General features: G+C 46.5%; 1 long non-coding RNA gene across 1 annotated transcript; it reads left to right on the top strand.

Annotated features, from left to right (window-relative positions):
* Positions 1 to 1,397: 1,397 nt before the first annotated feature.
* LOC122456925 lies at positions 1,398 to 22,866 on the top strand. Its single transcript, XR_006276101.1, has 3 exons — positions 1,398 to 1,717; positions 2,982 to 2,987; positions 22,853 to 22,866. It is a non-coding gene; the product is annotated as an uncharacterized LOC122456925 (long non-coding RNA).
* The last annotated feature ends 38,082 nt before the right edge of the window (positions 22,867 to 60,948 follow it).

Raw genomic sequence — 60,948 nt, 5'->3', positions numbered from 1 at the left:
TGTATTAGCATGAGTGTTGTAAGCAAGACACGAGAAATAATTCTTGTTACTCCGTGCTGATTAAGCCTCAACTGGAGTATTGTGTCTAGTTCTGGGCATCACATTTCAGGAAAGATATAGACAAATTGGGGAAAGTATAGAGGAGAGCAACAAAAATGATTAAAGGTCTAGAAAACGTGATTTATGAGGGAAGATTGAAAAAATTGGGTTTGTTTAATCTGGAGAAGAGAAGACTGAGAAGGGACATTATAACAATTTTCAAGAACATAAAAGGTTTTTACAAGGAAGATGAAAAATTGTTTTCCTTAACCGCTGAGGTTAGGACAAGACGCAATGGGCTTAAATTTCAGAAAGGGAGATGTAGGTTGGACATTATGAAAAACTTCCTAACTGTCAGGATAGTTAAGCACTGGAACAAATTACCTAGGGAGGCTGTGGAATCTCCATCATCGGAGATTTTAAAAAAGAGATTAGACAAACACTTGTCAGGAATGGTCTAGTTATTACTTAGTCCTGCCTTGAGTGCAGGGGACTGGACTAGATGATCTATTGAGGTCCCTTCCAGTCCTACATTTCTGAGCCTTTCTGGCTCTATACCACCTGAGATTTCCCCTAGGCTGGAGGAATCCTGCACCAGACAATTAAGATCCTAGGGTAGTATAAAGCAACTGTAGAAGGGGCCAGGATATGGCCCTCTTGCTTTTGTATGAGATCATGTCCTGAACAGTTGCAGTCATTAAAAACCTGATTTAATTTTCTGCAAGAGTAGGAAGTTTATCAATCACTGACATCCTGGCCAGCCTTGAATATGTGCAATCTCATTTTGCCTACCTATGTCCGCCAGAGTTGCAATGGGCTATGAAACCTTTCTTTACTTACTGTGCTTTGACCAACGGTTGTCTCATTCCACCCCAGAAATGACTGCATTTTAGTGGCGGGCAAAAGGATTCTTATGTCTGTCTGGCTTAGGTTTTTCTAAGGTGTCTGTAACCAAGGTACATGAACATGAGTATGTATCTTAATTTCTGTATTAGTCTGGTGTCTTTTTTGAGCTTTTATTTCAAGAGGTGAAGACGACTTCCCATTCTGATTTTTTGCCAATTCTTTTGAGGAGTGAATGTGAACGCGCAGTCTGAATGCTTGCCAAAGCCTATGCGTTCACACTGGGAAGGCGCCAATAATCATTCCCTAAACTTAAGTTTGATGCACGTCCTGCTTGAAAATCCCCCTTGGGTTGAGTGACAAGTGTCAGTGAAACTCCATTGTCCCCTGTAAGAGGGAGTGTGAGCTGCTGGTTACTGGTGTACCAAAGCAGAACAAATACTCAGGGCATGGCTATACTTGCAGATGTAGAGCGCTTTGAGTTAAACCTGCTTTCGGAGAGCGCAGTAGGGAAAGCGCTGCAGTCTGTCCACACTGACAGCTGCAAGTGCACTGGTGCAGCCACATTTGCGGCACTTGCAGCGGCATTGGGAGTGGTGCATTATGGGCAGCTATCCCACAGAGCACCTCTTCCCATTTTGGCGCTTGGCTTGTGGGAAGGGCGCGGGAGGGCGGGGCATTCTGGGTCCTGTCCCAAAACCCCATGATGCATTAGTTCACATCCCAGCAATCCCTATGCTTCCATCCACATTTGGCGCCATCTTTCAATGTTCTTTGTACTGCGCGCTGTGTCTTCCTTTTCGGTATGCGGGAATGGAGCCCGAATTGCTGAGGAGTATGCTGACAAGTCTTGCCAGCACATCATGTTTGGCAGTCAAGTTATTCCTTATGATCCAAAGTGACAGTGAGGGCTCCAAAGATGATATCGACTCAAGTAACGTATATGACACGAGTTTGCTTGTGGCATTCATGGACATGCTCACCACCATGGAATGCCACTTTGGGGCTCGGGAAACGGGCACTGAGTGGTGGGATCACATCGTCATGCAAGTCTGGGATGATGAGCAGTGGCTGCAGAACTTTCAGTTGAGAAAAGCCACTTTCATGGGATTGTGTGAGGAGCTCGCCCTCACCCTGCAGTGCAAGGACATGTGATTGAGAGCTGCCCTGATGGTGGAGAAGCAGGTGTTTATTGCACTCTGGAAGCTGGCAACTCCAGACAGCTACCAATCAGTTGCTAACCAGTTTGGAGTGGGGAAGTCGACTGTTGGAATTGTGTTGATGCAAGTTTGCAGAGTGATTAATCGCATCCTGCTCAGAAGAACCGTGACTCCGGGTAAAGTGCATGACATTGTGGATGGCTTTCCACAAATTGGTTTCCTAACTGTGGAGGGGTGATAGATGTGCCATCCATTCCAATTCTGGCACCAGCCTACCTAGCCTTTTAGTACGTTAATCGGAAGGGGTATTTCTCTATGGTTCTCCAGGCGCTTGTGGATCACCGTGGGCATTTCATTGACATTAACTCAGGCTGCCCCAGAAAGGTGAATGACACATGCGTCTTTCAGAATACTGGCCTGTTCAGGAAGCTGCAAGCAGGGACTTTTTTCCCAGACCAGAAGATCATCGTATGGGAAGTCAAAATGCCTATTGTGATCCTTGGAGACCCTGCTTACCCTTTAATGCCATGGCTCATGAAACCCTACCCAGGGAGCCTTAACAGCAGCAGGGAGCGGTTCAACAACAGGCTGAGCTGGTGAAGACTGACTGTGGAGTGTGCTTTTGACTGTTTAAAAGGCCGCTGGTGCTCTCTGTATGGGAAGCTGGACCTGGCCGATGACAGCATCCCCACGGTTATAAGCACGTGCTGTACCCTCCATTTGTGAAGGGAAGGGTGAATGATTCAGTCAGGCATGGAACTCAGCGGTTTCACATCTGGAGGCTGAATTTGAAGAGCCAGAGAGCAGGGCTATTAGAGGGGCATAGCGCGGGGCTGCAAGGATTAGGGATGCCTTGAGGGAGCAATTTGAGGCTGAAAGCTACCAACAATGTCTAGTGCCCTGCACGGGAGTGAAGTGCAGTGGTTCCAATGTTAGTAGGAATTTGTGTTTGCTGACTTGCAGTGCCTGTTTCTTTCCTGGGCTAAGGTATCTTTTACTTTATGCAATAATAAAGAATGTTTTCAAAGCCAAAAAACGCATTTATTGAAAAGAAAATTCATTTATTGAAAAGAAACACAACTGCTTGAGAAACAGAAAGGGCAAGGGGGTGAGGAATGGTACAACCACAGATTTGCGTATGTCCTGTTATCATGCTCAGCCTTCCTGTCTGGAGTGCTGCACTTCTGGCTGGCTAAAATGCATGGTGATGGGGGTTGAGTGCAGTGGGTAAGGGTCGTAGTTTTCAGGGCTGGGTGGTGAAACTACAGATGTTGGAGGCAGCTGGTGGCAGTAAGAACCCGGATGTTGGGGAAAGTGGGTTGGAGGTGACATGGGGGCACAAGGGAAAGAGTTTTGGGACAAGGGCTGCGGGGGGGGGGTCGGGCACGGCAGTGCTTAGCCTGCATGGCTACGAGCGCCTGAATCGAGTCCACTTGACCCTCCATTCTGCTTATCAGCCGATCCATGCTTTGCTGCCAGAGCACCACGCTTTTGTGCCGGCACTCCTCATTCTGCTGGCGGATCCTCTTTGCACTGTCCTGCCACTTCTGCACTTTTCGATTTTCATTACTTGAATGCTGCATTACTTCATGCAACATGTTTCCTTGGGTCTACGTGGCCTCTTTCTGATTCTTTGGAGTCTTTCGGCCGGTGATAAGATGGACGGCTGAGATCTCAAGGTTGCATCTGGAAAGGCAAAATGCAACACTTAACAGAGGCAGCATTGTTCACACCAGACAAAGCAATGATTCCCCCGTACTTAAGGGCAAGCACAGTCTACACAATAGCATAATTTGTCCATCCCAAAGCAAGCGCACATAACCCACAGGAGCCCCAAAATGGTGAGTAAGCACAGGGTCAAGTGTGACTGATTGTTTCATGCCGTACTGTCCTCTGGATTTCTGTGCCTTGGGGAGAGACAACAGCTGCAGTGGGCCCCTATACTGAACACTGTCCCCACATTTTCCACAGGCAGTTCGTCCTGGAAGATATCTCGCTGCTGAGGGTGACCTGGGAAGCAAGGGAGGGTCTTCTGCTGCAATGCAGATTCCACCCTGGCTCATATGCAGCTTGCCTGTGTGCAGCAATGGTCTCCCCCGCCCCTCACGACACAATGGCGCAGACATGTTAGCCTTACTGGGACAAAGAACACAGTGGCTCTCCTGAGAAACCTGCGCAAGTGCATTGCCCAAGTTCTGGATGAGACCTGTGAAGAGATCACTGAGGCCGATTATCATGATGTGAGAGAGCACATCAATGCTCTAGTCCGCATCTAGGCATGCATGCAGCCCTACCCCTCTTCGCCCCAAGAGCCTGCATTGAACAACTTTTTTCCCAAAATAAAAGCTGCTTACCAGGAACCTCCTCTGGTGTTGTCCTTCCCCAAGCACCAGCCACCGCGCCGGGCTACCTTCCTCCTGGCTTGAGAACAGCTCCTGGCCGCCTGCATCTAGGGATGCCGGGGTATCTTCCTCTGCCTCAGCCCCCTCGCTCCCGCTTTGCTGCTCCTCCTCTTTGTCCCACCTTGTTGCACTGGGCTCTGAAGTGTCCATGGTGGTACTCGGACTGGAGGTGGGGTCGGCCCCAAGTATCGCGTCCAGCTCTTTGTAGAAATGGCAGGTCACGGGGGCAGCACAGGAGCGGCAGTTTGCCTCGCGGGCTTTGCGGTAGGCATTCCGCAGCTCCTTCACTTTAACCCTGCCCTACAGTGCATCCCGGTCATGGCCCCTTTTCATCATGTCCCTTGATATCTGTCCGAAGGTATAATTCCTACAACTGGAGCGCAGCTGGGACTGGACAGCTTCCTCCCGCAAACCCTGATGAGGTCCAGCACCTTGCCATTGCTCCATATTGGGGATCACCTGGTGCATGGAGGCATGGTCACCTGGAAAGGTTAACTGAGAGCACTGCACGCCTGGCTGAGCAAACAGGAAGGAGATTTTCAAAATTCCCAGAGAATTTAAAGAGTGGGTCCGATTGTTGGTCACCTGAGGGCAGGGCAGTAGAGTTCAAAGTGATGACCAGAGTGGCTAGCACAAGCATTGTGGGACACTTCTGGAGGCCGATCAGAGCGCACTAACAGACCAGGGCATCCACACTGGCACCGCAGTGCTCTAGCAGGGGCGCAGCAAACGTTATTCCACTCGCCGAGGTGGAGTACCAGGAGCAGACCAGCCACGGAGTCAGAGCACTCTACGGGGAGTGAGCTAGTGCACCCGGGTCTCCTTTATTGCACTGTAACTTGCAAGTGTAGCCAAGCCCTCAGTAAGCATGAACTCCAGAAGGAACCTACCACTCAGGCCTCAAAGCAAAGTTAGACCTGATCTATACTAGGAAAGTAGGTTGATATAACTACGTAGCTCAGGGGGGTGAAAAATCCACACCCCTGAGCGACACAGTTAAACTAATCTAACCCCTGGTGTAGAAAGTGCTAGGTGGATGGGAAAATTTTCCCATTGACCTAGCAACTGCCTCTTGGGGAAGTGAAGTATCTGTCATGACGGGAGAATCCCTCCCCTCAGCATGGGCAGTGTCTTCACTGATTCACTGCAGCAGTGTAGCTGTGCCGCTGCAGTGTTTTAAGTGTAGACAAGCCCTTAAACCAGTTTGGTTTTGATTCCAAAACTTTCCACGGGTCCAGTTGATTATCTTGCCATGAGTGAGCTCCTGTAACTGAGACTAAACAAACAACTGCCTCCTTGAATTCCTAGGATTAGTATTTGTAAGAATTGACAATAAGCTGTATTAATTTCCATGCTTTTGATTATGGACTATATTAATTTGATGACTTGACAAATTGGTGATTCAATTCAGTATCACTGCTAAGCAATTGATTTATTGAGTCAATTCCAATTTGTGAGCTTGAGTTGATAATTGTGTTTTCTTAATTAGTTTTGTAAAATTTCATAGTAGTTAGGCATGGTGATAAATTTGTTTGATTGTATGTTTGCTGGCTTATTATCTTTTAATAATTTCCATACAAAGTATACAGAGCAGATTCTACTTTCAAATATGCAAGTTGGGTCAGAAGCCTTGAAAACAGAGGTAACTTAGCCAAAGTATCTCAGAGCCACTTGGCTTCTTCACTGAATTAAACCTTTGGTTTCTTATGCACGGTGGATAGAGTCAGCAACTGAGCTTTGCATCCCTTCCTGCTCTTGTCAGCAAAAGCAAAGAGAAGAGCTTGGCTTATGCGTGAGGGACTGGTGAAGGGGTTTGGGGAGGAGGGACTAATGGACTGGATAAGGAGTGGAAAATGGGAGAGAACTGCTGGTTTTGGGACGTTTAGGTAGTGTAATATACTTTGTGCAAGCTCCATTCCAGCTACAACACAATGCCATCCAAAATCGCCTGGCCAGAGCCATCCCACCACCCGTGAATTCCACCATCCCCAGAACAAACAGCCAATTGCGACCGGACACCGCCATCACCAATGAGGACCGGAAGAAGATCATCATAGTGGATGTCACTGTGCCCTTTGAGAACAGGATCCCGGCCTTCCAAGATGCCTGAGCTCGAAAGGTGGCGAAATACGCCCCTCTAGCCAAAACCTTGAGAGCTAAGGGTTACCAGATTCAGACACACATACTGGTCGTCAGAACCTTGAGTGCATGGGACCCCAGTAACGAGTGAGTGTTGAGAGAAAGCGGACTCGGTCAACGCTACACTCAGCTGATGCGGCAACTCATGGTGTCAGACGCCATCAGATGGTCGAGGGACATCTACCTAGAACACATCACTGGACATGGGCAATACCAGAAGGGATGAGTTGGAATGCCAATGAGAAACGCAGTGGGGAAAGTAACTGAAATACTTTCCTCATGGATTGTATTTTCCAAATAGATAATCTACCCTAAATGCTCAATTACTGAGGGACTATTTACACTCATTCCTATATTTGCTTTCCACAACCAACTCTCTGTATAACTTTTCATGAGTGATGTACCCAAGTATTCGGATTCTAATATCTAAACTGCATTTATTCACCTAAATTTGGGTTATTGCTGATTATGCACTATATGTATCTAACGACTTTAAAAATAAAACCTTGTATTTGTGGATAATCTAAGCATTATACCCAGATGTACAGACACTCTTTTCTTAACCTGAGTATTATATAATTTTTTAACATTAGGGTTAATAAAATTTTTATACTTTGTGCAACATGCGTGCATAATTTATGCAAAGTTCATGATTAATTTATGCAGCATTTGTGCATAATTTATGCAGATGTGTCCCAGACTTTTTGCTGCCGCGGTGTAGATGGGCCTTCTCCCTTTGTGCTGCCACAGCAGAGGCAATCAGCTTCAGAGCTCTTGCAAACCATCCCTAGGTTTGACTGTCTGGAGGCTGGTGGCAGGGTACCTTCAGGGAAAGACCCTCAACTCTTGAATTCACTTCCCCTTCTGGTCTGATGGTCCCCTCTGTTTCTTGGGGCCTGATTCTGCTCCACGCTGGTTCCCTACCTGCATACTTCTACTTGTGCTAGTGGCCTTACTCCTAACTTAAAGCTGTGACGGGCAGGGAACTATCAGGTTCTTCAGCTTGTACCTGATGGGAGTCATTGGCTCGTGAACATAACATTTACTTGGTTAGGTGGGTGATTGATTTTCATAGGTGCAGAACATCTGCAGCTCCTTTAGACTTCCCAGGCAGTTGCAGCTGCTCAGCACCTTTGAAAGTCAGGTCCCCAGAGCCATGAATTATGTGTTTTGTTGGTAATGTTCCACACTTGTACAGTGCTTAAGTCCAGAAGGGACCAATAGATCTTCCAGTTTGACCTCCTGTATATCACAGGCTATTAAATGTCATTCAATAACCCCTATATTGACACCAACTTAGAATCATAGAATCATAGAAGATAAGGGTTGGAAGAGACCTCAGGAGGTCATCTAGTCCAATCCCCTGCTCAAAACAGGACCAATCCCCAACTAAATCATCCCAGCCAGGGTTTTGTCAAGCTGGGCCTTAAAAACCTCTAAGGATGCAGATTCCACCACTTCCCTAGGTAACCCATTCCAGTGCTTCACCACCCTCCTAGTGAAATAGTGTTTCCAACCTAGACCTCCCCCACTGCAACTTGAGACCACTGCTCCTTGTTCTGTCATCTGCCACTACTGAGAACAGCTGAGCTCCATCCTCTTTGGAACCCCCTTCAGGTAGTTGAAGGCTGCTATCAAATCCCCTCTCACTCTTCTCTTCTGCAAACTAAACAAGCCCAGTTCCTTCAGCCTCTCCTCGTAAGTCATGTGCCCCAGCCCCCTGATAATTTTTGTTGTCCTCTGCTGGACTCTCTCTAATTTGTCCACATCTCTTCTGTCGTGGGGTGGGGAGGGGGAAACTGGACTTGGGATACACTAAAGCATTTCAGGTCTCAGGAGACTAACCTGTGATGTGCCACTAGCAGCGAGCAGGAGGACTCGAGGTGCCACCAATGCCTGAGGCCCCTGCAGTGGCAGGGAATTGATTAGGTGGGACATGCCCAGATGATCCCTGCAGGCAACCCACACCCCATGCTGTGGAGAAGGAGGAAAACCACAAGGTCCCTGCCAATCGGACCTGGAGAAAATTCCTTCCCGGCAGCAGATCTGGTGATCAGTTATGCCCTGAGCATGTGAGCAAGGCTCATCAGCCAAGCGTCTAAGGCAGGGGTCGGCAATCTTTCAGAAATGGTGTGCCGAGTCTTCATTTATTCACTTTAATTTAAGGTTTTGCATGCTAGTAATATATTTTAACGTTTTTAGAAGGTCTCTTTCTAGAAGTCTATACTATATAACTAAACTATTGTTGTATGTAAAGTAAATAAGGTTTTTTAAAATGTTTAAGAAACTTCATTTAAAATTAAATTAAAATGAAGAGCCACCCTCGGACCGGTGGCCAGGACTCGGGCAGTGTGAGTGCCACTGAAAATCAGCTTGTGTGCTGCCTTCGGCACGCATGCCATAGGTTGCCTACCCCTGGTCTTAGGGCAGGTCTACACTTGTGGTGGGATGTAGAGAACAGACACTGCACGCCCAGCTAGCACGGGTAGAGCTAGCCATGTAGCTAGTGCAGAACAGCTTAGGCGAGTAGAGGTCAGACATGCAGAACCTTAGGGCACATCCCCTACATGGCTCTCGACATGCCCACGCTGTGCTGTGCCTCCCTGTTTTTAGCAGTGTCGTGTCACGCTGCCTTCTTCTGCCAGAGCCTTTCCCCGTCAGTGTGAAAGACTCTGGGAGTGGGGAAAGGCTCCTGCAGCTCTCCATTGCCAGAGCCTTTCCCTGCTGCCTCACTCATGCCAGAGCCTTTCACTGCCGCATGCAGCTATTTGTACCCTACATGTCACTGCAAGGGTAGGCCAGGCCTAAGAAAGAGGTTTCACTGTACCACCTCAGAGCACTGGCTCACCCCATCTGGTATCCCATCTTCAGCTCTGGCCCATCTCTGACGTTTCAGAGAAAAGCTAAATAACCCCCACCGTACATTAGGCTAGTTGTGTATCGTCAGGAAAAATGTCCTTCCTGACCCTTGCAGGTGACCAGCTGAAGCCCTGAAATGTGTGATTTGATTACAGTCATTGTCGTAGTACAGAGCTGAAAGTTGAACATGTTGAGGGCAATGCAGGCAATCCTGTTCTCCCCTGTGGCCCAGGAAGGGAGGGAATGAACAAGGGGATTTATAGATTCCAAGGCCAAAAAGGACCACCACCAGCTCTCCCTCCATCACTCATGTTAACCATGCTTATTACCACAGTGCCTATGGTCAAACCAGTATCAGAGCTCCATTAAGGTAGGCACGGCACAAACAGGGAGAAGCAGACGGTCCCTGCTTCAGTGAATTTACAATCTCGCTTATTGTATGAATGGGCCCATTCACATTGCAATGGGTGTGTTTATAAATCATAGGGAAAGAGATCAATACAATAAAATGGGCCAACTCCTCAGTTACCTCTATTCGGCATTGGTGAGGCCTCATCTGGAGTACTGTGTCCAGTTTTGGGACCCACACTACAAGAAGGATGTGGAAAAATTGGAAAGAGTCCAGCGGAGGGCAACAAAAATGTTTAGGGGGCTGGAACACATGATTTATGAGGGGAGGCTGTGGGAACTGGGATTATTTAGTCTGCAGAAGAGAAGAGTGAGGGGGGATTTGATAGCTGCTTTCAACTACCTGAAGGGAGGTTCCAAAGAGGATGGATCTAGAGTGTTCTCAGTGGTACCAGATGACAGAACAAGGAGTAATGTTCTCAAGTTGCAGTGGGGGAGGTCTAGGTTGTATATTAGGAAAAACTTTTTCACTAGGAGGGTGGTGAAGCACTGGAATGGGTTACCTAGGGAGGTGGTGGAATCTCCTTCCTTAGAGGTTTTTAAGGCCCAGCTTGACAACGCCCTGGCTGGGATGATTTAGTTGGGGATTGGTCCTGCTTTGAGCAGGGGACTGGACTAGATGACCTCCCGAGGTCCCTTCCAACCCTGATATTCTATGATTCTATGATACTTCCGCACAGCTCTGCCAGTCACACCAGCTATGCCTCTGGGTCAGTGCTCGTAAGCCACTTGGAGGAAAGTGGCTATTAGCTACGCAAAGTTACACAATTATGAAAATATCAAATGGATCATCAATACCTGTTAACATAGTGTGTAAAGAGTTAAGTAAAAGGGGCAAGAACACTGCCCCCGGTTTGACAAGGTATGGGGAGACTACAGTTTTAGTCAGACACCATCCGATGGTCCAGGGACATCTATATCGAACACATCACCGGCCACCAACAGTACCTGGAGGTGTGAGCCGGTATGACATCGTGCATCAACTACAAGAAAGGGACCGAGATACTTTTTCCATTGGACCATATGAACTGGAACTATAAACTCACTGAACATTAAATCTCACCAAATGAGGGTAAATCCATCCTCATCATTGTAGCCACTCATTATACTCCACATCTGAACATCGCCGTTATATGAACAACATACCCCCATATCTCAATGTCTGTACTTTGACCCATTAACCTTTTACCCCCAATCGGGGATATTGCAGATTATGTATTCCTTATGCCACCTGTTCCTAAACCAAACTTCACACTCCTTGATAATCTGTACCTTATTCCCTGCTAACCAGAAACTTCTATGCTTAAACTCTGTACCGTTTCCTTTTTATTTTAACATCATCTTAATAAAATTATTAAATCCTCTAGAAGCCAGGCGGTCAGACACTGGACTGTCAGTCATCCAGCTGCAGTCTTGTCCCCTCCTCCAGCTCCAGCTGTGTTAGCTCTGGGGAGAGGTGAGAAAAGGACTATGTGACCTAAGGCAGGTTTTGCTTCTACTTATTCCCCTGCAGCCAGGGAGCTGAGTAAATATCAGCCTCTGTGACTGAGAGCACATAAGGAGCCTTGTTAACACTTCTCCTCTATTTCAGATCACCTGCCCCACCCCCTCTTCTTCCTCCTGCAGAGGTGAGCCTGACCCATTCCAGATTTGTAGAGCACTTTCCCTTTGTCTCTCTCTCTCTGCATTACTCATAATGACAGGTTTCAGAGTAGCAGCATCCGATGAAGTGAGCTGTAGCTCACGAAAGCTTATGCTCTAATAAATTTGTTAGTCTCTAAGGTGCCAAAAGTACTCCTTTTCTTTTTGCATTACTCATATATCTGATCTGCTTCATTGCTCCCCAGCCTGCCCTGGTAAGGCTGGAAGAGCAGCAGCTTTTGCTATTCTCCAGGCTGGATTTTGGATCCCAAATTCCTACAAATCTGTAATGTTCAACCCCACATAAACCTGGAAGCTGATAAAGATCCTAAAACCCAGCAACTACAAAGGAGAATCACTTGATAAGGCTACAGCCCTGTGAGTGAGATAAATGCAGGGAGTTACTTGGCCATCCAAATCCTAGGTTTTTCTCTTTGTCATTACATACACACACATAGTGCATTAGGCACACCCCCCCCCCCCAGCATTAAACACTAGCATTAGCTGTGGCTCTGGGGTCCTTATCTCTTTAGATCAGGGGTATTTCAGAAAGAGGATGTGCTACACTCTGAGGTCTTCCCTACACACAAAAGTTGTACTGCTTTAACTACAGAGGGCACGTCTACACTTAAAACCCAGCATTGGCTTAGCTGTACTGCTGCAATGAAGATGCCCTACACTGACGGGAGAGAGCTCGTCCATCGGCGCTTAACCCATCTCCCCGAGAGGCAGTAGCTATGTCAGCAGGAGAAGCTCTTTCGGCTGACATGGTGCTGTCTACACGCGGGGTTAAAGTCAGTAGACTATGGCCCTCAAAGGGGTGGATTTTTCACAACCCGGAGTGGAGTAGTTAAACTAGCTGTAGGTCTCTAGTGTAGACTAGGCCTGAGATGTTAATGTTCTTGGAGCAGGGACTGTCTTTTTTGTTGTGTGTTTGTATAGCACCTGGCACAACAGGGTCCTGGTCCATGAAGAAGGTGCCTAGGTGCTACAATAATACAATAATAAAAATAATCTACCTGTACAGTTAAAGTGGTAAAACTCCTGGTCTGGGTGTAGTTATACCGTATAATGCTGCCTTATCCCAGTATAGCTTATTCCCAAATGGGAAGGGGAATAAATGATACTGGGAAAGACACCTTTACACTGGGATAACTGCATCCACACAAGGGGTTGTGTTAGTACAGCTACTTGCTTAAAAAAATAAACCCTAATTGTAGAATCATAGAAGATATGGGGTGGAAGAGACCTCAGGAGGTCATCTAGTCCAATCCCCTGCTCAAAGCAGGATCAACACCAACTAAATCATCCCAGACAGGGCTTTGTCAAGCCAGGCCTTAAAAACCTCTAAGGATGGAGATTCCTCCACCTCCCTAAGGAAACCATTCCAGTACCTCACTCACCTCCTAGTGAAATAGTGTTTCCTAATATCCAAGCTAGACCTCCCCCCACTGCAACTGGAGACCATGGCTCCTTGTTCTGTCATCTGCCACCACTGAGAATAGTCTAGCTCCATCCTCTTTGGAACCCCCCTTCAGGTAATTGAAGGCTGCTATCAAATCCCCCCTCATTTTTCTTTTCTGCAAACTAAATAAGCTCAGTTCCCTCAGCCTTTCCTTGTAAGTCATGTGCCCCAGCCCCCTAATCATTTTTGTTGCCCTCCACTGGACTCTCTCCAATTTGTCCACTTCCTTTCTTTAGTGGGGGGCCCAAAACTGGACACAATACTCCAGATGTGGCCTCACCAGTGCTGAATAGAGGGGAATAATCACTTCCCTCGATCCGCTGGCAAAGCTCCTACTAATGCAGCCCAATATGCCGTTAGTCTTCTTGGTAACAAGGCTACACTGCTGACTCCTATCCAGCTTCTCGTCCACTGTAATTCCCTAATGGTTATACAGGTACAACATCTGTGCCAGGCCTAAACACTGATCAGCCCATCTAACTGTAATCACTAAAGAGAGGAATTAAATGTTGTTGCTGGCTAATGATACAGCCATGGAACCAAAGGACATATCCTGGGCTAATAGACCCTATAAACGCTATTAGACCTTACTCAAAAAGGAGTTGAGTTATGGCTGCAGTGGATGAGATACAGGGGTGTGAAACAGCACCTGGGAGAAAAGCTCTCCTTAATTGGGTACACACACAGATCCTTTGGGATAAGAACTACTACACTTTGATCCCTCCAGTGATTAGAAGAACATCCTTGTACTGAGGAAACTGAATTAAAATGTTGACAGTGGTGATTAGATAAGCAAACTTGGTGAGAAGTCTGAGCTTCTGTCTAAACTGGTAATGATGGCCCTTGACATATTGAATAACAAAGAGTTACCAGAGGGCCAAGGGCGGTCATAAACCATGCACTGGGGAAGATGCTTTGCAGGGTCATACAAGACTGAGGAGAGGAGGTTTCTCAGTGAACTTGTGGCTGCTTTATTGGCTTACAGAACCAGTATCTTAGTTAGATGGAACTTGAATTTAGATTGAACTTTTAGAGAGAATCTCCCTGAGAAAGTTACACTGGTATAACTCGAGGTGTGAATTTAAACCCATAACTCAGATGTGAATTTAGACCAGTAAGTCAGACCAGCTCAAAGGGCCACCTGAGCACTCTTTGTGGTTTGAGTGGCTTATTTCTGTTTAGTTTCAGTCAGTTTCGAACTGTTTAAAATTAACCCAAAATAAACTACTGAAATCAGTGTCAACAGAGAGGTTTGCACCTGTTTAAAAAGGTTTAAAGCTACTGATTCAAGCTACAGTGGTGCAACTTTCTCTTATAGATCAGCCCTTAGTGTTGAGGGGGACAAGGGCTGTTTGCTCATCCCTAGCAACAAGACTGGCTCTACCTCCATGGATCGAGGGTGAAGAGGTAATGGGGATGGGGACTAACAGGATCACAGATCATGATGTCAGATGGGTCCTCAGACCTTTGGGGTACCAGGCCTCAGTGACCTGCCATTGTTTGATTGTATGAGGGGAGTATTTATAGATCAACTTCACTGAATGCATCTGATGAAGTGAGCTGTAGCTCACGAAAGCCTATGCTCAAATAAATTTGTTAGTCTCTAAGGTGCCACAAGTCCTCCTTTTCTTTTTGCAAATACAGACTAGCACGGCTGCTACTCTGATATAATGTTTATAACATAACAACAACTTGGGAACTTGCTGAGAACAACTTGCTGAGAACTTGAGAACTTGCAAGTTGTTGCATGAAGAGAGCAGTCTACTTCCAAGCATCTAAGATCACTTTGCAGACATCAGAAAGAGACACCATCTATTTGAAGTCAGGTCAATGAAGGTAAATGAAGCTCCTTTTATAGCCGCTCAGCTTGAGCCCCATAAACCTGAGTCAGCTGATCTGGGCCAGCCATGGCCATGCCATGGGTCTTTTACTGCAGTGTAGACATATCCTTACTGACCCAAATCTAGATCCTTATGATGTAAGCATGTTATGCAGCCACTGACCAACAGAGACAGGCTGCCACACAATTCAGTGCTTCTAACCAGCCTCCAATCTTGCGCTGCGTCCATCACCGGGTAGATAATACAGGACAATGTAGAACACTTCTGCCTTTCTTCCCGAACCATCAGAACTGTGAGGCACCCTACTGAGCACGGGGTTGTTATTCTCCCGATGCAGCAGGATCCCATGATAAGCTACGGCATGTTCTGCCAGATACTCGGGTGACTGACTGCTCAGTCGTAAAACCTCATTGCCACACAGATAGTTGCAAATTCCCATCAATCGGAACCTACCTCTGGCACAGTCTCACGGGAACTGCTGGCTCTCAGCAGTGCTATAAGAACCAGACACACCAATGGTGCTATAGACATATTAATAGACTGGAGAATAATTTAGCTCCTTTCCCCTCTATAGCTAGGAGACAGCATTGAACACTTCCAGCAAATGTCCTGAAGGAGTGAAATGATAGAGTGAGATACAGAAAATGATGGAGGGGGCAGTACATATGTCCTCTATATAGAAAACTAGGACATGGTTATTCACTGATCGGTTATTATTTATATTACTGTAGTGCCTAGGAGCACTAGTCAGGGACCAGGACCCCACTGTGCTACAAACACAGAATACAAAAGACAGTCCCTATCCCAAAGAGTTAAGTACAATCTAAGTATAGAAAAAGAGACAACAGATGGATACAGGCAGACAGGGAAGTACAAGGAGTCAGTCTGATAGGTGGTGATCTCACTACACCAGTAGCCTAACCTTTGTCAGGGTCTTTATAGGACTCATGGCAAAGGAGAATTTTGAGGAGGGCTCTGAAGGTGGATAGTGAGGTAGCTTTGCAGATGTTTATGGGGAATGTCCCACAAGTGAGTGGGGCAGCATGGGAGAAAGCATGAAAGTGCTTGTTTGAAAGTGTCACAAGGGGGTGAAGGAGGCCGGCATCGTGAGCCAATCCGAGGTGAGTGTCGACAGCTCTATAGGGAACGAGAGATGATAGGGTAGGGTGGGGACTGACTGTGAAGGGCCTTGACAGTGAAGACAAGCAGTCGATGTTCTGTGGCCTATGGTTTGTTGGGCTGAGGCACTATCTTAGGCTGGAATTACAAAGTATTATGTCCTGCCGCTACCCTAGGGACAAGAGTTGAGTTTAGATTGGGTTTAGCTAGGCCCGATATAACTCAACCGCTCTTCCTAGACAAGACAAATCCAGAGGGGTCAAGGATTAAATGGGCCATGGAGAATGTACTCCCCCTCACCCGCTTGGTGGCCCCCCCCTTAAGAGCTCATATAAAGAGCTGCACAGAGGAAGCCATTTGCAGGGCACAAGAAGTTTTATTGGTCCTGCCCAGCCTGGGAATGTATTCTTGAGCCCCATCTACTGGCACCTCTATTAACTAACTATTGACATATATCAAGTATCAGGGTGTAGCCGTGTTAGTCTGTATCCACAAAAACAACCAGGAGTCTGGTGGCATCTTAAAGACTAATAGATTTATTTGGGCATAAGCTTTCGTGGGTAAAGCCCCACTTCTTCAGATGCATGGAGTGAAAATTACAGATGCAGGCATTATATAATGACATGTGAAGGGAAGGGAGTTACCTCACAAGTGGAGAACAAGTGTTGACAGCGCCCTGTCAACTCCCTTCCCTTCATGCGTCATTATATAATGCCTGCATCTGTAACTGTCACTCCATGCATCTGAAGAAGTGGGGTTTTACCCAAGAAAGCTTATGCCAAAATAAATCTGTTAGTCTTTAAGGTGCCACCAGACTCCTTATTGACATATATGTGGCCCTACAGTTCTCTCAGCACCTCCAGGGCTAGGAAGCATTGTCAGGAAAACGTGTAGGATAACTTGTACTGACTGACCGCTGCATCTCTTGTCCCTGAACTCCGGAGAAAGGACCAGAGTCTCTGGGACCTTTTGCCTTACAAAATGCACAGAAAATGAAAGGCGAGGAAAATGTAATTATCAGAAGAATGAAATACTGTTGTCTGGCAATGAATAAAAGTTGGACAAAAGAACATTGCTAGCCACCACACTTCCATTCTTCCTAATCTACTTTTGGCTACAGGCTAGCCCCTTCAGTCAGCACAATGTTATTTCACACAATTTAGTGAAGGTCAAAGTGAAATTGAGCCAGATGATACATATCCAGAGGAGCAGTAATTTGTTTTTGAGTTTATTGGCTAATCTGTTATCTGATCTAAAATGTTTCATGTGCTGAAAAGTAAAAGTAAAGTTTGAAAAAGAACAGTAAGGACGTGAGAGGTGTGGTGCAAATGGATTAGCTAGCTCTGGGTCAAATTCTACTTTCAGTTACAATACTGTAAATATGGATTAGCTCTACCGAAGTCAATGGAGTTAACCTGGATTTTCACCCACATAAGGGAGAGCAGAAGTTGGCCCTATATGTTCAAGTTAAACAGAACACATGTAGGTCTAAATTGGTCCTACTCAATAGTTCATAAACCTACCCATGGAAGCTCTACTCTGAGAAAGGAAGAAACAAGTAATCCTTAATTGCGTTTTATATAATTTTACCAATGAAAGGACATTTCTAATGGGCGCGTCCATCCTCTTATTTAGAAGGTGAGGGATTTTTCTGGGTTAATTTCTGCCTGGGGATTTTTCTGGGTTAATTTCTGCCCCTGGACACTCAGAGAGCAGTGGTGGCCAGAAATGCTTGTGTTAATTTCTAGTTGTCCAACAGGTTTCACCTGCTCCATGCTGTGGCCTAGCTGTGGTGATCTGGCCCTAGGCTATTGCCATTCACTCTACCTGAGGATGATCCTGAAGGCCAGGCAGATACACCCGCTGGTTCAGACTATTGGGGCCCATGTTCTAGGTAGGGCAGGTGGGTGAGAACATCACACCAGTGCCTTGCTGTTTTCAATGGCTTCCAGTCCAATGCTAGGACAGATTTTTAAGGTCCCTAACTTTACTGTCCTGGGTGTATTCTGATAGTTTAGAGCTCATCACCAGTATTAGTGAAAATATTTGTGAATCCTGGAAGTATCATTCAATTATCCTCTTGTTTAAAAAGTCCAGTTACCTACTCAAGCACAGACTAGCACATACCAGCAAAAGGGATTCATGGATAGTCAAAGGGAAAACGGATAATTTGCAAAGATCAACAAGCTGGAATATGTTCATATTCATTTAATGCTTATGGTTAGCGAATATGTCAATAGGAATCAGGATCAGTTTGGGAACAAAAAAGCATGTGGCTAAGGCCTTGATTCTGCAAACATGAATTTGCTTCGCTTTAAACACCTTCCTCATGGCTTATGGTCAGGGTGAAACGGAGAGGCCCACGCACAGATTGCACATCTGCAAACTTTCTCACAGTGTTCGTGCTGGAGGCCGTGAGCAGCCAAAGCGCTGGAGCAGCTCACAGGCCAGACCCCTGTCCTCTCAGGGCCTTGATATACATGTACACCATCAGATCTCATGGGTCCTGCAGACCTGAACAGGTTGCAGCTCACTGCGGAGGAGTTTCTAAAGCAAATACTGAAGGGAAATATCTGGGGTCCGGTATGATCCAAACACTGGTATCTATTGCCTGGAGTTGTGTGGTGGTAGGCAAGCCCAGTTCAGCATTGCTTACAAGGAGAGCAGCAGAAATATAAGCAAATGAAAAGTTCTTTTTACCAACCGGCTCATAACATTTTATCTTATTATAACCCCCCCAAGATTGATGGTGACTGACCACATCTGGATCCATTTATCCAACCCTTCCCTCCCCATTGCTCTTTGGGACGTTGGCTAAATCAGGACTCCGTTCTGAACCACCATGGGGTATGGTTCTGCAAATAAACTAATGAGGTTTTTTGGAGGCAAAACTAAAACCCAACCTCTGGGCTTACCCTGCTAAAGAGTAATCACTTTGCTTGCTGACCTAGAAACAGGAATGTGAGCAGTAAACCCATCTCCCAAACAAACACCTCCCCTGTACTGCTAGCATTGCTAAGCCCATGAAAAAACCTCTGCCAGCCAGTGGGATAATGTAATTACAGACATGTCAAACTACTTGAAAAGAGCCTATACGTAAACAAACCTGAGCACCTGATCGTCATGGCCCAAGGCTCCTCAGCACAATTTGATGCCTGGAATGAGTAGATTCATCACCTGGGTTGTATTCCAATTTTGCAATCTGGATTTTTTGGTTGGTAGATGTGTGATAACATCTGTACCCTCCCACCTCCAGTGCTGCTACGGTGCCCTGACATTGGTGGGTATGTGCTCTGCATGGCTACCCATGCTAGCTTGATGAGAGCTAGTGCAAGTAAGTGTACAAGAGCAGGGATAACACACCTCTAGCTCATAGTGTGGATGTAGCCAATGTTGCAATGCAGAGGTGGTGCTAGCCCACTGGGGGCCCTAACCAGGAGTATTCTCCCCCCCCCACACAACACAATAAAAAGCAAATAGGGGGCCCCCTTGAGCTGCTTGGGGCCCTAAGCATTTGCTAGTCTGCTTATGCCTAGTGCCGACTCTGTTGCAATGTGTAGAAAATCACTGGGATTCACAAACCGGGGGTAAGTTCCCAAGCTCCCTATAGAATGAACAGGGAGAGAAAGGCTCCGAAGAATGGAATTCACAAAAACCAGCCCCTTGAGCAGGGAGTCACCTAAACTAGCCAATGGGAGATGCTGATTGAGAGGGTTGTCTCCTAAGCCCCTCCCCTCTGGGGGAATTCAGCACCTGAGTCAAGGTTGCAGAAAACGGTCTATCTCTGCCTGTGAACTACAGCCTGGAGTCCGTCTCCTGGAATCAAGCATCTAAGCTGGTTATTGCAAGCCCCATCACTGTCCATCTTATAGCCCCATTGTTAGCTCACTTACCTAGGATATAGGCTACCTAGGTTCTATTTGCCCCTCTGCTTGATATAGAGAGAAAGTATTTGAACAGGTGTTTCCCACCCTGCTCAGGAGTGCCCCCAATCACTGGACTATGTGATAGGCTGCTGTGGGAGAGCCCCACACCCTAATAACCCATAGCTTAATGATTAGGGCACTCCCCTGAAAGGCAGCAGTTCCCTGGTCAAATCCTTTCTCCCCATCAAGCAGAGGGGGGAATTGAACCTGGGGCTCTGATGTCCCAAGTGAATGTGCTAGCCACTGCGTGGGAAGTTAGAAGGTGGGCAGCACCTTCTCTGGCCAGATGGGACCTGAGCCGGTGGGCCAGCTCAGAGCTCGCCTACCAGACTGGGCTCCGCAGGTGAGACAGGCCGCGAAATGCCTAGCTTCCTTTGCTTAGTGGAGCCAGCTGAGTTTTAGCAAATGCAAATGAGTTTTAGTAAATGCATCCGATGAAGTGAGCTGTAGCTCACGAAAGCTTATGCTCTAATAAATTTGTTAGTCTCTAAGGTGCCACAAGTACTCCTTTTCTTTTTGCGAATACAGATTAACACGGCTGCTACTCTGAAAGCTGAGTTTTAGGAGTCTGGATGCCTCGAGGGAGGCAGGCAGAAATGTAGCCAGGGAAGGAACTTTTACTGCAAAAATGTAAAAAAAAAGCAGGGTCTTTTTGAATGCCAGTGGCACCTAAATGTTGTACTTGTGCACTTAAAGTGGCAGTTAGTTGCCTAAGTCCCTTTGTGAATCTGGTCCTTAACCTCTCTTTGGTTCAGTCTGCCCACTGATAACACCCCTGACCTCACTAGGTGGTACTGGGGTTTAATTCGTTAATGTCTGTAAAATGCTTTGAGATCCTTGGAGGCTAGAGACTTAGAAAAACTATCACATCCTCTTCATTGCTAGGTGCTAATTAAGACTGATCTTTAAAGTTCTACTTCGTTTCCTGAGAAACTGCCTCCTCCCCCATACCCTGCATGGCAGTTGACCATCAGCTGATGCTGAGGTCCCAGGAATAGAATGTATGGGCACAGCTGATGGGCTCTTTCCAACAGATTTCTCAGCATTGGAGCTGCTTCCCGTCAGTCCAAAAAAGCTGGAGTTTGTTAAACTTCCTGGCACAATATTCAGCTTGACTATTTGCACTGGCCCTCTAAGGACACTGCCAGTTTGAGATCGGGTTTGTTTTTAGAAGGTGAGTTAAAAGTAGAGATGGCTGGGGGAGGGGGGGAAAGGGGGGAAAGAAGAGGAAAAAAGAATTTTTCACTGAAATTAGACATTTTTCTACCAATCCTAGTTCAAGGCAGCTTTAGGCGCCACACCCCTGAATCCCTCTGCCCATAGTTACAGGTTTCAGAGTAGCAGCCATGTTAGTCTTATTCACAAAAAAGAAAAGGAGTACTTGTGGCACCTTAGAGACTAACAAATTTATGCATCCGATGAACTGAGCTGTAGCTCACGAAAGCTTATGCTCAAATAAATTTGTTAGTCTCTAAGGTGCCACAAGTACTCCTTTTCTTTTCTGCCCATAGTTGTGGTTTTATAGCCCCATTTTCCTGTTTTCTTTTTAGATGTTTTCCTGTGCTGCATTCCCGCATGGCAGACCCACAGAAATACCAGGAAAGACTGAGGATGGTGAAATTGACTGTGCCCTTTGGATGAAATTCACTCTGTGCAGAGGGCCAGCTAGAGGCGTAAGTGCTACTTGTATCCTGGATGCCCTAAGGCTCCAGTCCTGAAAGACTTAAGCGCATACTGAATTTTACAGCCTGTAAATTGTACCATCGAAGTAATGGGAGAGTGAATTTAATGCAAAGTGCGGTCAAATGCACAAAGTAAACAAACTGATAAAACAGAGAACTCCCCCCGCCTCTAATTTCTTGTTAGAATAATTTTAGGTGTCATTTGTAACAGAGGAAGATAAAAACATTTCAGACAGAAGTGTGAGGTTTACTTGGGCCATAATCCTTTTAATATTTGTAAAGCACTTTGAGATCCTTGGATGTAAAGCAGAATATAAATGCAAAAATACAATTGTTATTATTTTTAAACCATGCTTTCCACTCACCTGAAGTAGCAAAATGCCATCAGCCTGACAGAAGAAAGCTACCCACCACATGCAATAAAGGAATTTAGTCCGAATAAAGGTGAGCTGTTAATTACAGTGTCTCCTTTGTACTGCCTCTGTCAGCATTTCCATTACAAGGGGTTCATATTTGAGGGTTTAAAACAGCTGTAACGAAGGCTGTTAATTTTTCAGTCCAAGAGCTGAAGTCAAGAGTTTAACTAGAGCTAGTTAAAATAGAGAGAAGCCCAGGCAACACCTGATTCTTGGCAAAACCCTGAGTTGGTCTGGGAATATGGACATATCGGGGAATGATGGAATGTTGGATCCTTTTATTCTCATCTTTCTTGGATTAATATATTTATTCATCATTTTTTTATAGGCCACGATGTTGTCTTTCTGGCCACACATTAAACGAAAAACAAATTAATATAACAACAAAAGACTCCACACCTGACAAACCAGAGTATAAACATACCCTAGCTGAAGGCCCCAACTGAACAGAGATTTGGAGCAGGGGCTCAAGTTCATCTGTCTTCAGCAAAGCACTTAAGTATGAGCTCAAGTCCCATTTAAGGCCCTGATTCAGTGAAATCCTTAACTACATGCCTGACTTTAAGCAGGTGAAATCAATTAAAGGCACACACTTAAGGACCTCACTGAATCAGAGCCAGCGTCAATGGGACTTAAGCATGTGCTTAAGTCACTTGCTGAAGAGGGATTCTGATTTGGGGACCCTGCCCACTGACAGGTATAACAGGGCAGAATGTGCCCCACTGTTGTTAATAACAACAGGGATTCCTTCCCCAGTGACGGATCACTAACCTTACCAGTGAGACACTTCTACCCACACAGTTTATAAGGCCTGGAGGCTATAAACACTGAGTACATTTTAAAGGCTTTAGTTATGTCCTGGAACAATACACAGCCTCCACTTTGCATTAACATGTGGTTCTCTGTTGCAAGTCAATGCTGTAAAGGATACACCATGTGCCAATGAGGGCTTTGGGTGCTCATGGGATCTCAGGATCAGGACCAAAACTCAGACCTCCGGTGATGGAAAGATGGGAATGGGTGGGAGGTGGTGGAGGACTGCAGGTCCTCTCTCATTAAAATAATTGACATAACACACAGGCAGAAGATAAATAGAGAGGAAAGGAGGAAAAGGAGTTCCCTTTTAAAATAGGTCCTGTCTGAGCCCTACGTCACAAGACTGAGTGGTTAGCTCACTTCTTGAATCACCACACTCCTAAGGACGGAAATGTTCAGTCCTCTCTGAGACTGAAGATTTTAAATAATTGACATTTATGTAGTGCCCTTCATCCGAAGTGCTCTATGAAATGTGCATATGGGAATCACTTCAAGGCCTCTTCCCTCCACTGAAATGCAGCCACTTCTAGGGTGGAACGTAACAGCTGCTGAACAGAGCCGAACAACACTGTACAACACTTTATGTCAGGAGGGTAGAAAAATACACGTTTTAAATGCAGGCAAATTTTAATGACCAAATTGGATTTAGCCAGGACATATATGAAAAGTGCCGAGGAATTTTAAATGACCACAAGTTATTTGATGTTAATGCTTCTTAAAGGTAGGACGTTCTACAGCACAATGCCGCTAATATCATCTTGGGCATTGGTTCAATATACCGAGGGAAGAGTGCCCTCTGCTGAATCCCCAGTGCTAGTCCTACTGCACCAATTACTCTTCTAAGCAGTCTCCCCATCCAAGTCTCAGAAAGACCCATTGTGGCTTGTTTGTGAAATCTTACAGTTTAAGCCCACATGGCTCCAGGCACAGAGATAAGATCATCTGAGCATTTAGAGAAATAAAACATGAAAGGACGCTGCGTTTACCTGAACTTTGCACTGTATGAAACCCCTTGCAAAGAGAGGTTTCAGAGTAGCAGCCGTGTTAGTCTGTATTCGCAAAAAGAAAAGGAGTACTTGTGGCACCTTAGAGACTAACAAATTTATTTGAGCATAAGCTTTCGTGAATTCGCTTCATCGGATGCAAAGAGAGGATACTATCTAAAAGCTTTCAGAAGCTCCAAAGAGACAGTGTCTAACCTCAGGGATTGGTCCACCACTGATAGTTTGTTCTAATCAGAGGAGAGTTTGCAACTTGATATCCATTCAGTAATGTGTGTGCGTGTGGGTGTGTGTATGGAGTTTCTGTGGAACTAGCCAATGTTGGAATATCCACCTTGCTCATCATGTGGTTTCAGTTACGCTCAGCCTCCAGACTGAGTTAATGCCCATTACTCTCAAGACAACAAACTCAGGCCATAGCTTCAAAGCACAATGTCAAGTTTTTCTTAACTTTTGCAGTCACATATGGTTTGCTCATAATGTAAAATAGATAATTTGGGAGCATGAAGTAGAAACCTCTTTCCAACAGTCTAAAGGACAAAGGTAATGTTAAAATCACCTAAAGTCTCCAAATTCTTTCACTGAGAGCTCTCTATCATACATCTAGACAAGACATTGACTAGGAAGGTGATTACTAATGAGCTTAGATCTCTGGTTAAATATTTGATAACTTTATGTTACCTTGTCCTTCCTGTGTCCACCTGTTGTCTGTCTACTTATCTTGTCCAACTAGTGTATCTTCTCATAACTTCCTAGACTGTGAATTCTTTGGGGGCATGGACTGTTTTTTTTTTCTGTGTGTCTATTCAACACCTCGAAAAATGAGGCTCTGATCCTTGATTGGTGAGCTAGGTGCTATGTAATAGGTGTAAAGAAAGGAAGAAAGAAAGAAGAAAAGACAAGAAGAAAGAAAGAGAAAGAAAGAAAGAAAAGAAAGAAGAAAGAAAGAAAGAAAGAAAGAAAGAAGAAAGAAAGAAAAGAAAGAAAGAAAAGAAAGAAGAAAGAAAGAAAAAGGTGTTCATGTTATTTTGTGGCTCTTGCAAGCATGCAGCCGCATTGGTTAGGTGGCTTTAATACTAGCCTTCCTACTTAGTCCAGATTGCTACAATCATACAAAACAATGAATGTAATGTTGGCCATGGATCAAAGCTAGTTCTCATAAGTAATCTCAAAAACTTGAGTCCCTTAATCAGACTTATAGATCCATAGAATAGACCTAGTGTGAGATACTATACCTGGGAAACAATGGACAACACCTTTTGTTTACAAGCCATAGCATGCGACCCAAGTGTTCTTCTTCCATGGTCCAAGGCAAAAAGCTATATACATCTGTCCCAGTGAAGGAGTATTTATAGGCCTTTAAGTCCACTTGGTCGTAATTCCTACATAACAACACCCCCTGAACACGATACCTCCCAAGAGCCATTAAATCAAGTGGTCTTACAGGTTTCTGACAAGCAAAATCAGTCACCAATGTCATGTACCAAGAAGCTGTAGTGAACCAATGGAACTAGTCTGGATTTACACACAGTGGCCTGAATTCTCAATCACACTAAGGACTTTCTACACCATTCTGGGGCCTTAAGAGTGGGTGCAAGTGCAATGTACTGCCAGAGTGGTGTAAAGGGGCCGTAGCGAAGACAAGAACCAGGCCGTAAGCCTTTTCTACTTCCCTCACTGTTGTCCAAACAGCACAGCTAGATTCACCCTTTGCTGACAGATTTGAACCGATGTTTGATGCAAACTCTTTCATGCCTATTTTATTACTGTCATAGAGCTAGGCGAGTTGCCCCCCCCCCGGCTACTCACCAAACTGCAGTGGGGGGATCCAGTCTCTGAATCTCCAGGTGCTTTAAGCCTCTGGAGTCTGAACAAAGCCCAGGCATGGCCCACATCTTAGGGGTCTTAGGCAAACTCTTGGGTTGCAGACCCTCTGTCTAGCATACCCTCCTGACACCGAAGACCTCATGATCCAGCTACCTAGCCCCTGTTAGCAGTGCTGACCCCCTCAGATGCTCCCTTAGCTCAAACACACCCTCTCCCAGAGCTCCAGCCATGTGGGCCCACAGTTTATCTTGTCCAGGGGTGCATGGTAGATATAGCAGATAATACACACTTTGCACAGGATTCTAAAACACCAGCACTCTTTACTTACGGACAAGAAATACACAGAGAGTCCAGATCATTTAAAAAATAACACACATCCGGAACAGAATGTCCCTCATTTTAACTCACCCTTCCCCTAGGAGTCTGGGGGGAAAAGGGGAGGAAACTGTCTGAGCTCAGGTAGGCAGTATACCCCTGGCTTCATCAGGCTCCTACAGCAGCTTCCCTCTGCTTGAGTTGGTGAAAATGGACAACGATCCCAACACATCAGGGGGCTCCTGCCCTTTTATAACCTTCCAGTCCCTCTGTCAGCTGACTCTCGGATCATCCTCCTCAGGTGACCACAGACTCCAGGTGACTTTGTTGCCCGGTAGGGTGACCCGGTGTCCTGATTTTATAGGGAAAGTCCTGACATTCAGGGCTTTTTCTTATATTGGCACCTACTACCTCCCACTCTCATCACGGTCTATCTGGTCACCCTATTGCCAGGCAACCTGTCCCTTGACAAACCAGGAGTCAGCCTATTGTCCAGGATGTTTGTATTTGAACAGAGAATCATCCCCATTTAACAGCCCTCTACTGTATCACTGCTCCTTGGAATCTGAGTCTACCAAGGAGGTCAACGGACAACAGAGAAGACAAAAAGCTGCACCTTCAAAATGGAGTTTGCAGCTTGGTACAGGTACATATAGCAAGTTCCTTCTCTTACACAGAATTTCTTGATTGTATAGACAATTCCCCAAATCATCACAATGACTAAGTAGCTAATGAGGGGAGTTGGGGGAAAGCTGGGCTCATTCTTTCTTGTACTTTTATGCAACTTTCACCCAAATGGCTTTAGAGCAAACTGCAGGACTAGCAAAGTCTTCAATTTCAGCCTTAATTAGACCTGGCAGGAAGTGTTTAGAATTACAATTCACGATTCCTATATTTGGTGTGCATTTTAGTTTCTTGAATGTTGCGTTCATTAATATGCACATCTTAATCAATAGCTGTGTTATTAGGAGATTAGGAGTTGGCCTAATTGAATTTATCTTATTGTATGATAACATAATTGGCTGAGTCCTGTTGCCACTGTTTTTACCTTTCCAGGTTTCTTGTTGGGGTGAAGGAATTGAATTGGGATTTTTGTATTCCCCCCCCAACTCTTTTTATCACTTAAGGAGAGAGAGGATCATGACTTAAAGGATCTACAAATTCCCACTTATATTGCCATAATTTATGTCAGTCAGGGGTGCCATAGAAGACTCTAGAAATTTCTTGTGTGGTTCTCAAAGCTTTCTATTTCATATTTTGCCTTTTAAATAAGTTACTGTGCTGAACCTTGGAAAATGAATACAGGGTTCAATTCAAAAGGTCAGAGTCTCTGGGCTGCTATGTCCGTTTTGTAATGCTTGAGCAGCACAGAGTGGATGGGAACTGTCCAGATACAGTCATTAGAGAATCCCCACTATGCAGTGCAACTCTCCATTAGCATAAAGCTGGTGGAGTTGGTGTAGATACATCCTGTGCGAGCCACACACTGACCTGTGGTGTAGAGGGCATATCAGGATGCTTTGGGGGTGGAGGGTGAGTGTGGCAGACCAGAGCTCCATGACACCGATTTCCCACTGGCGCCAAGACACTAAAGGCATGTCTACACTGCAGCTAGCAGCATGCTTCGCTGTGTGAGTAGACAGCTCTTCCTGAGTTAGTGTACTAAAAACAGCAGTGTAGCCATGGGAAGTACAGGCAGCCGCTTGGGCTGGCAGCCTGAGTACAAACCACCCGGACCCCCATGATACATACTTGGGCAGCTGGCCCAATGCTGCAATAGCGTGGTAGCAAAAGCAGAGTTAGCAGGCGTCTGTCTACCTGAGCTGGAAAGCACGCTCACAGCTGCAGGGTGGATGCACTTTAAGGGACCTTATGGCAGTGGGGTAAGGGTACGTCTTCACTATCCACCGGCTTGGCGGGTCGTGATCGATCTATCGGGGATCGATTTATCGCGTCTTGTCTAGATGTGATAAATCGATCCCCAAATTGACGCCTGTACTCCACCTCGGCAGGAGGAGTAAGCTGAGTCGACGGGGGGCCGCCGCGGTTGACTCGCTGCCGTGAGGACGGCCAGGTAACTCGAACTAAGATACTTCGACTTCAGCTACGCGAATAGCGTAGCGGAAGTTGCATATCTTAGTTCAAACCCCCCCACTAGTGTAGCCCAGGCCTAAGTTAGAACTTCTCAGCTGTTCTAGTTTAAGTCAGGGCTGGGCGGTGTAGGATCAGGAAGATGCAGTGGGCTCCACGGTGTCGAAATGGAGCTTGGACACAGTGGAGAATGGATCCCCAAAAATGCATCTCTAGTGTCTGCTTTTGTACTTGTGCCTCTCAACATTATCACATAATATAGCTATGCGCCTCTGTACAACGTTTCAGGTTTCCTTCTGCTGCAGACCATGCCTAACTTTAGGCTCCCAGGTTTGTAAAAAAGAAAGTCGCCTGAGAGTTTTTGTCCATTATGATGGTCTGTAGGCATGTTTTGAGTGACCAGTGAACCCATTCATGACTGGGTGCCATGCATTTGGGGCATGAAATGAATATTGGTTGTGACTGAAGTAGGTGAATCTAAACCCAACCAGGTCTTTTTGAAATGCAGCCTAAATAACCTGCATGTTTTGGGGAAACACAGGAGAAAGACAGCATTTTGATTAACTAAACGGTGACTAAAATGGAAGATCATCATCAATATCACGAGGAGGGTGAGGAAGATCATGTCCTTGCTATTCAGCACCAATCCCCCATTCGGCACTAGAGTGTATGTACCAAATGGAAACGTGATTCTATTGACCGCACTGGCTACCGATTCACAAGGCAGCAGCACCAGACAAACATTAGGATTTGGCTGAGAAAAGGAGACCCCTCGTCTTTATTTATCTGCTGATGCTGCCTTTGGAGAATAACAGGAACTCAAAGGGAAGAAGGTCCTACTCACAATTTCTCAGCCACTGGAAAAGGAAACTGACACAGTCCTTTTCCTGCTCTGCCAACTGTTGCAGTTGCTCAGCAACAGAAGTAGCATTTTTAACACCCTTGTTAAGGGGGAACCAAAATTATTATTTTTTTGCATATGTATTTATTGTCTGTGAGACATGCCAGGCTGGCAACGGCAGCCACAGAAAAGTGACAGCACAAAGAGGAAGTAGATGCTTCAGCCATTTTGCCTTGATGAACCTTAACCCTGCCCTGGAGAGACTTAACTAGGGCTGAAAAGGGAGTTCAGTCTCCATGATCCATTCAGTCCCTGGCTACTCTACCGCAGTGAATGGCTCATGTAATAAAGAGGTCAGTTTCCACATATGCTACTCCCTACAACAAAGATGGCAACTATGGCAGGGGGTGCCGTTTGTTATGGCGACACTTGTCCAGTTGGAAACTGGACTGAGGCTGAGCCACTCGTTACCCAGGAGTCAGTAAATCTGGACCCAACATTGTTTAGCTGCACCATATAATTTGTTCCTGAACCAAATCTTGACATAGGAACTCAGGTTCTATGGTGATGGTCACCCCCGCATGCCCAGATGTGGCCTTGCATGGGACGTCAGCTCCAGTACCTCTTGCTGCTTGCCTGCCTCTTGCTGGGTTTTCTGTGACTCAGCCCTCCAGCCAAGTCACATCAAGTTTACAAAAATGACGAGGGGTATGGAACGGCTGCCGTATGAGGAGTGATTCATAAGACTGGGACTTTTCAGCTTGGAAAAGAGACGACTAGGGGGGATATGATTGAGGTCTATAAAATCATGACGGGTGTGGAGAAAATAAATAAGGAAGTGTTATTTACTCCTTATAACACAAGAACTAGTGCCACTAAATGAAATTAACAGGCAGTAGGTTTAAAACAAACAAAAGGAAGTATTTTTTCACACAATGCACAGTCAACCTGCGGAAATCCTTGCCAGAGGATGTTGTGAAGGCCTAGACTGTAACAGCGTTAAAAAAAAAAACTAGGTAAGTCCATGGAGGATACGTCCATCACTGGCTATTTGCCAGGATGGGCAGGTGTCTCTAGCCTCTGTTTGCCAGAAGCTGGGAATGGGAAACAGAGGTTGGATCACTTGATCATTACCTGTTCTGTTCATTCCCTCTGGGGCACCTGGCATTGGTCACTGTTGGAAGACAGGACACTGGGCTAGATGGACCTTTGGTCTGACCCAGTATGGCTGCTCTTATGTTCTTAAGTTCAACCCCCTTCCGGGATGAACAAGTCCAAACAAAACCGAATAATTCTTCTGCCCCCTTGGTCTATTGTAGTCTTCTGTTTCTGCTTACAAACCTGTCTCAGGGCTCCCTCCACAGGATCCTACTCTGTTCACTGTGGGTCTTTCTCTGTAGGACAGTCCTGACTTCTTTGCAGTCTCTCCCTGGATCTTGCCCCTCTTTCCAGGACCTGCCACTGGGATCAGTTCTGTCCCCGCAGCCTTCCTCAGTCTGCCTACCCCAGGCCCTTCCCAGAAGACAGAGAAGGAGGGAACTCCCTACCTCTTCTGTCTTGGATCTGCGCTCCCCAAACTGAGCTCCTTTAGCTCTTTATAAGGTCTACCACTTCCTCCTCTGGCCAGGAGGCAATTAGCTAACATCCCTCCAGGTGCGGAGCATGACTAATTGGGATTCTTTTCCTTGCCTTATAGATGAGAGGGTTTAAGCTCCATCCCAGTCACCAATATAAGAACCTAGCTGGAGAGTCAGACAGATATTAATATTTGCAGGAGAATGACTTGGCCACATTAAAGTCACACATTTAGGTCTCCTCTCTAGGGTTGCCAACTTTCCAATTTTTTCAAAACCAGACACTACAGACCCCCCTGTCCCTGGCGCTCGCTCCCCCCTTTCCCTGTCACTCCCTCCTGCTCACCTACTGCCTGGGCTGGGAGGAGCTAATGCAAAGCTGGGCGGGAGGAGCGGATGCAGAGCGCTGCCAAAGGGGGACGGAGGAGAAATGCGGGAGGAGTGGGTTCAATCCCCGGAGTGAGGGGCTGGAGAGAGCCAGGGCCCCGGGAGGCTGAGAAGCCCCACTGGGCCATCATGGATGGGGCCCCGCTCCTCAAATGCTGCACACGATCAGGATCCCTCCATCTGGCGTCACTGGTACCTATCTCTCTGCCGGAGCTGGGAGCCAGTTCCTCAGATTAAGCTTCTCTCCATCATCTGAGCTCCTCCAGCAGCAGCTGCTCTTCCCACCCTCCCCATGGCAGAGGCTGGATACTGTGGTAACTGGACTTGTGGTGTCTGGTCAGCAGCACTGACTGGACCCTGCACAAGTCCTCTTTCATCCAGACTTTCCACTCAAAAATTGGATACCTGGCAACCCTCCTTTCCTCACTTCTGGATTGATTTTTTGTTTACTTATGTAAACTCCACAAAAAGATTTGATTTGCTTCAAAAACTGGAATTGTGCAACAGCTGCAGCCACGATATGGCTTAACTACTGGCATGTTTGAAAACAAAACCAAAATCCTTAGCATGTTTTACAGGAAAAACTAGCTTCTACCCAGAAGCAGTTACTGTTCCTAGGAGATTCTATTCTGGAGACACAAATAGTTGTTTACACAATACAGCAATGGGCCTGCTTCTGATCTCACGCTGGTTTTGCTTTAATGGAGTTACTCCAGATTTACATAGGTGTAACTGAGATCAGGGTCAGGCCCACTGAGTCTAAGCAGCTCCGTAAGTGACCCTAAAATGATTTGTCAGAGCCATGAAATCCCTAAATGCATCAGAACAGGTGACAAGCCAAATCCAGTTGATCTGATTCATACTCGGGGTCTCATTAATTGTCCATGTGAATGCGACAAACTGGATTTGCCCGTGGGAATGGAGTATTTTTAGTCTTTGAGTTTCCCACCTTTTCTCTATTTATGTGACAACTGTAATATCATTTTACAAAAATAAACCCAAACCCCAAACCCACTGCTGTGACGCAACGAGGGTTGCAACATGCTTAACTGACTCAGACCCATAAAAACAACTAAATGAAAAGTTAAGCCACCCAACCACACATACGCTTTTCATCCACGTCATTTCCATTACTGCATAGACCGTACTCCACAGACTACCCATAGCAGCTGTGACTCATCAAGTCTCCTTTTCTTGATATCCCTTTGCAATGCTGCCAACACCTCCAAAATCACCCTAGAATTTCGAGTGATGACACCTTGTCAGGGTCAAGATCTCAATGTCTCCATATGAAAGGCAGCATCTCCAGTGGCAAACTCTCTCCTGTACCATGCTCAGGCATAGGCTAAGCACTGATGCAGAGGGAGGAGCCCTACTTGATGAATGTCTGATCCAGCAAGATGTTGAGCAGCCCCCTCAGTATCCCTTGACTAGTTAGAACCGATTGCATTAGCCCCTTATGGGATCAGCCCCTTAATTCTCGCATCACTCTGTGACTGTTTTCCTTGGAGGTCTCCCATCCTAGTTCTGACCAGGCCCAACCAATCCTGTTGAGATCCTAATTCAACAGGTGCTTAAACCCATCCCTGTTCAGCATAAGGCCCACATGCTTAAGGGCTTTGATTAATAGGGATAGGCTGATGAGTCTGGGTTTTAGCTCATAGATTCACAGATTTTAAGGGACCATTTTGGTCATCTAGTCTGGCCTTCTATAATAGGGATCTGGTCCATGGCGAGGGCTCCTGGGCACTTTGGTAAAATAAATAAATTAATAAATAAATCAGTCATCGTCATAACTAATTATAACACAGGCCAGAGAGAGGCCCTAGGCTTTCCTCAAGTCATTCCTGGATGAAGCCCATAATTTCTGGTTGAGTTAGAGTGCATCATGGAGACTGTTTAGCTCTCAGAATGGGGTGGTGCTATTTTAGACTTGAGATGCAGGAAGTTACAGAGACAGATGACTATGAATGGCTTTAGATAACAAGCTCTTGTGCATACATTGATTCATGGTATGAAAGGGAAGGTTACCAAGTCTCCCCAGCACACATTTATCAGAAGGCAAGACCAACTTCTCTGCTGTGGTTGTGTATTGTGTATCACAAATGAATTAAAAGAGAAAGAAAAATTAAAGGAGTGATTAATTTTGTATGATTTTTAAAGGGATATTGTATCCTGTACATAAAATAGTTCTCTTGGGTCTGTCAGTGCATCATTGGATTGTCTATCTCGATTATTAACACCACGGGGAAGGGATTCTGTCTTCTTTTGTTTTGTACAATGAACCCACTATGACATTGTGGGGTGCTCTGTAATAGTTAATTACATCGTCTCTGGATCTGTCACTAGCATGGTGTCTCTGTACTATATAATGGAAAGGATATTTCACATCAGGGGTCTGAATAGAAAAATGGAAGAAGGCCTTTTCCAGTAGTCCCCTAAGACCTTACTCTTAAGGGTAATTAAGAAACAATGCCAGAGCAGTAGCCTTAATGCAGGGGTTCCCAAACTTGCTGGTATGACCCCATTTTAATGAACTGTTTCCTCTTGGGACCCCAGACAGCATGGAGGACACCATTTTGAAGAGCAAAATAGTTTTCTCCACATAGCATTATCTTGCATGCACCTTCCATGTGAGGTCATGCTGTGATGAGTAAAATGGCGTCAATACACTAGGGATCGCCATGACCCCATCTGCTGTGACCCCAAAACCGCTGCCTTAATGGTCTAGCCTGCTATCCTTGAGAAGCACTGAATCCAATATGAGCATGAGGGAATGAGACGGAAGCCCTGTCTACACTAGGTGCACTTTACTGGGATAGGTATACCCATATACTATACCAGCAAAGTGCTCCTAATTCGTATAGTTTATTTCACGCCCCTTCTTCTTGACCTATGAGCAGAACAAGCTGTAGGGTAAAAACACAGCTGTCATAGCCACATCTACACTAGGGGCTTTTGTCAGCACAGCTAAGTTGGTCAGAATCAGACCTCATCAACCCCCTGCCCGCCACAGCTGTTGCTGGCAGAAGTCTCTAATACGGCCGTGGCCTGAGAGACCCAAAGACACACAGCAGGATCTGGGTTTGGCTAGGCGAATGTAAGTCGGGTCTGTTCTGTTCAGTGGTGCTGGAACCCTTTTAATAGTGGGGATGCTGAAAGCCAGCACCGTTACCCCGGTCCGCATCCCCCCTCAGCTGGGGCCGGGAGCAGGGCTGTGTCTCCGGGACTGGGAGACCTGGACAGGGGTAAGGGGGTTGTCATAAATATAAAAGGAAGGGTAACCACCTTTCTGTATACAGAACTATAAAATCCCTCCTGGCCAGGGGCAAAACCCTTTCACCTGTAAAGGGTTAAGAAGCTAGGATAACCTCACTGGCACGTGACCAAAATGATCAATGAGGAGACAAGTTACTTTCAAAGCTGGAGGGGAGGCGGGGGAAGGGTCTGTCTGTCTGTGTGATGCTTTTGCCGGAACCAGGTCAGGAATGCTTTTCAGCACTTCTGTTAAGCTAGTAAGTAATCTAGCTAGAAATGCATTAGATTTCCTTTTGTTTAAATGGCTGGTAAATGTGCTGAATGGAATGTATATTCCTGTTTTTGTGTCTTTTTGTAACTTAAGGTTTTGCCTAGAGGGATTCTCTATGTTTTGAATCTGATTACCCTGTAAGGTATTTACCATCCTCATTTTACAGAGGTGATTCTTTTACTTTTTCTTTAATTAAAATTCTTCTTTTAACATCCTGATTGCTTTTTCATTGTTCTTAAGATCCAAGGGTTTGGGTCTGTGTTCACCTATGCAAATTGGTGAGGATTTTTATCAAGCCTTCCCCAGGAAAGGGGGTAGGGCTTGGGGGGATATTTTGGAGGGAAGACGTCTCCAAGTGGGCTCTTTCCCTGTTCTTTGTTTAACACGCTTGGTGGTGGTAGCATAGGGTTCAAGGACACGCTAAAGTTTGTACCTTGAGGAAGTTTTTAACCTAAGATGGTAAGAATAAGCTTAGGGGGTCTTTCATGCAGGTCCCCACATGTGTACCCTAGAGTTCAGAGTGGGGAAGGAACCTTGACAGGGGTAAAGGCAGGCATGGGGCCAGAAGCAGAGCCCTGGGCATGGGGCCCGCAGTCAGGACTCCACATGCAGGGTCAGTAGCAGAGCCCCGGTCACAGAGCAGAGCCCCGGGAGCAGGGGGCTGAGTGCAGGGCCAGAAGCCAGGGGCCAGGGAGTGGGGCCAGCACCCCAAGAGTAGAGTCCTGGGCACAGAACTGAGAGTGGGGCTCTGGGCGCAGGCCCCGGGCACAGTGCCAGCGACCAGGAAGCGGGGCCAGCAGCTGCGATCTGAGCTCCGGGCACAGGGCCAGCAGCTAGGGAGCAGGGCATGGGGCCAGTGGCCCTGCGTAAAACCTGGGGGTGCTATAGCAGCCCTCCCACCCCCACTTATATATTTCTAGAAATATACACAGTGATTACTTAATATACAGATAGGAATATACAGAGCAGCCTACAATAGGTCAAGTGGCTGATGCAAAGCCAGTTGAAGTCAGCGGGACAGACTTCCCAACCCACAAAAGTGTTAGTTAGGAGAACTTCTCAACTTAAAAAAGGTCCAGAAAAAAGTTTTGTAACGGTTGCAATGTTTCATGTCGACATTTCAAGAACAAAAAAATTCTGACTTGTCTGGCTTGAAATGACTTTGCATTTTGAAATTTAGCTCATTAGATTAAAAAAGCTAAAAAAAAGAGTTCAAACTGAAATGAAACATTTCAAAATGATCAAAACTAAACATTTTCAGTTCTGAAATGGAAAATCATTTGGTTTGTGAATATTTTCAAGATTTTGACTCTTCATCCGATTTTAGATGGGAAAACATTTTTGAACTCTTGAAAATATTCATGGATGGGAAACCCATTTCCTGCTCAGCTCTAATCCCTGCCCCTTCTCAGCCTGCTTCCCTTCTCCCTTCTGCTTGCCAAACCTGGACACACTGCATTTATATTTATAATACATTCCTTTGCATTCAGGCTGCTTAATTCTAGCTTTTGTGAGTTGTACGGTGTGTCCCATGGAGCAACTGCACTGGGACAGTCATTTAGATAAACCATGAAATCCCAGCTGAGAAAATAAATATCCAGGGGGCACTTCTGATAGCATCTTAGTAGCTCACGAAAGCTTATGCTCAAATAAATTTGTTAGTCTCTAAGGTGTCACAAGTACTCCTTTTCTTTTTGCGAATACAGACTAACACGGCTGCTACTCTGAAACCCATCTTATTTATGTTGAAAAGGCACATTTTTTAATATATGGGCAAGATTCCCAATTACTTTGCCCATAGATGTGTGACCCACTGAAAACACAGATTATAAATCTCCTGTGGGTAGCCCTACATAAACCTGTTACAGTCTGTAATCATGTAGGTTCCCCTAACTGACAGGAGAGATCTTGGCATTTCTTCTTGCTTGCTCTGTAGGTGGGCTTGTGCATTATTTTCATGACGGCTGCCGATTGAACCATGTGTACTTTACCTGTGTGAGTCAGCTCAGCAGAACCCTGTGGTATGACAAAAAGGCAGCCTAATACAGGGATCTTTATTCAGTGACTCAGAGAGGAAACTCTGCTCATCTTGTGACTCCTGGAAACAGATGAGTCACCATCTCGTGCTCCTAACCTGGCAGTGAGCAAACTGATCACCTTGTACAGGAGGGTTATGTACTGAATGGTTAAAAGAACTCGGTTTCAATCTGGTCCAAAATTTAGATTTTACAATAATGACCACACTCCTGCAACAGGTGAGAGCTGTTTCAAAAAATAAATTCCAATGGAAGTAGTTTTCTTTAAACATGTAATTATACCTTTGTCATGTTGGCAACACAAATATTACTAAAAAGAAAAGGAGTACTTGTGGCACCTTAGAGACTAACAAATTTATTTGAGCATAAGTTTTCGTGAGCTACAGCTCACTTCATTAGATGTAGCTCACGAAAGCTTATGCTCAAATAAATTTGTTAGTCTCTAAGGTGCCACAAGTACCCCTTTTCTTTTTGCCAATACAGACTAACATGGCTGCTACTCTGAAACAAATATTTCTGTTTTGGGAACTTGAAAGTGAAATTGACTTTAAATAATAGCCAAAGTGACCTCATTGACTGTCAGTTGTCCAGGCTGAGAGAAACTATTTTTTAAAAAAGAAAGTGACTGTAAAACCACAAATATTAGCAGAGAAATAAGTAGCAGATGTATGTAAACTAATTTTATTACATATTTCTGGGTAGAACTGTGTGAATAACCAATTTTTAGTTCAGAGACTGCACCAACAATTACAAATAAAATTTAAGTTGACCTGAAATGAAAATTATTCAAATTTTTTTTGGCAAAGCAAAGTAAAAAAAAAAAAAGTTCATTTTAGGTTGAACAAAACATTCCATTTGACTTGAAATAATTTTTTTTTCTTTTAAGGTTTTTTTAATAATTAAAAAAAGAAAAGAAAATGGAAGTAAAAGTCAAAACAAAAAATCTTTTCATATAAAAAATGTACATTTTTCTGTAGAAAATGTTGAAGTGAAACATTTGGACTTTTTCATAGAATCACAGAAATGTAAAGCTGGGAAGGGCCTTGAGAGGTCATCTTGTCCATCCGTCAATGCTGAAGCAAAACCAAATATACATAGACCATCCTCACAAGGTGTCTAACCTGTTTTAAAAAGCTTCCAATGTTGGGGATTCCACAATCTCGCTCGGAAGTCTATTCCAGAGTTTAACTATCTTGTTAGGAATTTTTTTTTTTAACTTTATCTAACCTAAATCTCCCTTGCTGCAGATTAAGCCCATTACTTCTTGTCCTACCTTCAGTGGACATGGAGAACAATTGATCACCATCCTTTTTATAATAGCCCTTACCATGTTGAAGACTGTTATCTGGTCCCCCTTTGGTCTTTTCTCCAGACTAAATGTGCCCCCTTTTTTTACCTTTCCTCATAGGTCAGGTTTTATAAACCTTTTATCATTTTTGTTGCTCTCCTCAGAACTCTCTTCAGTTTTTTCATATCTTTCTTAAAGCTGGTGCCCAGAATTGGGCATTGTATCTCAGTTGAGGCCTCACCAGTGCCGAGTAGATTGGGACAATTACCTCCCGTGTTAATACATCCCAGAATGGCAATAGCCTTTTTTGCAACCACATCACATTCTTGGCTCATATTCAATTTGCAATCCACTATAGCCCCCAGATCCTTTTCAGCAGTCCTACCACCTACCTAGTTATTCTCCATTTTATGTCTGTTTATTTGATTTTTCCTTCCTAAGTGAAGAACTCTACACTTGTCTTTATGGAATGTCATCTTGCTGATTTCAGACCAAATTCTCCAATTTGTCACAGTCATTTTGAATTCTAATCCCGTCCGCTAGAGTGCTAGCCACCCCTCCCAGTGTAGTGTCATCCAAAAATTTTATAAGCACACTCTCTACTCCATTATCTAAGTTGTGAATGAAAATGTTGAATGGACCCACGACAACTCCTGTGGGACCCCACTTGATACATCCTCCCAATTTGACAGCAAACTATTGATAATGACTGTTTGAGGAGGGTCTTTCAGCCAGTTGTGCATCCACCTTATAGTAACTTCATCTAGACCACATTTCCCTAGGTTGCTTATGAGAAAGTCATTTAGGATTTTAGCCTTACTAAAACGAAGATGCAGTACACTCCTGTCATAAATACAAAGGGAAGGGTAAACATCTTTAAAATCCCTCCTGGCCAGAGGAAAAACCCTTTCACCTGTAAAGGGTTAAGAAGCTAGGATAACCTCGCTGGCACCTGACCACAATGACCAATGAGGAGACAAGATACTTTAAAAGCTGGAGGGGGGGGGGAACAAAGGGTCTGGGTCTGTCTGGGTGATGCTTTTGCTGGGGACAGAACAGGAATGGAGTCTTAGAATTTAGTAAGTAATCTAGCTAGATATGCGTTAGATTATGATTTCTTTAAATGGCTGAGAAATAAGCTGTGCTGAATGGAATGGATATTCCTGTTTTGTGTCTTTTTGTAACTTAAGGTTTTGCCAAAGGGATTCTCTATATTTTGAATCTAATTACCCTTTAAGGTATTTACCATCCTGATTTTACAGAGGTGATTCTTTTTACTTTTTCTTCTATTAAAATTCTTCTTTTAAGAAACTGAATGCTTTTTCATTGTTCTTAAGATCCAAGGGTTTGGGTCTGTGGTCACCTATGCAAATTGGTGAGGTTTTTTATCAAACCTTCCCCAGGAAGGGGAGTGCAAGGTTTTGGTGAGGATTTTGAGGGGAAAGACGTTTCCAAACGGCTCTTTCCTAATAAAAAACTCGGTTAGACGTTTGGTGGTAGCAGCGAAAGTCCAAGGGCAAAAGGTAAAATAGTTTGTACCTTGGGGAAGTTTTAACCTAAGCTGGTAAAAGTAAGCTTAGGAGGTTTTCATGCAGGTCCCCACATCTATACCCTAGAGTTCAGAGTGGGGAAGGAAACTTGACAACTCCCCATTAGCCAAATAGCAAGGAGGACACGGATTTTATGTGGGCAATCAGGAGTTTGGATAATCCAGAGATCAGGAGCCATTAAACAGCAAAGTGGCCTCCCCCACATCTGGGGGCTTGTTCTCTTCCTTCTCCTTGCAGGCCTGGCTGCTCAGCACAGCTCATTCACTCCCATGGCAGCAAGACTGCGAGGGCTCCCAGGGCTGCCACAAGGCCGGTGACAGCCGATCCAGGCAGGCGCAAGATGCAAGAGGGGAGGCTGTGGTCCGGGCGAGGCAGAGCAGAGTCGAGACTCCCAGCCAGGACTCTGCTCTTCCCCACCAGGACACCAGCCTTCCCTGCAGGGGTTGGGTGTCACCTCCCATGACATCGTGGCTGCAGGACTCCCTGCGCTGTTGCAGGAACCATTCAGCAGCAGGGTGGTGTCAGCAGGGTTGCTGACCCTCCCGGTTACGCCGGGAGTCTCCTAGAATTGGGCTCTATTTCCTGGAGGCTACTGAAGCCAAATGGAGAGATTTTAGGTTGCTAAAAGTCCGGCAGCGCAGTGGGACTAAGGCAGACTCCCTGCCTGCCCTGGCCCCGCACCACTCCCAGAAACGGCTGGCACGTCCCTGCTGCCCCTGGGGAGGCAGGGGTCTATGTGTGCTGCCCCTCCCCCGAGCGCCGACTCTGCAGCTCCCATTGGTCAGGAACTGTGGCCAATGGGAGCTGCGGGGGCAGTGTCTACAGGCATGGGCAGCGCACGGAGCCCGCCTTAGCCCTGCTCCGCTGCTGACTGGGAGCTGCCTGAGGTAAGCGTCCGGAGCCCGCACCCCTCACCCCCTCCTGCCCCAGTCCTGAGCCTCCTTCTGGAACCAGCACCCTGCACCACATCCCGCTCCCCATGCCTCCTCCCATACCCCAACCCCCTGCCTCATCGCTGAGCCCCTCCAGCGCCCAAACTCCCTCCCAGAGCTTGCACCCCGCATCCCTTCCTGCACCCCAACCCCCTGCCCCAGGCTCAGCCTGGAGCCCCCTCCCACACTCTGAACCCTTTGGCCCCAACCCAGAGCCCACACCCCCTCCTGCACCCCAACCCCCTGCCCCAGGCTCAGCCTGGAGCCCCCTCCCACACTCTGAACCCTTCGGCCCCAACCCAGAGCCCACACCCCCTCCCACACCCCAACCCCCTGCCCCAGCCCTGAGCCCCCTCCTGGAACCAATACCCTGCACCACATCCCACTCCCCACGCCCCCACCCACACCCCAACCCCCTGCCTCATCGCTGAGCCCCTCCAGCGCCCAAACTCCCTCCCAGAGCTTGCACCCCGCATCCCTTCCTGCACCCCAACCCCCTGCCCCAGGCTCAGCCTGGAGCCCCCTCCCACACTCTGAACCCCTTGGCCTAACCCAGAGCCCACACCCCCTCCCACACCCCAACCCCCTGCCCCAGCCCTGAGCCCCCTCCTGGAACCAATACCCTGCACCACATCCCACTCCCCACGCCCCCACCCACACCCCAACCCCCTGCCTCATCGCTGAACCCCTCCAGCGCCCAAACTCCCTCCCAGAGCTTGCACCCCGCATCCCTTCCTGCACCCCAACCCCCTGCCCCAGGCTCAGCCTGGAGCCCCCTCCCACACTCTGAACCCCTTGGCCTAACCCAGAGCCCCCCCCCCTCCCACACCCCAACCCCCTGCCCCAGCCCTGAGCCCCCTCCTGGAACCAATACCCTGCACCACATCCCACTCCCCACGCCCCCCCCCACACCCCAACCCCCGCCTCATCGCTGAACCCCTCCAGCGCCCAAACTCCCTCCCAGAGCTTGCACCCCGCATCCCTTCCTGCACTCCAACCCCCTGCCCCAGGCTCAGCCTGGAGCCCCCTCCCACACTCTGAACCCCTTGGCCTAACCCAGAGTCCACACCTGCTTCTGCACCCCAACCCCTTCCCCAGCCCGGTGAAAGTGAGTAAGATGGGGGAGAGCGAGCGATGGAGGGAGGGGGGATGGAGTGAGTGGGGTGGGGCCTCAGAGAAGGGATGGGGCGGGGCGGGGTAGAGGGTGGGGCAAGGGTGTTTGGGTTTGTGTGATTAGACAGTTGGCAGCCCTAGGTGTCACCCACGGCCAGGGGCTTCCTCCTCTTTGCAGTCCTGGCTAGGGGTCTCTGTTCTATGATCTGAACTGCTGCGTTATCTGAATTCCTTGCTTTTCTTGTAGAGTGAGATATGTGGGAGCCAAGGAAAGGATTCCAATAACGCAGTGGTTTGGATCATAGGGTTTCGGATAAACAGGAGTGCACTGTATATCTCATCCACTGCTTCCCCCATATCCACTAGGCCAGAGCGAGACTTGTAACTCCGTCAAAGAAAGAAGTTAGGCTGGTTTGTCATGACTTGTTCCTAACAAAATAAATCCATATCGGCTATAACTTATTACCCTATTGTTAGGGCTGCAGGTTTGTCATGGTGGGAAAACCATCACAGATAGCGTGATTTTTCTGTTTGTCCATGACTCTCTTCTGTGTCCGTTACTCACCCCTGCATCTCCTGTCCCCCATGGCTGGGCCGGGCTCCCTGCTTCAGGCACTCTGGGCTGCAGTCTTATTCAGGTTTGACTCACCAGACCTCCATCATGACTGGAGAGGGGAAGGGCATTTTTTATCAAAGATCAGGGAGCAGTCATGGTAAATTTAGTAACTCGTGACTTTTACTAAATTTACTGTGACGGCTCTGTGATTTTTGATAAAAAATGCTCTGACAAATCTGCAGCCCTACCTATTATCCTCTAAGTGCTTACAAATTGAGTGTTTGATAATTGGTTCCAGTATCTTTCCAGGTATCAAAGTTAGGCTGACCGGACTATAATTCCCTGGGTCCTCTTTCTTCCCCTTTTTAAAGATTGGTACGTTTACCCTTCTCCACTTCTCTGGGAGCTCACCCATCCTCCACGAAGTCCTGAAGATAACCACTAATGGTTCTGGGACTGCTTCAGCTAGTTCCTTAAATACCCTAGGATGAATTTCATCAGGCCCAGACAACTGGAATACACCTAAATTATCTAAATATTCTGTAACCTGTTCTTTCCCTATTCTGGCTTGTGTTTCTCTCCCCTCCCCCATTTATATTATTAGTTGTATTGAGTATCTGGTCACAATTAACCTTTTTAGTGAAGACTGAAGCAAAAGACGCATTATGTAGGCGAGGGAATGGTCCCACTATTGCGGGGAACTTTCCTGGCTTATACACTACTCCAGCGAAATGGGCTAGTGAAAGGATCTGGGTTCTCGCTCCCATTCCCTTTACCCAGAGGCCTGCCTGACCCCAAGGGCTCCCCTTCTACTCTCCTGTGTGGCAGAGTCCTCATAACCCCAACAAGGCTGGGCGCAGGATTCCTGGGGGGCTTGCCCCCCAATCTTGTCATGGTCACTTTGGGGAGGGGCTAGGGTGTCCCCACTCCGGGGTGCTCTCTCTGCACTGGATGCTTCCCTGACTCACTGATCATTACATAGAGTTCAAAGCAAATACAATTTATTAAACAGCAATCAATTAAAAAAAAAATAAGGAAAAAATGGGAAAGATGAAAGGAAAACCCGTCACCCTGCTCTGTGGCACGGGGACGTCACAACTGGTGTCTCTATAATGTAAGAGAAGCTCAGTCTGTTCCTCACAAGTCCCAGGCCTTCTTCTCAGGCCCTAGCTGTGCTGCAGGGATGCTGCGGGTTGGACACTTGCTCTGGCGATGGCCACATGCCCTCAGGCTTTAGGTGGCAGGACCCTTCTTCCCAGTGTCGCCCCCGCCTCGTCGGGGTTATGATCCCCCTCCAAGTCTGGCCTGCAGGGCCTCTTGACTGGGGGCATCTCCCTGCACTGGGCCCTCTGCCTAGGGTCCCCTTTGCTCTCCCCATCTGCTCACCGCACCCAGCTTCGGACTGCTCCGGCCCTGCTCCCAGCATGGATCTGCTCCCTGGGCTGCTTTTCTGGCCCCTCTGACTCTTGTTGCTGTAGTTTTCCTCCCAGAACAGGTCTGCTCTCTGGGCTGCTTCTGTGGCTCTGCTCCCAGCACGGACCTGCTCTCTGGGCTGCTTCTCTGGTTTTCTCTGGCTGGCACATCCCTGCTCCCAGCTTAGCTCGGGCCCCTTTTCTCTCCTTAACTCGGCCCCACTCTGTCCCAGGCAACTCCAGCTCACACAGAGGACAGGATCCCCCGGCTCCTGACTCCCTCATTAGCCTGTCCGCCCTGTCAATCAGTTTGACTTGGAGCATTGGCTTCTCGCTATTGTTCCTGGGGACTGTCAGTCTCAGGGTCCTGATTTTCATCGACCCTTCCCCTTTCTTTTGGTACTGGGAGCTAGCCAACCAGAATACCCCCACTGAGTTTTAGTAAGGGAACAACAGTCCTCTTACAATTACACACTTCAGCCTTCTTGATGTCATCTCTTATTAGCTCTCCTGCCCTGCTAAGTAGAAGACCTACACTTTCCTTTGTCTTTCTTTTGCTCCTAATGTATTTATAGAACCTCTTGTTATCTTTTATGTGCCTTGCTAGGTGTAACTCCTTTTATGCCTTAACCTTTCTGATTTTGTCCCTACATATGTGACTATTATTTTATATTCATCCAAAGCAATTTGTCCAACTCTCCACTTTTTGTAGAATTTCTTTTTGATTTTCAGGGTGTTAAAGAGCTCCTGATTGAGCCAAATTGGCCTCTTACTAGTCTACTGTTCTTCAGAATTGCTTTCTTTTTTTTTTTTTTTTTTTTGTCCAAAGCAATTTGGTGAAATATGACGTGCACTTGCTAAATGATGTGAATGTACATTTTTTGTCAAAAAAGTGTTTTGGATGAAAATTGTCACCCTCCCTCTATTTCTAGTAGAAACCACAATGTGCTAGGCACATTTTAAATACTTTCATCTCATTTGTTGAAGCCGAATAGATTTCAAGTGGTTGAGGTCACTTTTAAGAGACCATCCAGGGGCAGATGAAAATTGATTGTCTTTAGAATTAGGTCTGCTACCATGGGTCAAACAAACCTGTGCTCAAATTCTTGGAGTTAATTTAAGGCAGGGTGTTGAGACAAGGGGGAAACCATTACAGGTGGTCCTTAGCACAGTTCTCTTTGTACCTACTTTTTATTTATTCAGATACCAGGGAAGTAATGTATTCCCATATTTTGTCTCATTAGAGTCAAATAGTTCCTTTTTCAGAAATTAATCCTGTAAATCCCTCCAATGACTTGAAATTAAATGGGCCGGCTATAAATATATTTTTTTTACCATTTGACATAGTGACAGCATGAGCGGGTATTATTTATTAATTTTATTATTCAGTGCTTGTGTGACTGAAGACACGTTCGGAATGGCTGACCTCACTGCAGAGCCAGGGTCCAGGAAATCCTTTGAATCACATGGAGAATCAAGTGCCAGGAAATGCAACCAAAAATAGAAAAATCATTTGGAAACTGATAACTTTCTAAATCGAGCCACCTAGGTTATAAAGAGCTAGATCCACAGCTGGTCTTAATCAACATAGCCCCACTGACTTCAGTGGAATGACACTGATTTACCCTTGCTGAGGATTTGGCCCCAAATCTCCACAGTAATAGAGGAAAAAATACAAAGTGTTTAAATATGATAACCATTGTCACTCAAAGGGAAACTCCAGTCTAATGTGTAATATCTGGGGTGGCCAACCTAAGCCTGAGAAGGACCCAGAATTTACCAATGTACATTGCCAAAGAGCCACAGTAATACGTCAGCAGCCCCCCATCAGCTCCCTGCCCTCTCTCTCCCCGCACCTCCCGATCAGCTGTTTCGTGGTGTGCAGGAGGCTCTCGGGGGGAGGGAGGAGGAATGAGGGCACGGCAGGCTCAGGGGAGGGGGCGGGAAGGGGTGGAGTGATAGCAGGCCCTGTGGCAGAGCCAGGGGTTGAGCAGTGAGCACCCACTGGCACATTGGAAACTTCTGAAGAGACACATGTGGCTCCGGAGTCACAGGTTGGCCACCCCTGGCATAATATAGTCTTATAACTACAGCTGATTAAAAAGCAGAGTCAGTCCCTCTGGAAGGTTTAAGTACAAGAAGCAAATGCTGCTAAGAGAACAGATCAGGGATCGGCAACCTATGGCACCTGGCCCGTCAGGGAAATCCGCGGGCGGGCCGGGACGGTTTGTTTACCTGCAACGTCCGCAGGTTCAGCCGATCGCAGCTCCCACTGGTCGCGGCTCGCTGTTCCAGGCCAATGGGGGCTGTGGGAAGTGGCGTGGGCTGAGGGATGTGCTGGCCACTGCTTCCTACAGCCCCCATTGGTCTGGAACGGTGAACCGCGGCCAGTGGGAGCCGCGATTGGCCGAACCTGTAGATGCGGCAGGTAGACAAACCGTCCTGGCCCGCCAGCAGATTTCCCTGATGGGCTGCGTGCCAAAGGTTGCCGATCCCTGGAATAGATCCATGTCAGACTACTGTTCACCTCCATATTAGGCTATATCCTGCAAGGTACTCAGTGGCTCTTGAGAAATGCTACCAGCCTCTTGAAATCAATAGGAACTGAGAACTTCTCAGGCCTCACAGGATCAGACCCACAGACATTCCCTCCTCCCCCACATTAAATATCATGGCAATCAGAGATGAAAAATCACCTATAGCTCTAGGTCACCTACTCTGCATGCAGAAATCCCATTGATTTCAGGGTTGTAGTACAGCTGTAGGATTGGATCCCTAATCACGTCGCCTGGTAGCGCAGCATTGGCCTCTTGGCCATATTTTCAAGCTCTTTTCTTGCTCAGTTTTAAATGACCCAAGTGTTGGAGTTTCTACCTCCTCCAGAGAAGTTATTTCATAGTTTCACAAGTTTCACCATTACATCCAAGGTTGGTTGAAAATTTTCCATCGAAAATATTTTTGATGGAAAATAGCTTTTTTTTCCTAATCAAAAAATGTGGGTCTCACGTGTTTTGGTTTTACATTTTTCCTCCACTTTTCTCACTCATTCCCCACCTTTTCCTAGTGGCAAATTTTGTCACTGGAAAAGAGGAGAAAAAGGAATGTGTGGGGAGGGGGGACAGGGATGGTGGAGAACAGAAATTACAATTTTTTGCTTTCCGAAACCAAAAAATGTTTTGTTTTCAGTTTCATTTTTTCATTGAAAAAACAAACAAACAAATGGAATGGAAAATAAAAAAAGTTTTCAATTATTTCCCACAAAAAATTTTTTAAAATCAGCCCTATTAAGATACTATGGTGATGGGCTCTGTACAGACTCACAGACAGACAGACAGACTGACTGACCCCTCCTTTCATCCTTCGGGGAAGAGGAGAGGATCTTTGGTATCATTCACATGAAGCTGGCATGTTTTCACCAGATCTATGTAAAATATTGTGGTTTCACTTCCCCTGTGGTTTATGCAAGCTTTGCCCTTGATTTTAGTTTCCACTCACTTGTAAGCACCCAAAGTTTTGCTTTGAATTTTACGTTCAGCAAAACTCAAAACCCCTAAGTGAATTGTGTTCAGAACCATCAGAGAAGTCGCATGGTTTTAATGTAAAGTCATAACTCAGTGCCAGGTTTTCTTAGAAGTTGCATGAACCTTAGCGAGCCATAAATCAGGCTGATCTCCATTTCATAATTATAATCCATGCTATGGGGAAGTGAAAATCATATGGTATCTGGTTTCACTGTGAACAATTTGCACAGCCCTTGTTTTGACATAGTGATAAAATACCCTGTGATTCTAACTGAAAGGAGATGTTCTCATTCTGGTTTCTCTGTACTACACCTTTAAATATTGATGCTCCCTACCTGCTGCAGGGGGGAGCTGGGAGGCAGCTGCCATTTTGTGTTTCACTTCAGATGCAGAATGTTTCGGAGCGACTCTCTGTATGCTCTCGCTCACATGGAGATTTTATACTTCTCATTTACTTGATCTGAAGTACAAGTTAGCTAGACTTGGAAACACCTGGTTTGCCCAATGTGTATGTGGGAAACATAACATTCCCCGTGACATATAAAGGGATGTTGGGAAGTCCGGTAAACAGATGAGAAACATATTCATTTGAAATGGTTTGATTGCTTCCCTTGATTTTTCTCTGCTATTTGCTGCTAAGTGCTTCGATGGGTGCATTTCTCATAATCCTCCTGTGAGACTTCTTATAAATCCTGAACCAAATACCAGTAACCCTGTAACTTGTTTGCTAAACATCACAATGCACTGGTTGAAATATCATCTTGATCTTTCTTTTCCACTTTTTCTGTCACTTCTAATTAATTTCATCTTGACTGAATAGTCTGGTTGGTGTTAAAAGAATAAGCACATGTGAGGATGAGTGGTGTTTACGTATTCTTTTGGAGAGCTCGAAAGTGCGCAAAGCCCTTCCCAGAGATACCTCCGCCAGCTACACTACACCATAGTGTGTCCCACCCCTTGCAGTGTGGGGGTTGGGTTAGAAAACAGAATGGGGGTAGGGTTAGAGGGACAAGTTGGCAGGGAGATGCTGCAGTTTATGACTAAACCACTGCCCTAAATGTTAAACATAACACAAGTGAGGGTAACAGTAAGGAAGGTTACTCAACGTAGCCATATATGCATCATTGGGGACATCAAATAGCCTTTATGTCTATTATTAAGTATTATTATTATTTGTATAACGGTGTAGTCTAGAGCCAGTCAAGGTCAGGACCCCATTGGGCTAGGCCCTGGGCAAACAGAGCGAGAGACAGTCCCTGCCCCAAAGAGATTACAGTTTAAATAAACAAGACTCACAAAGGGGAAAAGAGGCAGAAAGAGAGAGGATATGACTTGCCCAAGGTCACTTAGTAGATAAGTGACAGAACCAGCACAAGAACTCAGATTTCCTGACGCCAAGCCCTGTACCCAACACCCAGACCACTCCTGGTCTGGCTCCTGGTTTATTTCTGAGCATTCCCTTGTATCATGGGTGGTACATTTTCTTTGTAACTCCCTCTTGGATTAGTTTTTTCTTTAAGCTTTTTGTAAAACATTTTCTAATGCAAGCTTTGGGCTGAATGAATACAAGTACATTTCACATTTAGTATTTTATTGTCACATTTTTCACTGTTCTGTATTTTATCTCCCTTTAGATCCTTTTCTTACACGTTTTGGCTCTTTTGCTCCCTGTGATCAGTGTTTGGTCTGATAGGTGGTCATCTGTCTTGCTTCCACCCTGTATATATTTTGGCATATCTGCGCCTCTGTAAAAGTCTGATCCATGTTAAGAGAGTCGATGTCGATGTCTTAGTTTTTAATCATTTGTAAATTTCAAAATGTACTTTTTACAAGGCAGCTTTATACCAACATCTGGCTTGTTCCCAAGCCCATTGGAATCAATGGAAAGACTAAAAATTCATTAGATTCCTCTTGCTATTAACATTTTAAAAAATAACTCCCCAAAGTTATCAAAGCTCTTTCTAGAGTGATTCCTCTGGAGCTCAGATTAATACTGCTAAGAAAATGGTTAATGATTAAAAGGCAAATTGTACTGAGAACTGGGAAATGCCATGTGGCCTCAGACTGCACTGACAGCTCTCCTATGTTGGAGTGCTTGCATAAGCTGTTATTTTTATTTTTATAATTCCCATCAAACAAAGAACAATGGTAGGCATTGTAACAAAAAGGTGCAGAACATGTCTCCCTTCTGCGGAAATATATGCAGTAGCGTTTGTGCCTCTTATCTAGCTCGGGGGAAGCGATTTGAAAACATCTTGGACAGAGCTGGCTATTTGAAAGTTAGCAGTATTAATACATATGGGGCAAAGGCATGTGTCTTTACTGAGCATAGCTGGCAGCTTGCCCTTCTGAAGGGAGTGAAACTGTCCTTTTCAGCAATGGGCTTTAGGGTGGCTTTATTGAGTCTAGAAGGATGCGGATCCATATCACAGGGCCAATGCTTCAAGCACCCTCAGCACCTTGGAATGGGTGCTGTGCCAAGGGACGGAACACGGCACAGAGGCCTTTGCTCCTCTTTAGCCCCTCAGGGCCTCACATGGCACCTTGGCCTTGTGTTTGCTCTCTGCACAGCACTGAATCTCCTCCGACGTGAGAGTGGGTTAAAATGGATCCACACAAATGACTGGAAGATCTTCTAAAAGATCTGCTGTAGGAATTATTTGGGGGAAGTTCTCTGGCCCGAGTTATGCAGGAGGTCAGACTAAATGATCACCATGGTCCCTTCTGACCTTGGAATCTATGAATCTATGATGCATTCGTTACATCCCACTTGGGCTCTGTTCCCATGGAAGTGGTCAAATTGGCTTGGTTCTGATCCGTGCGTTGACGGTAGAATGAAGACCAGTTCTTGTGATCTCCTTTATGTATTGCACTGTGTCTCCATTGTTCCATCCCCCCTGCCACTGACCAGGGCCTGCAGCAGAGCCTGTCTGTGGGCTTCCCAGTGCGCGCAACTGGCTTGCGATAGATTGCCGGATGGGCTACACTGCCTCACTGGCAGACTGGCTCTTAAGCCCAGGAGAAGCAACAGCCGCAGCAGTTCAGCGGCTGCTCAAAGCGTTTGCTCATGGCTGTGGTAGCTGCTGTGTCTGCTTGTTCCCTCATCCTGCACAGGGCTGAATCAATTCAGGGGCTTTAGGGGCTGCAGGCCAGGGCCCCGGGCTAACGGGGGCCCCAGCGCAGTAGGGCTCAGGAAGGCTGCTTGCATGCCGTGGCCCCACACCACTCCCGGAAGCGGCCGGCTGCTGGCACGTCTCTGCATCCCCTGGCGGGTGAGGGTGAGGCAGCTCCGCATGCTGCCCCCACCCCCAGCACCGTCACCGCAGCTCCCCTGGGCCGGGAACTGGCCAATGGGAGCTACAGGGGCAGCGCTTGTGGACGTGGGCACCGCATGGAGACACGCTGTCTCTCTCCCTCCAGGGGAATGCAGAGACGTGCCTGCAGCTGGCCACTTCTGGGAGCAGTATGGGGCTATGGCAGGCAGGCAGGCAGCCTGCCTGAGCTCTGCTGCGTCGCCAGCCAGGAGCCGCCTGTGGTAAGAGCCTCCCAGCTGGAGCCTATACCTCGCACCCCCTCCTGCACCCCAACCCCATGCCTCAGGTCAGAATCCCCTACTACACCAAACTCCCTCCCAGAACCCACACCCCCTCCTACACCCCAAACTCCTGCCCCAGGTCAGAATCCCCTCCTGCACCCAAACTCCCTCCCAGACCCCACACCTCCTCCTGCACCCCAACCCCCTGCCCTAGGTCAGAATCCCCCTCCTGCACCCAAACTCCCTCCCAGAGCCCACACCCCCTCCTGCACCCCAACACTCTGCCCCAGCCTGGAGCCCCCTCCTGCACCCAAACTCCCTCCCAGAAACACTAATATAACAGCTGTTCTAAGGTAAGAAGTAGACTATTTTGAATTAACTTAACTATATTCTACATGTTTTAGGCCTGAAATGGAACCACAGAACAACTTTATGTTAATTAAAAGGCAAGTTTAGTATAGTGTTAATAGCCTTGATGCCATAATTGTGATCATTTTGTATTAAATTAGGAAAAAGACTTGTATACAGGGGCCCCACAAAATCTAATAACCCTGGGCCCACAGGAGAGTTAATCCGGCCCTGACCCTGCACCTGCCTTGCCTAACTCCAGGTAACCTGGTTCTGACCTTGAGTGTTCTGATTCCTGACTCCGGCTGTGACCCTTGGCTCTGGAACTTGGGTTCCAATTCCTGCTCTGACCACTAGGTCTGACTCCTGCTCTGACCACTAGGCATGCTCTGCACCTACTGGCAGCCAAACTCCCTTCTCCCCCTCTCCCACCTCCTTCCTTTCCCACTCCCCTTCCCATCTGAGCACATCCCCGCTCCTCCGCCTACCTCCCAGCGTTTCCCACCCAGCCACTGCCAAACAGCTGTTTGGCAGCGTGCTGGGAGGTGGAGGTGCGGGAATGTGGTGTGCTCAGGAGAGGAGGCGGGGAAGAGGTGGGGTCGGGGTGGAAATTTGGAGTAGGAGTTGGAATAGGGGCAGGGAGGGGGCAGAGTTGGGGCAGGGTCTTTGGGGAAGGGGTTGGAATGAGGGTGGGGCAGGAGTGGGAAGAGGTGGGGCGGGGCGGGGCCGAATGGAAGGGGTATAGTGGGGGCGGGGCCTGGGGTAGAGGGGGGGTTGAGCACCCAGGGGAAAGCAGGGAAGTCGGTGCCATTGGGCCTGACCACCCATGTCCAAGTCACATGACATGCTGCCTCCCGCCAAAAATCCCCACCTATGTTGAAAGAACATTCAGGCTGCCAAGTCAAGCACTCAAAAGGTAGGAAGGGCCAGAATTAAGGCTGGCCATGGGTACACCCTCTTGTGCGCACACCCCTTGTACACATGCATTAAGATATAATCTTTACTTACATCACCACATGCTACTTTTTCCATCCCTACTGCACCTCAGCACCCTCCCTGTCTGCTCCTCCTCATCCTCTGATTCCTCAGCTGCTGTGGGGATAAGCATGGGATGGATGGATAGATAGAAAGAAGAGCTGGTTGGAAAATGGGTTTTTTTTTACATATGGAAAATATTGACTTTTCACAGCTGTTGCACCTCCTCCTGGCTGGATGTGGTATGGCAGGCTCTTGTCCTCTGATTCCTTGCCCGTGGTCACTCCGGTGGTCTGCTTGCTATGACTCAGCCCTTCAGCCGGCTCCCATTCAGTCCCACCCCTTCTGGGGTGACAGGGGATCTCACCAAATAATAGTCCAGTGATCATGTGCCAGGTCTTTGGCCAAATTGTGGGCTTAATAGTCCTTGGCAAGCCTTATATCAGGGGGCTTTCATGCAGGGCCGGTTCTGAGGGCAGTGGATCAGGGCAGTTGCCCTGGGGGCCAATATCCAAAGGGTGCCTTGCTCAGCTCTCCTTTTTTCTTTTTGTGCTCAGGGAGAGGCGGGGGAGTGTTTTCTGTCCTAGATGGCAAAATGCCTACGTCGTCCTGCTTCCAGGCCACTTTCTCAGGGGCAGTAGGGGACTCAGCCCCTCCGCCCCCCACACACTCTGGGCTCAGTCCAGGGTCCCTATAGTAAAGCAGTTCAGATTCCTGTCGACTTCTTCAGACTCCTTGCTGCTTCCCTGGGCCATTTCCTACCCTCAACCTGTGTCTGGACCCCTTTTTCCCAGTCCCTTCTCCTCCACGGCTCTTTGCCCCTCCCTGGCTCTGCAGAGTCTTTCTGGGCTCATATACCGAGTGATGTCTCCCCAGAGCCTCTCCCTGGAGGTCCGACTCCTTCTCTGCCTCTCCCCGGGCTCTCTCTCTGGGTGTGCATGTCTCTTTCCTCAGAAACCTGAACCCTGGGTGGCCTCTCTGATGTCTGCCCTCTTGTCAAGGCTCACCCCAGGACGCTCGTTCCACTCCAGTCTTTTCCCAGTGTCTCTCTGGTCCATACCAAGGCTCCCTTCTCTTGACGGGAGTCCAAAGCTAGCCTGGCCTGCTGCCATCCCATCTACTGTCTGGAGTCCTTCCTTAATTAATCACCCTGCTCCTCTCAGTTGGGACTTGTCCTTAACTTCAGGTTTCAGAGTAGCAGCCGTGTTCGTCTGTATTCACAAAAAGAAAAGGAGGACTTGTGGCACCTTAGAGACTAACAAATTTATTTGAGCATAAGCTTTCGTGAGCTACAGCTCACTTCATCGGATGCATTTAGTGGAAAAACATGCATTCCCTTGAATGCAATCCGATTGAAGTGAGCTGTAGCTCACGAAAGCTTATGCTCAAACAAATTTTGTAGTCTCTAAGGTGCCACAAGTAATCCTGTCCTTAATTTAGGCACCCAGCTCCTCCCCTGCTAGGCCTAACCTAAATCGGGCGTGGTCCACACCTCCATTCATGCTCTCTGGCTCCAGTTATACTCCTTTCTCTGCTAGTTGTGGGATCTACACCACATCATGCATTGAAAAAAACAGAAAATATTTGGGATTCAGTGGAAATGTTTCAGTTTTCTATTGAAAAATCGAAAGTTTGTGAGTGAAAGTGAACCCTTTCCATGACAATCATTGTTGAATTGAAAACCCAATTTTCCCTCTGGAGAAGTTTCAATGAAAAGTTTATGACCAGCCCTGACAGACAGATAGAGCGATGCTGCAGCACAGAGTATCATTTTGATTGCACCTGTTTGCTCATTTTGTTTTAATGAAAGGGTGGTGAGAGTAGGTTCGCTGACCACAGGTTAGTGTCTGTGCACCTCTAAGCAGTATTGAGTTTTAAGGTAGGGATATGAATGAAGAGAAGTTGGGTGCATGGCGCACTGGGTGGGGGATGCTAGCTTTGGGGGTGCCCGGGCGAAGGCATGAAGATGGTGGGGAGGGAGTATGTATTGGCTTCAAGGACAGGATGAGAAGCTTGAACTTGATACAGAAGGCAAGGGGAAGCCAAGATGTATTTTATGGATTTTAGCTGCCGTGTCTGGCTAGAGAGGAGCAAATGGGATTTGAGGAGCAAAGAGGTGGTGATTGAGATAAGGGTACTAAAAACCTGGGGAAGGGGCAAATATATTAACCAGTGATGGATGAGGAAGAGTTGGATTTTTCTATCTGTTTGGAAGAAAGAAAGAAAGCAGGATCCAGTGTGTGAGGAGTGGGAGATAGGGACAAAGAAGACACCAAGGATGTGAGGCAGAGGGAGGATATAGGTGTTGGCAACAGTGGTGAGTAAGGAGGGAGAGGAATGGTTTGGGAGGAAAGATGCAAGCTTCTGAGTGCTTCTCTTTGGTCCTCATCAAAACCTTCCTCTATCTTGTAGTCATCACTATGCCTGTGGCACTGCAGACCTATTGAGAGGAGGGAAACCATGTTGCCTGGGCACAGTACAGAGAACATCTCTTCTATTAAGCAGACACTTTTACTATCTGGTGTAGAGTCATCATTTTTATGTAATGGCTCTATGAAACCCCAGGGGATGGAATTGAAGTCTAAGTCATAAACATTATACTTTGAGATTGGCATCCTATGTCATCATTATTGTTAAAAGTCATGAGATAAGACTTGCCAGACTGCAGAGTTTAAATCCTTGACTCAAGCAGACGTGTATAGACGAGGTATGTGAGGGTTCTTAACCATTGTAAAACAAGTCTGGAAAACACTCACAAATATACTGTTGGGTACAATCCTGCACTAACTGGGAAATGGGTTGGGTGAGCTAATAATTTTTTCCTTTTTCTGATTTCCATTCACTTATTATCTGGAGAGGCACATTTGATAAAGCCACTGCATACCTGTAAATATGTGAGAATCCCTAGCTCCTGGAGCTGTGCTTGTGTGCACTATTCAAGACGTTATTTTTACATCCTACAATTTTAGGGTAATGGTCCATAGGCCTTAAGTCTCTTACAGTTTATCCCTGTAGGTAGATCATTGTCACGGGCTACAGCTGGTTGGAAAAATTCTGATGAAACGTTTTGTTGTTGGAATTTGCAGATTCATCTCAATTGAAACGGTTTCAAGGTAAGAGTTCAATGTCAATGACATTTGGAGGGAAGCCAGGCAGGTTTCAGACTCTGTGCCTGGCACTAGCTCACCTGCCAAGCTCCTCAGCAACCTGCCAGGCAGACTGACAGACAGCCAAGAACCTAGAAGTCCAGGGAGCCCAAGCTCCCAGGCTTGCAGCTCTGGCCTGCAGGGTTTCTGCAGTTTGCAAGTCCAGGGCAACATGCCACACAGACTGTCTTGGAGTCAGAGACCCCCGGGCTTCCATGGGCTGGGGCTCTACTTCCTTTCATGGAGATTTGTTCTGAACTGGTATGAAATCAAATTTTGAAATATGAAAATCCTCCACGAGATGGAATGACTTTTCTCTGTCCACCTATAGTCATGACAGCGGCTCCTTTTTTTGGCTAGTCCACAAGAGGTATAATGACTGCTGCTCTGTAAATATGTTTAATCTACTTAATAGATGTCTAAGTATCTGTCCCGCTGGCTGGAGCGGCTCATGACTGTGAGTGCCTATCTCAGATTGTCAAAAACATGACAGACACCCCAAACTGGTGGAAAGTTCTGTAATTAGATTTCATCAACCTAGTAACAGATGTGAACTCCTGGATCACTATATCAGTCTTACCCTGGAGTCATGGACAGTCCTCTTACACTCTCCTATCTATCTTGTCACCGAAGCAAGTTGGACTTCGTGATAAATAGTCACTTACAGCAAAAATCACAAAATATTCAGGTTGCTTCCTGTCCCACGAGACCAGTCACTTATCCAGATCAATTGTATCTTAGATCTCACACCAGCAACAATGCCCTGTAGCCAATTCTGTATAAACTAATAAAAGGTTATTAACTAGGAAAAAAATGAGTTATTTGCAGGGTTCAAGCAAGACTATAACACAAATGAGCCGCAGTCTAAATCCTCAGAGCGACAGAGTTGTAGTATGATGGTCAATTCAAAAGGTCTTTCAGGGCAAACCTAAGGATAACCTTGAGGGATCTCTGGCTTCAATTTAGAGTGTCTAGTCCTGTGAGAGTTCAAACTGCAAAGAGATGATTATTTTTCCTTGTGAGACACTTTTAATATTCGTCTTTCCTCAGAAATCAAGCCGATAGCAACAGTTCCCAGGCAAGTCTCTTCTTCGTGGAGGAGGGGAGGAATGCACTTAACAAAGTCTTTGATCCTTGATCTCACACAGTGGCTCATTTGGGTTTAATGAAAAGGATTTAACATCTTTTTGTTAGAGACCATTTCTCCCTGTTTGACGAGTTAGGAGTTATGTTGTCACAGAGGTTTACAGAGCAGATGCTTGTTGTCACTTTACAACATGGGGTAGAGTTAAGTGAGAACAACACATGCAGCATCCTACAAGCATTTTAGAACACTAAACACATGCTTATGCACTTAGCAGCTAATGGCTATTTTGATAATAGGTTTCAGAGTAGCAGCCGTGTTAGTCTGTATTCGCAAAAAAGAAAAGGAGGACTTGTGGCACCTTAGAGACTAACAAATATATTTGAGCATAAGCTTTCGTGAGCTACAGCTCACTTCATCGGATGCAACTCTTGTTAGTCTCTAGGGTGCCACAAGTACTCCTTTTCTATTTTGATAATGTTAACACACAGGTAAGCAAGGCTGGTTTCCAGCTATGCATTTGTAAGTGTTCAGTGAGGCCTGGGGCCTTGGCATGAGTGGGCATCTGGTCTGCCAGCGTCACAGTATCTTTTACCAATTTACTCTTTTTTTTATATATCCAAGAGTGACTTTGTGACAGAAAATCCAGCAACAAATTATCATAAAGCCAAAATGGGGCACTGGTTGTCTTCAGGCCTAGACAGCCTTAACTGCTAGGTCTCAGGTTCAAATTTCCCCAGGTCATTGAAGACCCCAGAATCACAATATGTAGCTCCTTACTGACAGACTCAACATATGTATGAGTGATGGAATCTGGCACTAAGGCCCAGATCCTCAAAGCTAGGTAGGCACGCTATGATAAATGAGTCTGCTCGGCCATGCAGCGGGGATTCTCCAGGTTGAGGAAGGTTGGCAGAGCAGTGCAGGAAGATTTGAACTGCTCCTGCTATTTTGCACCTGTTCTATGGCTAGAGGCTTCCAGTTGTGAAGGCTTTTGATCCGGCACCTTTCACAAACATTACTTTACTTTACAAATAAGAAAAAACAATAGAGTAATAAGGAAAACAAACCAACCAGTTTTCACTCCCAGCTCAATTGCTTTCCTGAGTCATCTCAGCTTGCCTAGATGGTCCAAGGTAGAAGGACTGTGTGTGTGTTTCATTTGCTTATTGACCTATTTCTGCCAACAGTACCTTGATTTCAACAAAAGCATAGTACATTCCCTTTGTCTCTGTGTGCACTTACAGACAATCAAATCAATAAGCTGTATTTACATGGTCACTGCCCTTCAATGGAGTGTGGCTTCTAATAGATTGTTGTGCGCGTATTATACACTCGGGTGTGCTCATTTAAATTCGATGCACAAAGCCACGTCAGTGCAACGTTATGGCTAAGAATGCCAATGCACAGGAGTCAGGAGATGGAAAGTTTTGGTTCCTACAGCAACCGTGATTCAGACTTCCATGCACACATGTTCAGCACAGTGGCCACATAGAAAAAACTTGTCTCTTGCCTGAGATACCCAAATAATATTAACTCAGTGTTTGCCTATACCCAGCACAAAGAAAGGCAGGTGCTTACGGAATACTGCAAGCACAGGGGTGAGTTTACTGAAGGCAAATGTTTATGGCATCAATTTAACAGTGGTGATGCTTTACTGTGGGTGTGAAATGAGGACAGCTTCCTGCCAGTGTGGTAATTCAACTTTGTACTGCAGGAATAGGACCTGATCCAAGGCCCATTGAAGTCAATGGAAAAAACTCCCTTTGACTTCAATGCATTTTGGATCAGCCCCTTGAACCCAGCATCCCATTAAGGTGGGTTTTGAAAATACATAAATTTCCCTTTAAAATTAAATGAAATAAATGAAATTAAATTGGCATAAAATGAGAGTAATTCAATAAAGCCCTTCAATAGGGAGGTAATTGGGTCTACAGGCTGCAATACCTGACCGGAATTCAGGATACTTGGTTTCTATTCCTGACTTTGTGGCTGGCCCCACTGGGGAAACGTGGGCAAGTCACGTCCCCTTTCTGTGCCTCAGTTTCCCCATCTGTAAAATGGGCATAATGATCCTACCCTCCTTTGTGACATGCTTTGAGATCTATTGACGAAAAGTAATATGTAAAAGCTAAGTATTCTTTTTTAATCGAAGGCTCTGTATACAGTAAAGGCAAAGTATTGTATTATTAAGTGTGAGTTCCTTATCCCCGCCAGATACAATAACTCCATATTTTTATTCGACCGCCACTCATTAAAGTTTGTAAAGGGCTTTAAGATCCAGAGATGAAAGACAAAGTAGGTGTATTTATTATTACTTTTGTGGTATTCCTCTACATTTTAATGACACCTCCCCCATTTTAGGGGAAATTCAAAATTCCAAGTGGATAAAGAAATATATAAAAATGAATCTACCAGATATTTTTCAGGGGTCCCAGAAAATTGGTTTGAGGTACTTTTTTTTCTAAGTCACTTAAATTGATCTGTGGGTAAGGCACTGGGCTAGGAATCAGGAGATCTGGGTACAGAGGTGAAAGTAAGATGGTACGCCATACCGGTAAGAGCAAGTGCGCCATACTGGGACCGGCTTTCCCAGAGGGCAATTTAAAGCCCTGGGGTAGGGGCGGCGGGGCTGCGGCGGGGATTTAAAGGGCCCCGGAGCTCCAGCCACTGCTACTGCCCCAGCCCTTTAAATCCCTGCCGCCACTACCCCAGGGCTCAGGCAGCAGGGCTCAGGTGGTGATTTAAAGGGCCCCGGAGCTCCACCTGTCGCTACCGCCCTGGGCCTTTAAATCCCTGCCTGAACCCTGCTGCCCGAGCTCTGGGGTAGCGGGTGGCGGGACTCCAGAGTGGATTTAAAGGGCCGGGGCGGTAGCGGCGGCTGGAGTTCCGGGACCCTTTAAATCCCTGACGGAGCCTGGCTGCCACTACCCCAGGGCTTGGGCAGCAGGGCTCAGGCGGGGATTTAAAGGCAGCCGCTACCAAAGCGGAGCCCCAGACCTTTTAAAACTCTGCCAGAGTCCAGAGTCCCAGGGTAGCGGTGGCAGCCGGGAGTCCCCAGGGCTCCTCAGTGATTTAAATGGCCTGGGGCTCCGCTGCGGTAATGGCAGCTGGAGCCCTGGGCCCTTTAAATCGCCCCGAACCCCGGGGTTCCCAGCTGCCTCTGCAGCTGGTAGCTCGAGGGTAATTTAAAGGGCCCTGGGCTCCCAGCCACCACTACTGCAACTGGAGCCCTGGCCCTTTAAATCAAGATTTGAAGGGCCCGGGGATTTAAGGCCCTGCATCTTCCGGTTAAGGCCACGCCTCTTCTGGTTGAGGTCACGCCCCCTGCTCAGGACTCCGGAGTATCGGTAAGTCCTCTAATTTACTTTCACCCCTGTCTGGGTACAAGTATCTCCTCTGTCACAGGCACTCTTTGTACTGTTGGGCAAGTCACTTGACTTCAATGGGTCAAGGCCTTACACTTGCTGTGCCTCAATTTTTCATCTGTAAAATGTGCATAAACAGCATTTCCTTTTTCATAACCTTTAACAGTCTTATCTATTTAGCATTTTGGGGCAGGGATGCCTCTTGCTATGTGTGTGTAGAGCACTTAGCCCAGTTGGGTCTGGATCTCAGTCACAGTCTGTGGACATGACTGCAATAATATTAAATAATTAATAAATACGCCATATGACACTCCAGTAAAGGCTCCTGGCCTGCTAGACTCATTAGTAACATGACTGTTATTCTTTAGATGTTTTCAGATCTGAGTCCCTGGCGCCTGGCAATCAGAATAGCTTACAACTTCTTTTGTCCAACAGCTATTATTTCCAGCACATTGTGCAGGAAACTGCAATGCTGCACTTTGTCCCCTCAAGGCAGAGACTGAGCACGTGACTCACTCCACTCATATGATTCTGAAAGAATAATGCAACACTGGCACTGGCTTCAGTGGAGTTAATTTTTCCATGACCCCTTTCCCTACCTATGGAAAAAACCCTTTACATTTATTTCCCTCAGCCCATCTCTTTTGGCTATGGAAAACGTTCAGAGGTCTATTAAAAGTGTATTTTTTCCTTAGGTTGTTGCATTCATTCTCTTATGAATGCCTTTTATCTCAGATGGAAAGTTGAAAGATGTTAGCAAAATCAACATTTTTCCATAGAGAATTTCAATTATACGGAAATTGCATTTGCTGGCAAAAAATCATTTTGATGGAAAATTCCCAACCAGCTCCAGTTGGCAATGTATGTGCACATCTTCCTGGCAAAGACGAGTTCATGGGAATGACCCTTGTACTGAGCAAGGAGACTTGCTGCAGGGTAGCAAGGTGAATAAGGAAATCACTGAGAAGATGCAAGTGTCAGCAGAATCGGTCTCCATAAAGATTGAAGCTCCCAAGGATACGAGTGAGACCGGAAGGAGAGAGAGCGAGAATCAAAGTCGAAGAGATGAGGGAGGAGCTGGGAGAGTGATAGCTGAATGCATCCGATGAAGTGAGCTGTAGCTCACGAAAGCTTATGCTCAAATAAATTTGTTAGTCTCTAAGGTGCCACAAGTCCTCCTTTTCTTTTCATGAAGGTAACAATGCTGTTCCTGTCTCAGACAACTCTGCTAGATCTGTGTTTCTCAACCAGGGGTCCGGGGCCCACTATGGGGCTGCGAGCAGGTTTCAGGAGGTCCGCCAAAATAAACCAGAGAGCAGGGACGACATTAGACTCCCTGGGGCCCAGGGAAGAAAGCTGAAGCCTAAGCCCCGCCGCCCAAGGTTGAAGCTAAAGCCTGAGCAACTTAGGTTCATGGAGCCACCTGTGGAATCGGGCTCTGAGCCATTGCCCTGCTTGCTACCCCAGCCCTGGCTTTTAGTCTACTGAATATGGAGAAAAATAGTAGTTGTGGCACATGTGGTCCAGCGAATTTTTATAGCATGTTGTGGGGGAGGCTCAGAAAGAAAAAGTTTGAGAACCCCTGGGCTAGATGATCATTGTGCAGCGCTTTAATAAATGTGGGTGGGATTTTAAAAAGCGCCTACTACTAGTTGTGCACATTAACCAAGATTTTCAGAACAGTTAGACTCCTCAGTTCACCTTTTGCCACCTAAAACACAAGCCCAGTCAAGTGCAATGGCTGGATGCTCAGCACTGCTGCG

Source organism: Dermochelys coriacea, chromosome 1, assembly GCF_009764565.3.
Source record: "Dermochelys coriacea isolate rDerCor1 chromosome 1, rDerCor1.pri.v4, whole genome shotgun sequence".
Classification (NCBI taxonomy): Eukaryota; Metazoa; Chordata; order Testudines; family Dermochelyidae; genus Dermochelys; species Dermochelys coriacea.
This window is presented reverse-complemented; position numbering and strand designations above follow the sequence as displayed.